Below are 57,926 nucleotides of genomic sequence, written 5' to 3'. Positions count from 1 at the left end.
TGGGACGGTTATGGAGGCATGATATTTTGGGCGAGCTTTCGGCCATTTTTTAAGAAAAGAAAACGTTCGATTAACAAATTAAACAGTGTCTGAGGTTAGCATTTGCTAGCTCTTACCAATGCTGTTTGTTGCTTACTCCCTCCGTCCTACGAAAAATGCAATTCTATGTTTGAAAAAAACACACAAAAATTTGACTAATTAGATGCTCAGATTTGATTTGCATATAAAAACTTACAGCATGTGGCAAACAAGTGAGGGCACGAGAGCCTTTTTAAGCCACAACTAATATGTCCTGAAAAAAATAGAATTACACTCTTCATGGGGTGGATGGGGTGGAGGAAGTATGCTTAAGGTGTCGCTTTTTTGCCTGAGGAGAGACACTTGCAGCATGTTGGGACTTTCTTGCAGAGTGTAATTCATGGGGTGCGGTTGAGCGTGTGAGCATTTGCGCTGTACTCTATTTTTTCTTTATACATAATAAAAAAAGTAGTGAGGGCCCTTCGCTTGGTTGCAGTTCAATCAAATCTCAAATGGTCTTGTGCAAAAGAAAAAGAAGATGAACTGGAATATCATTCTCATGTGGAACCTTCGCATGCACGCGTCAGGTACAAGGAGTGCCAATCAATCGAGTGTGTCGAAACTGCCCTCTTGATAAAAAAGATCCACTTGCCCAAACCCTTCTGTCGATCGAACTGCATGCCTCCCTGTCTCCTTGGCAAGTGGCCGGCCACATGAACATCTCCACAAGACCACAAGGAATCCTGCAGGCTGCAGCAGGTGCCGGCCGACCAATTTCTGGTGCCAATTTCATCAGCCGGCACACACTCAACTAGTATTAAACTAGGATACACTATGATGAGGAATCCAATAAACTAAAGGCGGCCCTAATTAGGTCAGAGGATACGTTAGGTTAGATACCTTGTGCACTAGGCTAGCAGCTGGCTCTAGTCCTTGACTAGTACATGGACTATTGGTATGGCCCTCCTGTCCAACCAATTGCCAGTGCTAACAAAATCTTCTATAACTCGGAAAGCATCACAGAAAGTCAAGGTGGTTTTGCAATTCGTGCGGCGATAGAGAGGATCTTGGCCACCTGTGCGCATCATGGAAGGGAGACAAGCATGCCATAGAAAATAGTTGGTTGCTTTCCTGTGAAGTGAGTAGGCGCCATGTGAGATGTATGCGAGGTTGGAGACCAAATGGAGACGCAATATGCTATAGCTCCCCTCGTGAGGAAGATGGCAGATCTCCATGACTTCCGGGGCTTGGTGTCCAGGTTCGAGGCCAACAGCCAGCCATGGAAACGGAACTATTTTTTTCCAGAGCTTGGAAATGCTCCTTTGTCTGCCATACAGATTAAGCGGGAAAATGATAGTGCAACTTAATTATACCTTGACTAGCATTCCTCTTTCAGAAGCGGAAAATGATCGTGCAATACAGATTAAGCGGGTGAACGATCGTGCAACTTAATTATACCTTGACTAACATTCCTCTTTCAGAAGCATCCAGTACAGAGAAGGAAAAATGACACAAGATGCAATGGTGTACCAATAAGCTCAACCAAAGAAACCACTACAAGCTTACCATACACCTTCAACCTAGTGACCGACTTTTACATCAGAGCATCCAGATAACATTCTTTGCTACAGAGACGTCAAGAACGATTGAATCTCACATAAACACTGGACATCCTGAATACAGGCGCAACCAATCTTTCTTTTCAGAGACCAGAACACTGGACACCTAATTCCACACAAAAAAAAGCGGATGCTATTGGGATGGGTGGTTGCAGGAAGGCCTTGGACTAGTTGCATTCAGCAAGCAGGTGTCTAAGCCTTAGCTTGTACAGCCTGCATCCTCTGTTGCAACTTGAATATCTGCATAGCAATGGAGAAGATAAATCAAATAAATCTAATACTACTACTAAATGTAACCTAATCAGATCAACAATCAACTGTTGTATGCAGATGCACAGACTCCATGCCAAGTATTATAAGTGTGAATTGAGCCTGCTACCAAACATGCAACCAAGAATATTTAACTGAAGCGAATAGTTTTTCACAGCTTGACATAAAAGAAACCACCTTAAAGTTTTGCAGGTCCCTAGAGATGCTAACATTCTAGATGCCTATTGGGAATACACTTCACTCCTATTGTTCTGCCACATGCTCCAAAAAAGCAGCAGAAACATCAGCAGAGGAGGGACCTAGTTGCCCGGGGAATAGAACCAAGCTCAGAAATCTAAATCCGAGTGATGCACCAGGCTGTCTAGGTTCTACAAAGCAAGGATAAACCTAAATTGAGCTGCAGATGCTTTTATAATCCTAAATAAAGTTAAGTGATAATCCAAGCTTGAAGCATCTCAACTCCAATTATCTAATCCATGCACAGAGTAATCTGTTAAGAACGCTACAGAATAGCGTATAGCCTTGTTTATGTATTTAGCTCATATCATCTATTAGAGCAATGCATATGCACATATCATATTCTACTGGAATAATTCAATTGTTTGCATTGGTCATGAATATGAATAGCAGAAAATTGCCTCAGGGCTGCAGCTTGACACTAGTTCATTGTCTAGCTGGATCCAACCCCCTCAATTGCCAACAGCATGCTGCTATAGCAACTGGCCAACTGCTAACCTACAATTGCTTTTGATAGTGGCTTCTCACTGCTGGTAGTGTTCTCCAGAGCCAGAGTATCTGCTCACAAAGTCAGGGAAATAGATCTGGGCATAGTGCTTAGTGGTGCGCTGCAATCTGAGTTGAAGGCATCACATGTTTTGTCTAGTCAAGGTGCTGCTGATTCCTCTTCTTGCCAAGAACACTTAGATCAGGAGACAGGGAAGTTCAGATTCTATTTTCTGTCTAGTTTGTTTTATACTCTATTTTATCTCACTCCAATGTTGTCAATCGACAGATTCCAAGTTACAAAATATGAGTGTCTACCATTTGAGTTAAGTAAGATTTAGAACTATACATCCTCCCTCCCTCCTTCCACACTACTAGACAGTACCCCACTTTCAGTGTCTGCCTCCTCTTCATTTCCACCTTCTTGTCCAGATACAGTTACAAGCCTCTCTTGAGTAAAAGACTGGTCACAACAAAATATACTAGATACAAACGAACCTAAACCATGTTAGAGATAAGGTAGACTTCACCAAATGAATAAGTTAGCTATCAGGCAACTATAAGGCTGCTCCACTTGGGCCACCCCACAGGCCCTTTATGGCTTATCAGTGGGACTTGCCATGTTCTTCTCATAGGAACTTGTGCATTCCATTAACCGGATGGTGAAGCTAAATAGCCAGCCAAAAAGCCTCAGACAAATTCCAGAGCAAATCAATCCATTGATGGGTTTCTTGCCCTAACCCAGCGATATGTCTAACCAGAGGATGCGCAACGTTATCCAATTCTCTAGAATAAAATGATACTCGGATATTATCCAACAGAAGAATGATTTTCCACCTCCCTTACTTGGCACTAAGCAGCCAAATGGGTTTACCAGTTTGTTGCAAAGGGAGATTCAATAAAACCTAGTGCACTTTATGATACTACTGCAATAGCACTACTTTCAGGCTATAGATTCTACCACATTAACTTTGCTTGAATATTTTTGTGTGCATAAACAAATATTTGTCACAGTTATGCACACCTAATTAAATATGCTTTACTTTTTCCAAATAGGGAGATAACAGGAATGGTATTGACCATTATGATTCTAAAACTGTACATGCCTGGAATGCTCTGAATAAACAGATTTTTTTCCAAACAAAATTTCTTGGCTACAAGAGAGAAGATGGAAAGTTTCGATGATAATTAATGCATTTTTCCACAAGGCATCAAAAGATTTGGCATACAAATAGTTCTAGTCTTCTAGATTAGTTCTGCATACGACCTACTAGTTCAATTGATTTTACTGCAAATCACAGAGGTTTAGCTAATTCCAGTGATGACCAGGGCAACAATGGGTTGCAAAATACAGCTACTGTTCACAGAATTCGTGGCATAGCTACATGGTCCCTGAATAGTTAGCTATCCTGATCACAATACAACAAAGACGGCATATTATATCATGATCAATGATTCTCTACTTCTCGACTCCATCTGAACTCAAAAGAAATGCATACACAAAAACTTACTGTAGGCAAGTTTGATAAATCGTCTACTAATCATAATTAGATAAGAAGCAATACAACGTACCGATTCCTTCTTGCTGTTCTGCTTGTCTTCCAAATCCTTCAGCGCCCGATCCATCCGCTTCCTGCAAAACAGCCAATCCCACACAATCAGCACAATAACACGAAGACACCACGAGCCGATCAAATCCCGAACAAGATCAGATCAAAACCACTCACAGCTCTGCCGAGATGTACTCGATGCGCTTCTTGACGTTGGCCTTGGCCTCCGCAAGGTCCTGCTTGACGAGCACCGGTCCAATGAGCTTGTACACGTTCGCCCCATCATTCAGCAGCTCCAACTCCTGCCAAACCAGATGAAATCAGACACTCCGCGTCAGAATCAACAACCGTTTCGGCGCCGAAGCGGACTAGAGAGTCGGGACGCGCAGGCCGGGTGCATGCCTTGAGGACGAGCTCGTTCTCGCCGACCTGGATGGTGTACTGCTTGCGGACCTGGTGGTTCTTCGCGATGTCTGCGAGGGGAGGAAGAGCAGCGGGGGGTCAGAAGCGAGGTAGGGTTTGGGGAGGCGGAGGCGAGCGAAGGGGGGGTTCGCGGGAGTTAGGGAGAGCGCGTGCCTTTTTGGATCTTGCTGAGGGCGTTAGCCTGGACCTCGAGATCCTTGTGCATCTCGCGGACGGCCGCCGGGGTCGACGACGACGCCATGGCCTGCCGCTGCTTCGTCCGCCGCCGCCGCCGCCGCCGCCGCCGGCTTCGGGGAGGACTGGACGAGTGGGGCGTGGGTTGGGCTTTCGTTCGTCGCCCGCGTAGGACTAACTGACTTTGTTTAACTGGGTTGGGCTGCAAACGGGCTGAAAACCCGTAGTATTTGCAGTTCTTGGCCCATGATCTTTCTCATTTTGCTATAGCGGGAAAATGGGCCTACTTAAAAGGATGGGGTTGTGGATTGGATCATGGGCCCTTGTATCATGGGTTTTCTTTTTTTTTAACTTAAGCATCATGGGTTCATCATTCATGAGTGGATTTCCCTCAAAATGGAAGACACACACAGGAGAGAAGAGAGAGAGAGGAACGGATTATGCCAGGTCAATCAAACTGGGAAAGATCCAATCCGCAACTTGCCGGGGGCTAATCCTCCGCCCATGATATGCAAAGATCAGATCAGGACGAGTGGAGAAGCTGCCTGCCAATCTTTGGTGCGAATGATTGGGCCGGCTTGGCCATGAAGATGCAAGCCAAGACAAAAGGGCACCTTCTTTCCCTCCCTCCCCTCACATCCTCCTGGTGCCTTTCACGAATCCCTACCCTTCGCCCCCGCACTCTTCAATCTTCGTCACCATCTCTCCCTTTCGCGAAATCCCTAGCATCTATTCATCTCCTTCTTGCAAAAACAAAAGGGGAATAAGTGAATAAAAATCCCCAAATGCAAGCGAGATGTGCCACTGCCACTGCCACCCATGGAATCGAAACCTCCGGGGTACCCATGCCCCCCAGTTGCGTGAGCCGAGCGCGCCCGCCCGGGATTCCACGGCGGCCTCCTCCCCACCGATCCTCGCCGCCGGGCATGGCGACGGTCCCCTGTTCTGTTCGCACGGCGACCGCTAGTTTCCGGGAATCGAGATCGGAAAGGCAGCGCGCGGCGGCACCATCTGCGCATTCTTTTTTTCCCCGGAATGCGGATGGGCATGGCGGTGGCTTCTCAGCCGGACGTACCAACGGCTCGTCAGACGCGGGGGTGTGCACTCAACTCAACTAAACCTGCTTTTCGAGATGTTTCTTAGAAAGCTTACCGTGTGTTTGGTTGGTTGGAGGTGCGGAGCGAATCTGGTTGGAGCCGACCCACTTTTGGTCTGTTTGGATGAGGGGCGAAGGGAGCAGAGCCGCTCCGGGAGAGGATATTCGCCCAAGAGGTGGGTTCCTTCCGCCCGTCAAATTTCGAGGGACGGAGCGAACCCGTCCGGGTTCCGTCCGCGCGTCCCGCGCCATCAGTCTCGTCGCTACCGCGCCGCCCGTCCTCGTCATCCTCCTCACGCCCGCGCCGCCCGTCCCGACACGTGCCGCCCGTCCTCGTCGTCCTCCTCGCGCCCGCGCCGCCCGTCCCGACCCACGCCGCCCGTCCTCGTCGTCCTCCTCGCGCCCGCGCCGCCCGTCCACGTCGCCCGCGGCGGCTCGCGACCGCGCCGCCCGTCCTCGTCCTCCTGCTCGCGGCGGAGCGCGTCTGTGGCGGCGGAGCTCGCCCCTCGGCGGCTCGCGCCCACGGTGAGCGAGCTCGCCCGCGGCGGTGGAGGAGCTCGCCCGCACGCATGGATCCGGCGGCCCCGAGCTCGGCCGTGCGCGGATCCAGCGGCGGCGGCGAGCTCGGGCGCGGATCCGGAGGCGGCGGCGAGGTCCGACGACGGGGATGAGGCGCCGCCAGGGGGAGCTGGCCGGCTGCGGCGGGACGAGGCGCGGCGGCGGCGGCGGGACGAGGCGAGTGGAGAGAGGGAGGAGATGGTGAGAGAGAGGAGGCTGATATGTGGGGCCCACTAACGGAGTTAGTTGCCATCCAACCCGGATTCCCAATTTCCTCAACCAAACATGTGATGAGTTGACTCCGTCCCCAAAATCAAACATGCAACCAAACAATAGATGGGTTGGCTCCATTTTCAAAATAAGAGTTGGAGCCAACCCAACCCACTAATCCCGCAACCAAACACACGGTTAATTGCGCCTGCACCCACCACCATCAGGGTCAACCAGGCAGGGAAAAGGACTCGAACTGACCCTTGGCGTCGATGCAGGCTCCATTTGGCCGAGCCATACTGGGGAGCCAAAGCTTTGTCAGGCACGCCATGTGTGGTCGATGTGTATCCTGTACTTTCAGGAACAGCACGCACGCCTGGAAAAAGAAAAATAAGAGCAATGCTGTCCATGACACCACTGTCTCCAATCATCAACAGCTAATTCTCAAATACCAGTACAAAGGTGGAGCCGTGGATTAATCAGAATTATAAAAAAGGGGGCAGTAGTACACTGAATACTGTTTGGCATTGGAGCAAGTTTCCAATGCCAATTCCCACGTTAACCAAACCGCTGACATTGAGTGTACCAAATACCAATTCCGAATTCCGAGCTTGAGTATCAACATCCAAACAACACGTTATAGATAATAAATGAAGAGAAGGTACTCTTGCTCTAAAAAAACCTAAAAGGTCAAAGCTTTTTTCCTTTCTTTTTTTGCCCCTTTTGTACTAGATAGAAGTCATAAATGCAGCTAACACCACAAAGGCAGAGAGGCTATTGTGAGTTGCGACGACATATTCATTTTTTTAAAGATTCTTAACCTTGCGGTTTAGCATACATTAATTAGAAGAAGGGAATTGACCCTATTCATTTTTTTAAAGATGGATAACCTTCACGGAGTTGTGGTGGCATGAATCGAATTTTCCCTATTTATAAGTAACCGGATCCAAAAACCATACAAACTACAACTACCACTATAAACCTACAGCTAGCAACACCGGCAGATTAGATTGGAACATCAACCCGCGCCGTACCACGCCAACTCAGCTCAAGAACATTTGGTTGGATTGGGATATCAACCAGAACCCTCTCGAACTCTGCATATGGAATTGGACACAAGATAAAAACCAGCAAATGGGTTGACCCGCAAATTTCATGCAGCACAAGTGCTGGTGTTACTTCGCTATTTGTATTCTAAAATCATTTGCTTGTGCTAAAGAGCCCAACCACCGAGATGCATTACACGTGCAGCCATTCCCGAATGCTAAAAACAAAGAAGAGGTTATCCATCTGAACTCTAAAACTCTCCCCCTCTTTCTCTGGACAGAGCAAGAAGGCCTAGAGTAATAATCTTTGCAACAACAAACAGCGCACGCGCACACATTTCTCTATAACATTACCGAGCGTGTCTTCCAGAGCTCTCCAAATGCGACATAAACACTAAACAAATCCGTTAACAGGACTCCAGACTTTAATCATTGTGGGGTTCATGGACCGCCAAGGCCGCCGGCGCCATTGTTTCGTGCCGAACCCGCACTTGTGATGCCCGTGCTCGGGTCGGGAGGGAGGGATCGGACATCGGAGTTCAGCCGCGGAGGCGCCGCCACCAAAAGGCGCCGTGTGGACGACGGGCCAGCGCGATCTCCATTTGTTTATCGCTGCCCCCTCCCTTCCACTTTCAGCGAATCCAGATCAGGTCGTCAGGAAGAGCCCAGCCCAGCCGCACCTGCACCAGCACCAGCCACGCGATATGGCCGGTAGCCAGGCAGGCCCCACCGGGGGTCGGTTTCAGGCGGGGCTCCCCGCTCCCCCACCACCAGGAGATATGGCATGATCCGTCGCTGGGCGAGTCTAACCGTGCTGCTGACCCACCCACGTATCATCTTCGAGTGAACCGCCTGCAAGATCAACCAGCAAATGTCCTAGTCGCATCCTGTATCTGCTCCAAGCTCCACATCGTGAGGAAAGCTCGAATTGAATTCTCAGTGATCAAATGGACGGGGAGAGCTCGAATTGAATTCTTGGTGACCAAATGGGCAGGTCTTGTGCGGTTTGTTAAATTAAAACTGAAAAGCCTGTGCCGACCTATAGATGCAAGAACTCTCGATGCAGTGTGCAGTCTAGTGAACTGAGGTACACGTACAGTGCATCGGCTAGCCGTGACCTCGAGGTAGCAAAGTCCACGCTGCAGGCTCCAAAACTTCCAAGTCCCAAAGCGGGGCCCCTGCAGTACTGCATGTGACACATAAGCGATGAGAGGGCCGAGACAGTAACATGTTTGAAACGCCTTGCGCACAATGTGGTCATCTCTAAACCACAAAAATAAGCAGTAACGACGTAGTGTTCCTGGCCGCAGAAAAAGGAAGGAGTGAAGGAATCAACGTACTAATCAAGAGGAAGGTACCGCCGAAATTAAGCCCTCAATTTCACCTTATCATTGCGCTCCCGCAAATGTTCATGGGTATCATTTCGCTTTCTGCGGCACCATCACCTTTGCCAATTCCACCTCCACTGCGTTCGGCTGGTCATCTCCCCTCCAGCGCTACAGTATTTTCCTCTCACACCACTCCAGCCACCAGCTCCAGCTCCAGCCAGCCCAACAGTATTTTTCTCTCACACCATTCCAGCTCCAGCCTGCCGAACGCAGTGCTCGTCTACTGGAGAGAACTTGTACTCCGAATAGGACCTGTCGTGCATGGAGCAGCAGTAACGAGTGAACCGACCGCCATGGGCACACGCATCGGGCTATATTCATGAATTGACATGCGAAAATCCGAGTGTTTGGTAAAGATAAATGATTTATGTAAGTCACAACTCGAACCCAGAAATCTCACCTTGCGAAACCTGCAAATATATGCCTGCCCAGAATTTGAGATGCCTGCTGAACCATGAAAATGAACAAATTAGAGACCCAATTATTGTCAGAAAAAAATAGCAGAAGCTAGAATTACTAGAAGCCACTGCGAATATTCAAATTTAAAATATATATCAACTATACTGGTTATCAAATAGAATCGTGACATCGAAAAAGGAACATAAAAGGTATGCTCTTATGGGCAAACAATGATTCCAAAATGCTGATAATGGAGCAACAGTGCTCAGAGAGCAGATCATATAAGCTACTAATAAACAAGCAACAGGATTAGATAAGACCAATCAAAAGTGCAGAATCTAGAGAGGAAGAAGAGCTCACTGAAAATGACTAGTCAGAATGGAACTGATGCACTGGTGATTTGAAAATCTAAACCAACTAGTCCACAGGAATTTAACACTCAACATCTAACAATTCAGAGGTAATTATCACTTTATCTGGATTTAGCAACGGTTAAACGCCAGCAAGGTAATTCACCAACTAACAAGTTGAATCTAAACTACAATCAGATTCCATTGAGATCTAATCAGAATGTTCTCTGTCGGAATGGTACTACCCATGTGAGACCGCTCCCACTGATGTTTGAGCATAATTGCAATAACCTTGCCACTAGCTCATTATGAGTGTGAGCTCCCTCTCAAAGGTCTCCAACAAGAAGAAAGAATCAAGATACATCATACCTATTTGAAAGATGCAATGAGAAAAGAAGAAATCGACACATGCATGCACATGTGTGCAAGGACCGCCACTTCATAGCTCCCCACCGTCACATGGTCACCACTGATAATGCAGGGCACATTCCAACAGAAGATGTTAGAAACACAAGAGAACACAAGGATATGGCGAAATTTTGGTCCTGGGATGGCTTCAATTATCCAGAAAAGTGGCCAGTTCCGGATACCACAAGTACTGAAAAAGTGTAGTACCTCTGTGCAAAATTTATTAACACCACGGTGTGTACAAAACAGCCTTTGCAAAAGCCTGTCCATGGCCTGACTGCAGTTTACTTGTTATAGAACGGTTTGCAAAAAGAAATTGTTGAGCAAGTCCATGCAAAATGCCGTTGAGCTTTCTTGATATGAAATAATTAAAAAATTATCACAATGAATTCGACAATTCATAGAGCAGACTCAGACAAGTTTGTAAACATAGAGATTACAAACGGTGCGCTGCAAAAGAATCAACTAAAAAATAGTTCACAAACTAGAAAGAAAGAGGAGCAAGGGGAATGTTGGCATCCCAGGTAGAGGACGGACCAATAACGACCTAGATGGAATGCAACCCATTTCAATATATGGAGAACAAACCAGACAGAGACTTGTATGGTTAGCCTATCACCATACCCATGAAAAGTAATAGGCAAATAGCTAACGAATGTCTAATGTCTATCTCTTTCAAAGAAGCACATGCAGTTTCCTTATGATGGACAAGTGGCAATGTCTGATAAAATGAGATTATATTTATAATTTTAGCTGCTCATGTTTCCTAATTCTTGATAAGTTTAGAATAACTTTTATTTTCTGGAAAAGGAATTAAGGATATTTTTGCATATATACTCTAGCTCAAGACTTCAGGCAAAAGATTTGAATAGAATATGATCTCTGTTCCAGACAACATACACCTTATCTTTTGTCAAAACTAAAATGTTTATGATAAAAGTATAGCAAAATAACATTTAAGTTTTTGAACAAGAACTGACAAGGCAGTAAATAAAATCTGAGTAATCAAAGTTCAAGAAGAATGATCAATCTTGCATAAGACATACAAAATAAGATGCATTATTATAATTTAGCAGCATATCCTATCACCAATATAGGCAGCACTTACTCATGTCACACACTTAAATGCTCTGTTTGCACAATTATAATAACCTGCATGATATGTGAGCATCTTTCTCAAAAGTAAGCTACCCAAACAGGAAAATCATCACAAAGTTAATCATGCATTAATTATTTAGTTAGCACATGGAAATGAACATCAATTAGTGAACCAATAAGAAGGTTTGTTTCCTCTGTCTGGAACCTTGATCTGGCCCACCTTCATGAGATTCAAGTGGGTACTGTCTGAACAGCGACTGGCTGATTCAGCAAGAAAGGAAAAAAAGACAGAACTTCAAATAAGATTGTATACAGCTAAAACTTCTGACAGAAATCACAATAATGCAGCCCCAGTCTGTCCAGTCCTCTATGGTCCCAGGAAGACAGGCAGTGCCAGTCCAATCAGTGCACCAGCTAAAGTCTGGTGGCAGTAAATGGTAGGCATCAGAACACGGAAGCAAGGATTAGTCTTGACAAGATATATTGGAGGGGTCCATAAACCATTTATCCACATTAATTGGCTTAGATGGCCAAGGGATTGGATCCTCCATATCCCACTACAACAAAGCTTACTTGAACTCAACAACCGAAAGAATACCCAAAAATGATAAGCATACCCCAAATTACCTCCAGAAATGACATCGATGGTTTCAGCTATGGTGTTAACATTTGCACAAAAATTTGAGAATTAGACTAGCTTACAGGATGTTGCTTCCTGATGAGAATAATACCTCTTCTTTTCCTCCAGTTTTGACTAGGGAACCTATGATCATTACTTCTTTGGGAAATGGGAGCAAAATTTTTTCCACAATCTAGTACGAATCATCCAGCCATTTAAAAATAAGGGCAGAGTACACAACACACCAGCAAAATAACACACACCACAGATTATTCTAGGATGAAGTAGATAATACCACCCATAGAAAGGGTTTGTACTGCATCAGAGTAAATGGTTGAGAAGAGCCTGGGGATGCTTGCCCCATTCTTAAAGTCTCAACATTAAAGATTATCTTGAAAATTTCTTCACTGCTTCAGCTGTAGCTGATCACCAACTAGCCAAAAGCACTTCCAGAATTTTGTGTTATATACTTTGCCCACTGGGCTCAGCTAACAGTTGTCCCACAACACCAAGGAAACAAGCACACCCTGTTGTTTTCCTCGTAAGGCACAAATACAATCAGCTTCTTGTTTGCTTCCAAGATCCTTGCTTTGACCCACAGCCTTGCATGTTCATCACCTGCAGCATATATATATATATATATATATATTGAGAAAGAGAGAGAAAGAGCCAGCATCCACACACCCTCACGCATACAGAGTTGAGTGGCAAAGAAAGAACAGAAAAGCAAGCATGACTCAAGCTCATTCCAAGTCATGCTTCCAACAATTTTGGGATGGAGTTCAAGATAAGAGGAGCAGCGACAGCTTCACGATTGAGCTCCTGCCATCTCTTGGTGCAACAATAAATCACTCTAACAAGTTGCAGAAGTTCATCATATCTCCATATGATCCCCGCTATAGGTGAGGTTCTCCCTGCACTCTGTATGTACCTAATCATGTTGAGAGAAAAAAACAGCAGCTGCTGACATGCTTTCCTCTGCTCTGTCTGTGTGTCTCAGATACTGGGAGTTGTTCCTTACAGTCCTAGTTATTTACTCCGCCTGGATTTGCCCATTTGAACTAGCATTCTTGAGGGACTTACCCTCTAAGCTTCTGCTAGTTGAGAACATTGTCAATGGCTTCTTTGCGATTGATATTGTTTTGACATTCTTTGTAGCTTATGTGGACAGCAAAACACATCTTCTTGTGGACGACCGAAAGAAAATTGCAATAAGGTGCTTACCTAGTTCATAACTGCTTTCTTCTCCAAAACTCCACATTGAATATAGAAAAGACCAAGTAATTCAGTTATGGAACTAACAAGTTATGATCCTCCACAGGTACCTATCAACCTGGTTCATCTTTGATGTATGTTCCACAGCTCCATTCCAACCAATCAGCCTTCTGTTTTCACACAAGGGAAATGACCTGGCTTTTAAGATACTCAACATGTTGAGGTTGTGGCGTCTTCACCGAGTCAGCTCGCTGTTTGCCAGGTTCAAAACTTCAAATCCAGTTCAGCTTCTCCACATTTTGATGATGAATAACAAATGGCACAAATTTAATCACCTTCCTTTACCAGGCTGGAGAAGGATATAAGAGTCAACTATTTCTGGACTAGGTGTTCAAAACTTATTGCTGTAAGTCTTTCAGAAACTTAGGAACAGAAAATTTAGGATCTTACTTCCATGTTCTCCATAAAAATTGTCAAACTTGCAAAATGCTTTTACCTTTCCTCATTGGAAGAAACCCTGCTGATAATAATGTGAAAAATCTGTGATAACAAAACACAGGTTACTCTGTTTGCGGTGCATTGCGCGGGATGCTTCAACTATATGATTGCTGACAGATATCCTGATCCAGAAGAAACATGGATAGGTGCTGTTATGCCTACTTTCAGATCGGAGAGCTTATGGACTAGATATGTCACTGCCCTTTACTGGTCGATCACAACACTGACAACAACAGGTTATGGGGACCTACATGCTGAGAACCCAAGGGAGATGCTGTTTGATATCTGTTATATGCTGTTTAATCTGGGGCTGACAGCTTATCTTATTGGTAATATGACCAACCTGGTTGTTCATGGGACCAGCCGCACACAGAATTTTGTACGTTTCTTAACTTATTTGCAAAACCCATTAATGCCAAATTCAATTTGTTTCCATCAAAGGACAACAACTTAAGTGAGCCAAGAAAAAAAATAGATAGGAACAACCTAGCTTTTTTAGCTATAGGTGACTCGGTGGTGAAACTTTATACAAATAATGCAGTTATTCGTACGCATTTTCTGCCTTCTACCATGCCATTGATTAAAATGAAGAATTCAAGAGGTCAAAACCCTACACGCTATAACACCTACTAAACTGAGAGGAAATCAGAGACATTGTTTAGCTTTAGTGGTCCTACACTGCAAAGGTCAAATAGTTCCAACTGGGCCATCCTAATAAGTTCTTAAACAAACACCCAGCAGTACAATTCCAATCAAATAATCAGGTAGGGGAATCAATGAATGGAACCTGATTCTTGATAGTCATTGCGTGTATGTTGTAAGCCCAAGTTGTTGTATCCTTTAGTCGTTCAAACATTCTTAGTAATAACAACACCAACAAATAAGAATAAAATTCAAGGGAAAAATATTCAACAAAGGTCAAAGCAAGTGCAAATAGAATAACTAAACCCTTCACAAAAACAGTTAGCTTACTTGATCCATATTAGTAATTTTGCGAATGATGCAGAGGGACTCAATCCAAGCAGTTTCAGAATTTGCGGCACGAAATCAGTTGCCTGAGAAGATAAAGCAGCAAATGCTATCTCATTTCTGCCTACAGTTCAAGACAGAGGGGCTCAACCAGCAAGCCATGCTAAATGAACTCCCAAAAGGAATTCGTTCAAGCATAGCATACAACTTATTCTTTCCAGTCATAAAACGAGCCTACCTCTTTCATGGAGTATCCAACAATTTCATTGCAGAACTGGTAATAATATGATCAGTATTTTGGTTAATATTTTCTAATTTACTATACTCTCCACTGCCATAGCTGATAAACTTCCTTGCCATCAGGTAATGGAAGTGCAAGCTGAGTATTTCCCACCAAAGGAAGACATAATATTGCAAAATGAAGGGGCAGCAGATATTTATGTAATAGTTTCAGGAGCAGTGGTTAGCTTTTATCTCTGATTTGGTTCTGACATATTTTCATAAGTTTTTTCAGACAGCTAATTAACCTTTCATGTGGCTTTATCTGCAGAATTTGATAACAACTGTAAATGGAAATGAACAGGTAAAGGTTTTTTCATCTTAAATCGCAGGCATCTCAGATGACAGTAAGGTTTCCACAGATTACTAACAGTGGCTTGGTAATCTGAAAGCAGGTGTATGGAAAAATCAAAGAGGGAGACATGTTTGGTGAGGTCGCTGCTCTGTGCGACTTACCCCAGCCGTTTACTTGCCGCACCACAACCCTTTCACAGCTCTTAAGAATAAGCAAGATTAGACTAACAGAGATCATTCAAGAACACAGGGAAGATATCAATATTCTAATGAACAATCTATTCCAGGTACAGCTTCATTTTTTAAAAGGAAGTTAAAAATATAGCAACTATTTCAGCTAAACTGAAGCTCATAACTCTTTATGTCAATGCACAGATGCTGAAGCTGCAGGAAAATTTACCTGAACTGAATCAACTAGACCGAAGATTCATGCACAAGTATGAGCTATTCCATGTTCCTCGAGAAGCATGTTTGTTACATCAGCCATTCCTACAATACACAGAACACAAATGTGAAGACATTAGTAACAAGGTCCCAACTTTTGGTGTTGACAATGGTTCAACAAAATTAGTGGCAGAAACAATCCAATTGAGGAAGCCACAGCAAGAAAACATTCATGACCAATCAAACTGCAATTATGGGGAAGCAGATGTGATGGCAAGCAAAGAAGAGGATCATTGTGAGGTTCACAAAAGCTGTGAGACCAAAAAAGTAACTGAAGAGTTCTGCATTCAGATAAAATCTGAAGATAGCAATGCAGCAAGCAGTTGGCAAACAAGCAATGAAACGGTGAAGAAAAGAGTTACAATTCACGCATATCCTCATAATGCAACAGGTTATTTAGTACAGAATGGGAAGCTTATCAATCTGCCTGGTTCACTGGAGGAGCTTTTGGAAATTGGAAGTAAGTAAAAGTTTCAAGATTTTACTTATGATTCAGTTATGGAGTATAATCGATAGTATGCAGAAGGAAGATATACATAGAAATTTACAAGAGGTTTTTTTTTTAACATTGCAGGTAAGAAGTTTCCAGGTTTCCACCCTACAAAACTTGTCAGTAGAGACTATGCTGAAATAGATGACATCAGTGTTATTCGAGATGGTGATCACCTATTCCTTTTTCAGATGTATAACCAAAATAGCATTAACCTAACCTAGACTAACCTAACAACAAAGAAGACTTCATGTTCTCCAATCTGGCAAAAGCAGCAGATGCAAATCAGGATGTGCAAGTGGAGAAATGAAGAGGAAAGACATTTTTACCCTTTTTACTAATTGTTTGATCATTTCTGAAATGATGTAAACATCTACTATTGCACAACAAGCTCCGCAGTTGCATGCAAATGTCAACAGCATTTGGCCAATAGTGGTTACCAAGTTTTTTAAAAGTTTTTCTTTTCTATTTTAGAATGAGCATCCAATAAAATAATAGGAGTTCCTCAAAATGCATGTTATACAGGTTGAACTGTAAAAAACATCGGTAATGAGAATTAATCACGAATGCATTACAATGGAATAAAAAAATGGAAATCTGAAAGCGGATTTGGAACTATGACAAACTCTCTGAGATGAAATATTCATAAACGGTTATCTTTCCACAGCCAGCTAGGGTTTGATTCTCATCATATCTGAAAAGAAACCTTTGGTCCTTTAGGGAGGACATATCTTGCCTAGTCTTATTACTTTTTTGGATCACGGTACTATTCACATTTTAAACTAGGTAGAAGTAGCTCAAAGAGTTCAAGTGATACAGAGCAACGCAGAGCACGTGTATCTAGTCTAAGATTTTCCCAAGCTGTTATTACAATAGAATAGCCATATTTCTACCTTAACCACAATAAGAAAAGTCAACAACATGAAACGACCTAAGCACAAATGGAAAAAAAAAAGAATCACACATTAGTATGTAAACACCAGTACACCAATACAGATCATTTTATCAGGTCAATGTAAATCAGTATGAAGTATCCAACAGTACACCATGAACATTGTCGCGCTTGAAATACAATACGTTAGGAAACAGATAGGATTTTTTTTAAAAAAAAAGACACTTCATTCACCATTTCAATTTCCGATTTCATTTTTAGTGTATTTTCCATATGTTTCAGAAGAAAAATGATTATAACTAGATTTACCTACTTATGCACTGAAATTCGATTACAATTGGATAAAAGCAAGCCCAAGCATTTTGCAAGAAGCCACAACGACAAGGACCTAGGGACGAGGACCAAGCCTTCAGTCACGTGCACGGTGCACATAAGTGGGCTCGGGCAACATTTTGAATTTCATTTCGATGGGAGACGCCCCGTTTAAAATGCGGGAAAAATCCCCTAGATTCCCACATGAATCCTTTGGCAGCCGTAAAATCACTGTGCGAGCGAGACGGGACCAAAACCAGTCCCGAAATGCCCAGGCCTGTCTCCGTCTGTCCGTCAGACCACAAACAGCAATCGGACAAAAATTCCTGACAAAACCAACGCGAAAATGGGCGTTCCCTATCCCCTTGGCGGGCTTCCTTCGCCGCCCGGAATAGAATGCAAAACATGTGCAAGTCGGAGGGCGATTCTTCTTCTAAATTTAACAGGTACAAAACGCGTGTGTTTGACTGAAGTCAGGAAGCAATTCGGCGATTCGAGAGGGCCGGGCCCCAGCGCGTGGCGGTTGGCGGCTCACCGGAACGGATGGAAGGGGCGGCGGGGCCGGTCGGAGTCGGAGCAGCGGCGCGCGGGATTCCGGATTCGAAACCGACGGCGAAGGAATAGGAATCTCGAGCGTGGCGGCGGTAGGCCAGGCCACCGGTGCGGGCCAGCGCGCGGCGGGCTTTGGGGGTCTGGGTGTTGATTCGATCGCCGCCGCGCCGCGACGAGCCGACGACGGATAAGGAGCCCGTGTCCGTGGAGTGGGGCCATCAGATCAGATCATCAGAGAAGGAAAAAGGAAGGAAGAAGACAAAAGTGGCATTGATGCGCAAACAGATCATGTTTAGTTTTTACAAAATTTTCTACAGTCACATCAAATTTTAAATATATACATAAAATATTAAATATAGTTAAAAAAATAATTAACTACACAACATAACTGAAATGATTTTTTAAATTTAATTAGTTTATAATTAAATATTAATTATTAAATAATAATAATGTGATACAGTAATAAAAACTCAATTTTTTTTGCGAACTAAAATAGCCAGACAGCCTATTCATTTGGCTGGATCCCTCGCATGGGGACCCATCGCACATGGCCCCCGCGGGCGGGCCACTCGCTCCCTGTTTTCAGGTGGGTTTCGCCGATCCATTGGTGGATTTAAGGTCCAGTTTTGCGTTTGGGTCGGGCCGCATGCAGGCCGAAAGTATTATTGCAGCCCAGTTAAGATTTTTAGGGCTCGCTGCAGCATAGGCCAAGCCCAAAAGGCCGGAACTCCGTCGTGTCTGGGCTAAACCAGGTGAATGGGCCTAAAGTGACTCTAGTTACAGCACCCATCCCATTCCCAGCTACAATCAGAAAGTCACACGACAGTGTTGAGCACGCATGCAGTTGGGTTGGGCAAACTGCTCCTCCTAGGAGTTCGTGAATATTGCTCACCCCAGTTGGTAGCAAGGAGCAAGCCAAGCCTACAGTAGGTGTGGACCCCTGGCCCCTGCGTGGCTGGGCGCACGCTGCAGCTGCTGCCGGGCTGCTTTGTTGCTGAGACAGGGAGCAGCCGGCATCAGTCCCGACCCGACTTGCTAGCCGGCGCGCGCATAGGTCTTGCTTGCATGCCCAGGCGGCTAGCTCCGCTGGGGACCACCGCCGCACTGGCCGGATCGGTCGTCGATTGGATAATGCATGTACTTGCCGCAAAGATGCCCGTGATGTCCTCCGGGCTTAGGCTGACCACAGCGGAGGGAGTAAGAGCAAATTTGCTCCATTCTCGTTTCCCACGCACTCTCTGTCTACAGTGTTAAATAGTACATCTACAGTGTCAAACAGTGTATTTGCTCCTTCATTTGCTCCCTCCACTGTGGACGGTCTTAAGCTTGGGTTTGGGGGGCTCCATGCCTCCTCCATGCATGCTCGATGTGCGAGGAGCTACGAACCTACGAGGACTTGCTTGCTTTTCTTTTTTTTTTTCCAACCTTCCGAAGCTGCGGAGATGGGGATAAAGAGAACGAGGTGGTCAGGGAGGAAGCCAGAACTTGAACTTAGGGGGCGCTTATTTTTCTTCTTCTTCCTTCTCTCTTCTCTTTTTCCCTTCTTTTTTCTCTCTTCTCTTTCTTCCTCCTCTTCACTATGCCAAAATTTTTTAGGGGGCTGCAATGGACAACATAGGAGTAGGGGCTGCCCCCACGCTGGCTTCACCCCTGGAGGTAGTGTCTTCGTAGAGCGTTGTCGGTGTCCCGACCCAGGGGGCCCGGATCCCAACTAGTAAATGCGGCGTGCTTCCTCGTCCCAGATGATGATGCAAGAGGCAACACAGTAACGCGCGGTTTATCCTGGTTCCGGCCGCGGGGCCGTACGTCCAGCAAAGGAGATGTGCGAGGGCACTGTATTATCTTGCACCCGGAGTGCTTGTAGCAGGGGATACAAGCAAGGCGAGAGAGGGAGGGAAGCCCCCAAGTCTCTGCTAGAAGTGGAGTCGGCTCAGATGAGTGCTCAATAGTCCCTGAACGTCCTCTTGGAAAAGAGAAGCCAGAGAGAGAGACTAACCAGCCAGCAGCAGCCCCGGCTAAAGGAAGCCTGCCCCCTCCTTTTATGGTCACAAGGAGGGGCGGGGTACATGAGTGGGGGCATAGAAGTCGTCGTTTTCCCCTGAATCGCGGGGTACATTGGTTGGATACTGTAGGAAGTACACTGTGGGAAGGCGGCGCGCGTCGCTGTCGTCCTGGATTTCGTCCTTGGTTCTGCGAGGATCGCGCCGGTCGTCCTGCAGTGTCCCTGTAGGCGGCGTGGTCGTCGCTGATGTATGGTCTCCTATATGCGGTGCGGTGGCGTCCGGTGGGCCCTATGGATTAGGGTCCTGCATGCACCAGCGGCAGTGGTAGCGGGGCACGCGGCGGCCCTGGACCCCTGGTCGGAGTGCGGGCGTGCACACTAGGAGGGCCGGGGGACGCGCGGAGGTCCCGGACTCCACAAGGGGGGAGGTCCGGGGCCCCGCCCGTGTGTGCTGAGGGCCCCTCTCGGAAGGACACGTGACATCGCCGGACCCCTTCCCCAGCGGGGAGGTGAGTCCGGATGGTCGATGTCGGCAGAATGGTACGGGAGCAGTGCCGGGCCTGTCTTGTCCCGTATCACTGGTCCCACAGTGTTGCTATAGCAACTGGGGCGGCGGAGCGGCTGACCGAAGTCAGCGGATGGGACCCCGGTCACATCCACTGTGGGAGTGGCAGTCTAACGCCGCCCGTCCTTTGAGCTGTGGCGGAGTGGCTGGCCTTTAATGCCTTCGTACGGCGGTCGGTTGGGCGGCGGGGCCGTTTGTCCCTTGTGCCGAGAGACGGCCTCGAGCGAGGCGGAGGTGTGTTGCGCGGTCGAGGGTCCCGAGGGGAGCCCTCGAGCGAGGCGGAAAATGAGTCACCCGCTCGAGGGTAGGTCCGCTACCCTCGAGCGAGGCGGAGATCGTTTTCGCGGGTTCGAGGGGGATGCGAATGGGCCGCATGCTGGGCTTCTTTGAGTCCTTTCCTTTCTTCCGGATGGGAAGCAGGTCGTGGGCCCAGTTGACTTAACAGGTGTTTGTGTTTTTAAAGCGATCTTAGTACCCCGATTAGGGTGCCCCTAATCGTGGTACCCGACAAGCGTCCGCAATGATTAGTTATTTAGCTACTCTCTCCATCCTCAAATAAGGTATTCGGGGATTCAAAATTTATCCTCATATAATATAAAATATCTTGAGTTGAGAGTGGACCCAATCATGTTAATTGTGCATCGTTTTCATATCTTTCCCAATAAAAAGATGTGCATATAACCATGTAGGACATGTTTAGGGTGCATGGGAAAGAGCATACTAGTTTAATTGCACATTTCCAATGCTTAATAATTACAGGTAGAAGAGTCTTTTCTCCATCTTCATAATTTGTTGGAAAAATCCTAGAATGACCTACATTTTAGGACAAAGGGAGTAGCTATTTATGACGTGGACAGAAAAAATATATAAGAGAGAGTAGTCACCAGTGACAAACAAATAGTCTATCTATTTCACATATTCCAAGAATCTGAGAGAGAAGCATGTGGGTCCACTAGAACAAGATGTATTAAATAGTTACTTTTTTATCTCTCACCTTCGCGTCAGCTAGCTACGTAGCTATGCAGTCCCAACTCATGATGTCTATGAGAGTGTCTAAAAGAGTTTCATGCATGTGACACTGTTTTTTTCATTTTTGTTTTCTTTCCTCCATAACTACTATGTTACATCCGAATTTTGCTTAGTTGACACTTTAATAAATTCTATGAGCACCATCTGATATGGAGGGTTGGGACACTACTACAAAACAGGCCTTTGTTCCTGGCCATTTGTCCCGGCAGCCTTTGGGCCCGGGACAATAGGTGGCTTTTGTCCCGGGTCCAACGGCTAGCCGGGCCAGCGGGGGGGACGGGGGCCTTTTGTCCCGGTTGGAGACACCAACCGGGACAAAATGGGAGCCTTTTGTCCCGGTTGGTGGTTCCAACCGGGACAAAAGGCCCGCGTAGCCTTTTGTCCCGGTTGGAACCACCAACCGGGACAAAAGTCCCCCCTTTTGTCCCGGTTCGTGCCTCCAACCGGGACAAAAGGCCTTGCGCCCCTTATCCCCTTCCCTCTCCCCCCGCCCGAGCCATTCAGCTCACTTGTTTTCTCTGTTCTTGGCTCGGGATAGAGGAGTTTTGCTCATTTCTTCACCACATTTGTGAAGATCTTTGATTCCCCGTCCATCCATCTGCTCTAAAGGTTTGGGGCTTGTTTTTCTCTTCTTCCTTGGCTTGTATAGCTCATTTCATACTTTAGAAATAGAGAAAATGTGTAGCTAGCTCATTTCTTGGACATTATTTAGCTAGCTAGATTGCATATGTAGGCGTAATTTTCTTTTAGATTTAGATGAGTATATGGATAGTAGAAATTTTTAGAATGAGTGTAGATACTTCATGTGATGTACTTGTATATATGACCATATTGTGGATAGTTGATTTTTTTATTCGTGAATGAATTAATGAAATGAGTATATTATAGAATTTTTTGTATTATGAATGGATTATTTTGACACTCTAGTGATGTATTTAATCAGGCTCACATTGAAACCATCTAGAAGCTAAAAAAATCTTTATTTCGAAACAAGTATACGTCGTTAATCTCCATCCAACGGTGATGGCACTACCTTTCAGGGATACACGATGCGCTATAAGGACGTCGCAAATCGGTTGGTCGCATCACCAGCACTTCCGATTGATAAGAAGACAGCATTTGACGCAGTCAGCATGCCGTTGTTGTACTGAGAGCATATGAACGAGCATGCTGCCTGTGCCAAGTGCTGTGCCTATTAATCGTAAATGTTGGTGCTGCGACTAGCCGATTGGTGACATCCTTGTACCGCACCGTGTCCCCCCGAAAGGCAGTGTCATCACCGCAGGGTTGAGGTTACTGACATATACATTTTCAGAAATAAAGGTTTATTTTTCTTCTAGAGGGTTTCTGGATATTGAAAAGAGTGTACTCCTGGAACTGAAGGGTGTCAAAGTAATTAGAAGTTATAGAGATTTCTTTCAATTAATTAGAGATTTCTTGAGGATTAATGATACATTTCGTCTTTTTTTATATAATTTCATTGTTATTTGCAAGAGTTATTAATCTGATCATTGTAATTGTAATAGTAAATAATTTTTGCTTTGTAATGGTAAGAATTTATAATTTTGTGGAAAATAAAGGTATTTTTCAGTAAAATATGGCTTCAACAGCTGGAGGGAGTGGCGCCGGTGGGGGTGATCGTTGTCCTTCTGGAGAGAAGGGCACAACTCGAGTAGGTCGTCGGTCCAAAAAACCTAGTGCTTTTCATAGGGCAGTGCTCCGTTATTTGGAAAAAGAATATAGAGAATGCATGGCAAGGGGCGAGGAACCTCCGTTTGATCTTGAGGATTTATTGCGGCGTTACGGTTCGTCACCACCAAACTCGGAGGTTTCAGCTCCGCCATCTTATTCTGCGCCAGCAAGAAATCCGTTAGAACATTCTGCGTTCCAACGCAAGGACGGTTGAAAACCTATGTGTTGTTGACCGAATTTTTAAATTTCATGTATAGTACTCCTTTGTTAAGTTCTGTAATGGATTAAGTACCCCTTTTAATTAATCAAGATGTATGATAGATATTGCATATCTTTTAATTATTCATGTTATGTTACATTTAGTTTAATTTAGGTTTGATATATTTTATTTATTCGATACGTGTAAAGAATTCAAATCGATTTATTTAAAATGCAGATGGACCGGCAATGGATGTACAATGCTGACCGACGTTCGAAAGAATTCATTGATGTCCTGCATTATTTTTTGTCTGTGGCTGAGGCAAACAAGCAGAATGGTTTTATGTGCTGCCCGTGTGTTCATTGCAACAATAACAAGGATTACTCATCTTCAAGAATCCTACACAGCCACATTTTCGCAAATGGTTTCATGAAAAAGTATGTTTGTTGGACGAAGCACGGAGAACAGGGGGTTACCATGGAAGACAATGAAGAAGAAGATTTTGACGACCACTTTCCCGGGAATGCTGGAATCGGTGCATTCGATGACGATATTCCCATGGAAGAGCCCGAAGTAGATGTAGCAGAAAATGATCCCAGCGACGATCTGGGGCAAGCATTGCACAATGTGCAGGCAGACTGTGAGAGTGAAACGGAGAGGTTGAAGTTCCAGAAGTTGTTAGAGGACCACCATAAGTTGTTGTACCCAGATTGTCAAAATGGATTTAAGAAACTTGGCACCACCTTGGAGTTGCTGCAATGGAAGGCGACAAATGGTGTATCCGACAAGGGATTTGGTGAATTACTCAAACTTGTTAAAAAAAATGCTTCCTAAGGACAATGAATTGCCTGCCACAACGTATGAAGCCAAACAACTTGTTTGCCCTTTGGGACTGGAAGTGCAAAAGATACATGCATGCCCCAACGACTGCATCCTCTACCGAGGCGAGTACAAGAATTTGGATGCATGTCCCGTATGCAGTGCATTGCGTTACAAGATTAGAAAAGATGATCCTGGAGATGTCGAGGGAGAGCCTCCCCGGAAGAGAGTTCCTGCGAAGGTCATGTGGTATTTGCCTATAATACCACGTTTGAAGCGTCTGTTTAGAAATAAAGATAATGCTAAGTTGATGCGATGGCACAAAGAGGAACGCAAGAAAGACTCGATGTTGAGACACCCCGCTGATGGGTCGCAGTGGAGAAAAATAGATAGAACGTACCCTAAATTTGATTTGGATGCGAGAAACATAAGGTTCGGTTTGAGTACGGATGGCATGAATCCTTTTGGTGAGATGAGCAGTGGTCATAGCACTTGGCCTGTGACTCTTTGTCTGTACAATCTTCCACCATGGCTCTGCATGAAACGAAAGTTCATCATGATGCCAGTGCTTATCCCGGGTCCAAAGCAGCCCGGAAATGACATTGATGTGTACCTAAGACCATTGGTCGAAGAACTCTTATTGCTCTGGGGCGATGAAGGTGTACGGATGTGGGATGAATACAAACAGGAAAACTTCAACCTACGAGCATTGCTGTTCGTAACGATCAATGACTGGCCTGCTCTTAGTAACTTGTCAGGACATTCGAACAAGGGATACAAAGCATGCACACACTGTTTAGATGATACCGATAATATATGGTTGACTCACTGTAAGAAGGTTGTATACATGGGTCATCGTCGGTTTCTTCCCATCAGGCATGCGGTACGAAAGAAGGGCAAGCATTTCAAAGGCCAAGCGGACCACCGAACAAAACCGATGCACCGTAGTGGTAAAGACGTCTTCAACATGGTAAAAGATCTAGAAGTTGTTTTTGGAAAGGGATCTGGTAGCCAACCTGTTCCGAACGAAAATGGAATGGCGCCCATGTGGAAGAAGAAATCTATATTTTGGGAGCTACCATATTGGGAAGTCTTAGATGTTCGTCATGCAATTGATGTGATGCACCTCACGAAGAATTTTTGCGTCAACCTGATAGCATTCTTGGGAGTGTACGGAAAGACAAAAGATACAGTAGAAGCACGTCAAGAATTGCAACGTATGGAAGAACGAGATGCCTTACATCCACAACAGCGAGATAATGGACGACAATACTTAAGTCCTGCCAGCTATACTCTTAGCAAGGAAGAGAAAGAAACCATGTTTGACTGCTTGAGCAGTATAAAGGTTCCATCTGGATACTCATCCAATATAAAAGGAATCTTAAATTTGGCAGAGAAGAAATTTACAAATCTCAAGTCCCATGACTGCCATGTGCTTATGACTGAACTTCTTCCGGTTGTGCTGCGGGGGATTCTGCCTGATAACGTCCGGTTAACCATCGTGAAGATATGTGCCTTCCTCAACGCAGTTTCTCAGAAGATAATTGACCCGGAGAATTTGATAAAGCTGCAAAACGATGTGGTGCAATGTCTTGTTGGCTTTGAGCTGATATTTCCACCATCTTTCTTCAACATCATGACACATCTTCTAGTGCACCTTGTCAAAGAGATTGATATTCTCGGACCAGTATTTCTACACAACATGTTCCCATTCGAAAGGTTCATGGGGGTACTCAAGAAATGTGTTCGTAATAGAGCTCGTCCAGAAGGAAGCATCGCCAGTGCCTACGGAACTGAGGAGGTCATTGACTTTTGTGTTGACTTTATTGATGACCTTAAACTGATTGGAGTCCCTGAATCGCGATATGAGGGGAGACTAACTGGAAAGGGTACATTAGGAAAGAAATCTTATGTCTGCACAGATGATTTCTCATTCAAGAAAGCGCATTATACGGTTCTTCAACAATCATCCTTGGTTGACCCATATATCGAGGAACACAAGAAAATTCTTCTCTCCAATTTCCCGGAAAAGTCTGAGGCATGGATTACACGTGAGCACATGAACACTTTCTGTAGCTGGTTGCGGAAGCATCTAATGCATAACATGGATATAAGTGAACAACTGTTCTTATTGGCTAGGGGACCATCTTGGAATATCTTAACATACCAAGGGTACGAGATAAATGGAAACACATTTTATACGATAGCCCAAGATAAAAAGAGTACCAACCAAAACAGCGGTGTTCGTATGGATGCCACGGACAATAATGGAAAAAAAGACACATATTACGGCTACATTGAAGAGATATGGGAGCTGGATTACGGTCCCAATTTCAAGGTGCCTCTATTTCGTTGCCAATGGGTTAAGCTATCTGGAGGAGGGGTAACAAAAGATGAGTATGGGATGACAATAGTTGATCTCAACAATCTTGGGTATAGAGACGAGCCATTTGTCCTAGCCCAGGATGTCGCTCAGGTTTTCTACATTAAGGACATGTCCAGCAAGCCAAAGAAGGGGATCAACAAGCAAAAGGATGAGCCTAAGCGACACATAGTTCTATCAGGAAAGAGAAACATCGTTGGAGTGGAGGACAAGACAGACTTTTCAGAAGAATATAATAATTTTGTTGCCATTCCACCTTTCGAAGTAAATGCTGATCCATGCATCCTGCTAGCCAATGATGATGCTCCATACTTGCGCCGTGATCATAATCAAGGGACATTTGTGAAGAGAAAGTCTGTTACCGCTAATCCTTCATGTACTTGAATCATTTTATATTATTGTATAAAAACATAATCGCAATTCGAATACTTTTATTATATATGTACTGTACAATTATATTTTATGTGTTATTTATATTATTTTATATATTTTTCACTTAATTACTAGACTCAATTATAATTTTCATTCAATAATGGATTACTCAACTAATTTTATTTATTTCATGAAATTACATTCACATTAACACACTATACTCTTTCACTAACACACACAATCTCACTAACACACACTATCTCTCAAACTCACACACTACTCATTAATATCATGAAATTGCTTAATTTTATCTAAAATTCACTTTTTAAACGTTAATATCGTGATAGAATCCACTTTCTATCGAAAAGCAACAGTTTGAAAAAAAATTTCACCTAATATATTTTTGCATGGTCAAAATAACAAATATGATTTCAAAAAAGTTAGATATTTCATTGACCCAATCACTTGAATGAAAATTAATTATTTTTGTTGCGTGTATCAAGTTTATATAGAGATAAGAAATTTTGTTCCATAATTTTTGGAATCATAATTTTATTAACTGAAATAACAAATGAAAGCCAATTTTAAAAGAGAAGTTAAAAGAAACAAAAACAAACATAACATTAGGCGGGAACGAGGGAAAACGGGCCCCTTTTGTCCCGGGTGGTAGATCCACCCGGGACTAAAGGTGGGCCGCGGGCTGGGAATTTTCCCGGCCTGCCCAAAAACCCCTTTTGTCCCGGGTGAAGCCACCACCCGGGACAAAAGGTCATTTTGTCCCGGGTGGTGGCTTCACCCGGGACAAAAGGCCCCCCCCATATATTTCCTAGCTTCCTCCCTCCTTCGCCCTTCCTCCCTCCCGCGCCGTCCGTTCCCCTGCTCCCCCCACCGCTCGAGCTCCCCGAGCACCGCCGCCGTCGACGTTGCCGCCCAGAGCCCCGCCGCGCGAGCCCACGTCACCGAGCGCCGTCGTCCCTGCGAGCGCCGCCCCCGGCCTCCACTCCGCGCGCACGCCCTCGTCGGCGGCCTCCACTGCACGCCGCCGCGCCGCCGCCCTGTTGTGTGGGTATTCTTCGATCTGTTCTTTTACAGATCGGGAGTTCGTGATGTCCTCATCTAGTGGATACTTCTGTCTTACTACACATGCCGATCTGTGATGTCCTCATCTAGAATTTGTCTCATACTCTTATGGTGTCACTTGACAGTGTTACCTACTCTAGCACTTCGCCTGCTCTATCAATGTCGGCTGTATTTTGTTATAGGAGAAAGTCTCGGTAGATTTTGACCCTTAATTCATCATTATATATTCTTAGTTGCTAGTTACAGAATCTTCATCATTAAATTCCTTTGATTTGAGTATGAATATAGTGATGTAACTTTTGTGCACTAAATATATATGTATATAATTTGACTAATTATTGGTCAAAAAATTGGTAAAGTTTGGTAATCGAAATACGTCTTACAACCGAGCCCTAACCTTTAATTGATGATAATTTCCTTTTTGACAACAGATATTATAATTTCTACTCAACAAATGATTCAAATTAAAATTGAGAATCTTTTGGCTTGGACTTAACAAAAAAGTGATAAAAAACCACATGTCAATAAGAACATAAGACCCCGATGACTCTCTTGCGCTGCACGTAGATTGAAAGATCTTAGAATTTTGTGGCAAACTAAATGGACCACCTAAAATATCATGTGGACAGGGCCAAACTTGATGGAAGCACCCCATCCATCACAATTACCTGCAGCCAAGTAGTCATTAGATAGTGACACTTATATCTAGATGTGATCTTCCAGAAAGAAAATCAAACAAAAAAATCATATAGGAAAAAAACTATACTTATTTTGACATGGAGAGAGTATAATTAGTATTGCTTTAATTAGATGAATCTCAGCATGCCTCTCCAAGACCGGCATCTCCGCAAAACTCCCCAAGGGCAGCACTGTCTCGGCAAGGTTCACCGGCACATTCTCCATCACCATCATCTCATGCGCCGATGAACACTCAAGCGTCACCGTCGCCTCCATGGTCACCCCCTCCGCCGCCGGCAAAGAAGCAGAAACGGCCGCCGGCAAAGAAGGTAGCTGCACCGGCTAGGGAGCCTCCAAAGAAGAAGGAAAAGAAGAAGAAAACCAAGGAGGCTCCTATTAAACCCTGGGACATGAGCCTTGAAGAATGCGATCGGATAACTCAAGAAAGAGTTAAAGAGCACTTCAAGCCGAAGCCGAAGCCGGAGCCCGAGAAAGTGATAAATCCGATAGATTTGAAATTTTTTAAGGGAATGTGCGAAGCAAATAAGAGAAAATTCATTCCGAGAGACCCCCCTTCAGACTACGAACGCACAATTATCAAAACTACTGAGAAAAAGAAGAGACAATCAAAGTCGTCGTCGTCCGACGTTCCACAGCTCGGAGCCCAAAAGAAACAATCAATAGAGCCTCTCGTAGTGGGACAGACGACGCAAGAACAAGACTTTGTTACATTTCTGAAAGAATCAAACCTGACGGCCGCTCAGATTGCAGGGGGAGAAGATATTCCAAAGGCCGATGTGGTCGTCAAATGGACGTTTGAGATCGGCAAAACTCTTGTACCCCCCGAAGTAGTGTCTGTGCTTCCAACGCAAATGTATAAGCTGCACCAGCACTACATGCGTGCGATGGCCGATTGCATCTTCATGCAGGGCGCAAAGATTAAAGATGACGATTTCTTACGGGGGGAGGCCATTATATGGATAAACTGGGAAGAAATTTACCAACTATTCCATCAGGAGGCCCTCGACATCTCTATGGTCGGCTTGTGGGTTCTGTAAGTATTTTACTGTCCTTACGTATTGTTTTGCATGATCTCAACATACTGATCTCTTGATTTATTCGGTATCATGTAGAATGGAGATACATACTTGCAGAAGAAAGAGATACTCTCACCTCGGCTTCATCGACCCAATTACTTGTAATTGGAGGCTTCTACGGGACAATCCCGATGACATATTCCAAAACTTGTTCAAGTACATAAGCGTTCATCACAACAAGCAAATGATATTGTTTCCTTACAACTTTGCGTGAGTGATTCCTTCCGTCTAACTCTTTCTATTCTATAATCGAATTGTTTAAACCTTAACTACCAAGAACTGCCTCCGTATAATCTTGCAGTGAACACTTTGTCCTAATTGTCATAATTCCCGAGAAGAGCCTACTCGTGGTTATGGACTCATTGAGGAGACCTCCAGAACAATACGAAAATCTTCTTAACATGATGAAAAAGTAATTCTACCACTACTCCGTCCATGACCGATAATTTGAATCACTTTGTTACTTGACTATAATTGTTCTAATCATGCACAGGGTTTGGAAAGAATTCGCTAAAAATCATCCAGGCAAATTTGACAAGGAATTGAAGATCAAGACAGATTTTCCGGTACGCGCTTGGATGATTCGTTGCACGATTCATTAGTTTTATTATATATTCATGTAAATACCTGATAATTTCTTCTCTCTTAAAGTGTATGAGGCAGAAACCAGGCACTGTATTGTGCGCATACTATGTATGCGAGAACATCCATGGTCTGGTAGGTCCTCCAAAGGGCTGGACAGATTGGGAGGAGGAAGTAAGTAAAAAAACTTGTTAATATTTGAACTCGTATTTTAATTAGTCGAAATTAATTATCCCCTTTTTCCATAGGTCGGGGAGATGCGCGATAAACTCATACCGGAGGAAAAGGTTATGGCGATTCAAGAACAATTCTCCGGATTTATTGTTGAGCAAGTCCTCGATCCAAAAGGCGAATTCTACTATGATGGAATATCTAATATTGACAATCACAGTAAATATGACAATATACGCGTATATATGTAATTAAGAACGAATATAACTATGTAAATATATATGTGTGTCTATGTATTAAATTTCTATTTATGAGTATGTATGTATGTATTAAATTTCCAAAAGGCAAATTCTACTATGTAATTAAGAACGAATATACCTATGCAAATATGATGGAGTATGTATGTATTATATATATAAGCACTCCAATAATATATATGTGTATATATATATATATTTATATAATATTGGTCCTAGACATTTTGTATGTATGTATTATATATATAAGCACTCCAATAATATATATGTGTATATATATATATTTATATAATATTGGTCCTAGACATTTTCATATGTAAAGGAATTCACATGTATAGATATGTGTATACATATATATATAAGTGAATTAATTTATATATGAAAACTATCTAGGACAAATATTATATAAGTAACTATATATATATGTATATATTAGTGGAGATCATACACACTGAATTCCAATACATAAGTTTAATTGAAATGCAAAAGTATAATTGAAATAGAAAAAGAATTGAGAAAAGAAAAACATGAAAAAAAAAGAGACCTTTTGTCCCGGTTGGTAACACCAACCGGGACAAAAGGGTGCGCCAGCCACGTGGGCGCTGGCTGCACCTTTTGTCCCGGTTGGTGTTACCAACCGGGACAAAAGGTCCTCTTTTGTCCCGGTTGCCACAACCGGGACAAAAGGGCACCCCCTTTTGTCCCGGACAGGCGTTCCCGGTTGGGAAACCGGGACAACAGCGGTTTCCCAACCGGGACAAATCAACGTTTTTGTAGTAGTGGGACTGCCCATCTCCTAGCTGGGTTCGTCCAGCGTACTCCTTCCGTCCACGAATATAAGATATTTTGGATTCAAAATTTGTCCTCAAATATAAAATATTCTGGGTTGAGAATGGATCCAACCATCTTAATTGTGTATCGTTTTTAGGTCTTTCCCAATAGAAAGATGTGCATGCAACCATGGAAGAGGTGGTACATGTGGAGGTGGTGCATGAAACAAGGCATGCTAGTTTAATTAACACATTCCTAATGTTTAATAATCAGAAGTACGAGAGTCTTTTCTATATAGTCATAATCTGTTCTAAAAATTTCAGATTGCCTTACATTACATGAGTTTGTACATAGCCGATCGATCCTTCTTGGCTGTGCTTTTGCAGTTTACCGTGCGCTTTTTCATTGTACTCCGTACGTTGTCTAGCGCAAGGACATTGCTTGGATTCAACATTGTTGACGGATAGCTAGCCCACATCCTGCGGAAGGCACTCGCCACGTTCGCCAGAGCGCTCGCGGCTGACTTGCACGTCGCCTGGCTCCCCGCTCGCGCACTGCGTAGCTCTAGGAAAGTCCGTTGGAGCACTGCTCTTGTACTTGTATAAATATACTCAAGATCAATGCAATTGGTGTGTGTTGGATCAATTACTCTTTCAAACACTGCTTGGATTATGGGGAATTGAGTAGTACTTCCTCCATTCCAAATTATAATTTATTTGACTTTTTAACTTTAAATTTGACCACTTGTCTTATTCAAATTTTTTTTACAAAATACCACCATTTTTTATTGTAACTTGTTTTATTAATAAATTTTTCAAAAATGACTTAAATTTGACTATATTTGTATAATTTTTTTTGAATAAAACGAGTGGTTAAATTTAGAATACAAAATAAATAAATTGTAATTTGGAACGGAGGGAGTACTTTTTAAGTTGCAACGTGAGAAACAAACTCAATGAACAGCCTCAGGGGCTCAAGCTGCTAACGGTTTGGATCCTAAGAGGATCGAGTAGTTTGGTTTTGCCTTTAGGTTTTGATTGGATGGGGGGCAAGCGGGTTCTACACACGTATGGTTTGGTCTGGATTGGTATGGTTTGCTCTCTTACACGGTCCTCACGCAAAAAGTCGGACCCTAGAAATAAAATCTCCCGTTCACACTATAATTTTTTTATCGAAATTGACTGAAACTTGTTGGAGATGACTCAGTATAACTGGCATGTACTCTGTGTAAAGCAGTGTGGCTAGAATTACACGTGGGTCCTACGTTAAGAGCCGGACCCTAGAAATAAAATCCCGCATTCACACTATAAAATTTTATCGAAATTGACCGAAACCTGTTGGAGATGACTCAGTATGACTGACCGCTATTCTATGCAAAGCAGTGTGGCTAGCACTGGCGGAGCTTGAACTCGAATTTCAAACAAATGAGGGGGGGCACTCTTTTGCTACAATAATGAACAATATCCATTTTACTATTCACGTAGTGGAAATTTTCATTGGCCAGGGGGGCCAAAGCCCCCCTTGGCCCCAATGAAGCTCCGCCCTTGGTGGCTAGTACTACACGTGGGTCCCACGTCAAGAGTCGGACCCTAGAAATAAAACCTCGCGTGCACACTGTAAAATTTTATCGAAACTGACTGAAATTTTTTGGAGATGACTCAGTATGACTGGCAGCTACTCTGTGCAAAGCAGTGTAGCTTGAACTATATGTGGACCCCATATCAAGAGTGGAGCCATTAAACTAGTTGGAGAGAATTTGACGTAGTAGTTTGAAACCGGTTTGTTTGGGTAGAAAGTATTGGTTTGGTTTTCTTTGGATGAAGAGAGCAAGTATTTTGAGTTGGTTTGGGTGGAATAAGTAAATGGAGTTAGTTTGGTTTCTAAAATATAGTGATAATAAAATAGTTTGGTGTGGTTTTGGTTTGGTTTATTTTCAAACCATTAACAGGGAGACTCAGGGCCAGAGGCCAAGCTAACCGAAAACATCAAACATCGTTAGGGTCAGCTTGTTAATACACATGGATGGAGGGATTAGTACGGACCATTCGATTGTGTAGGGTTTCAAGCTACCGTAGTAGGAATCTACTGCAACGTAACTCCTGTGGGCTTGAATATGGTTCGCGGAAAGGTAAAGATTTACTGCGCCCCCTCAAGAAACATGAGGTTTAAGCTCATATTTGTTTCCTCGTGGGATTTATTAAGGCATAATAATCCCATTCATGGGAATTTTGACTACTACATTTATTTCTTTTAATGTTTTGAATAACGCTAACATATATGAAAATGTTTTTAAGCATTTAAATCCTCAAAATTCGTTTGAAACTCTAGCAATCTAAATGAAACCTCATCAAAATCAACTAGTAAGTCTCACTAAGCTTAGGCTTCGGTGTACCTTTAAGTTGGCATTTGGTTATACAGAGGCATGCGTGTCGTCAATAATCATTTCCACGACATATCTTTTGTTGGCTGTGTTTGTTGTAGACTGAAGGCATGTTTGGTTAGGGGCCACAATATAGATGGCAATTCGGCCGCCCGGCCCGGCCCTGGCACAGGCCCGTCCTAGCCCGTTTTTTACTGGGCTGGGCCTCACTCGGCACAATACCCCACTGGGCCGGGCCGTTGTAACATCCCAAAATTTACTAAAATAAATCGTGCGCTAAAGTTGTTTTTCGTCGTTGAGCTCGACTCCCCTTAAACCCTGAACCCGAGTCCCCAGAATTTCTGAACAACCTGACACATGATTTCAATTTAAGTCCCATCTTTTTCCCATCCAGCGCATCGCGTCACGTCCGGCCGCCGCGAATCTCGGCCCCCTCTTTTTCCCTCTTTCCTTTTTCCTCCCTCCCCCTCCGGCCGCGTGCCCCATCTCCCATGGCCGCGGTCGCCGCTGGCGCGCACCGCCCCCCTCTCCTTTTCCTTTCCCTCTTTTCCCTTTTCCCCATTTTCTTTTTCTTCATTTCTTTTTACTATTTTTTCCTTTTTCCTTCACCCTTTTTCTTTTTCTTTCTTTCTTTTCATCCCTTCCTTCTCTCTTTCCTCTCTTCCTTCCCCGTCGCGCCTGCCCCGAGCCGCCTCCCGCTCCCGGCCGCCCGTGCGCACGTCTCCCCTCCTCCCCAAGCACGCTCCTATGGTTGTTCTGTGTAGCTTTGTGTTGTCACTTTACTCCTCATGTACGTGTTAAATAAAGCTCTGTATGACTCTGGACTCCACTTGATGTAACATGTATTATGCCGGAGACCTTATTCGGTAATTAATACATGGTTTAGCCTTGATCTTCGGGTCGGGGCGCTTGTTTGTAACATCCCAGTTTTCATCATGATTAAGGGGGAGTGTTGAAATTTATAATGCAAACTTCTAGAAGGTTGTATAAAAATAAGGATAAACCATGGCGTAATTTTGTTCACCATGACAAGGTTCTAGAATGTTCCACAAGAGTCATAAGAAGACAAGAAGTTTGGATATTTTCTTGTCATGGTAAAATTTAGAATTTTCTAGAATTAGATATTTGTAGGGAACTTAGATATTTGTAGGGAACCTCCTAGAGTGTGACATGTGTCACTCATCCAAGAGGGTATGAGTGCCTATATAAGGAGGGTGTCACCCCTTGCCATGCCATACTACTCCACTCCATCCCACACACATCCAAGGGCATGGTAGAAGTGAGCATAGGTAGAGTGTGCTAGGTGTGTGTTCCTTTGTTGCTTCATTAAGGTAAGCGTCTTTATAAGTGTTAGTCTCCCGGTTAAATTTAAGTACTTAGTGTATAAGTTGTGATCCATCGAAGGTTGGCTCTGCCACCCGGGATCACAAAAGGGTCTGGGCTTCATCGAAGGTTGGCTCTGCCACCCGGAAGCCAACTTCATCTGTTGGTAGGCTCTGCCTCCCGGAAGCAAAAGACGGCTCTGCCGTCAAAAGGACCCGGTACACTAAGTAACTAGAAGCTGACCGACTCTGAATTGAGTTGGTGTAGGTCCTCAACTTAGTAGGGCTGCCTCAATCACTAAAATAAAACTTATGTTGCAATTAAACTAGTAACGTAAAATAATACTAATGTTATACGAGGTATTACATAACTATTAGGTAAACTATTTTATACTCTTGCCTTGCATTAGTACATTCGTTCCCTCCAGTAACCAGCATACGCATGCTTACACCTACGACAAAAATCATCTCGTTTCCATAAAAGTCTCTCAAGTCACCGTACCATGCCATAATTCCCAGACAATCATGACAGCGCCTACCTCCTTTGCCATAACTTCATCATTCCCTGGAAGCCACAGAGTACCCACACCATTGACCTTGAAAAGACCCGTCATGGCAGCACTCACCTCCCTAAAAATCGGGGTCGCCACGCACAGTGCCGGCCGAGATTTTTTCCGCCGAACCGCCTCACCCACTCGCTCTCACTCGCGCACGCGCGACACGCCGGCCCCACGACGGGACCGCGCACTGCCGCCGGCATCACGCCGTGCCGCCCACTCCCGCGTCCCCACCTCGCCCACGCCGCTGCAGCGCCCTCGCCGGCTTTGCCGCCTCGGCGCTCACGCCTTCAGTGCTGCCACTGTTCGCGTTGACGGCGAGCTACCGCAGCCCACGCCGTCGCCGTCCTTGCGCGACGCCGCTGCTGCTCTCCTCGCCTATAAAAGGAGCAAGGCCGTGACGAGCCCCGTCACCAGCCCAAGCGCACCGAGCCGCTTCGCTCCACCAGCTGAACCACTCCTCCCGAGCCCAGCTCACTCACGAAACGAAGCTCCAATAATTGATCCTCTTCCTCGAGCTGTTCCATGCCAAGGTGAGATGGCAGGCAGCTCCCCCGACCATTAACTCCACTAATAAAGGCCCAAAACACCCCCAGGCCGTGAGCACTTAATCCAAATCATTCTACCAATCAATACTGTAAACTCAAAATCTCCTTCATATCAACTCCTTTTCACGTAACTCTTTTTCCTCCTATTTTCATCTCCATTTGAGCTTATTGCTTGCTTGTGTTTGTTTGCCGGTTGTGTCGTTTTCGCTCATAGATCACGGAGTGACCGAGGAGGAGCCTGCCAAGGAGCCAGAAGACCCGTACCACGAGCAGGAAGCCGCCGACGACGACGCGTACGCAAGCGAAGGCAAGTTTCATCGACCCCTACGTGAGCGGTTGCATCCATGTGAGGACGTTTAGCTGTAGCCTGGGTCTAGGATCGATTACATATACCAGTACTTGAGTGATTGAGTGTGCTCATGCATGCATCTGAGTAGTCATGCATATCCTAGAGCTGAGACTAGGATACGAAAGGATCTGGCTGAGACCAGGGCAGCTGGGTATGTTGGAGCCGGCGCTACCGTGGTGGTAGACTGGCAGGTGAGTGCTACTGTGGTGGTAGGCTCGAGTTGATATGTTGAGGGATGATTGCTGCCCTGGTGAACCATAATGACCGAGTTGTTTTGACATCTCACCTAGCTTACTTTCAGTACGACCACATGAGTTTGTATGGGCAAACCCTAGCCTAATCCCACTGGCTAACCTGGTAGTCGTCCGAGGTGGATATGTTTTGGGGTGAGACCTGGATTGGTCCAGACCCGAGGGTTTGGGGGCGACTAGTCGGGGTTGAGCCACGGCTGGGTGTCGGCTATGTCGGTTGTCCGTTTGGGCAGCCGAGCGTGTGGGTACAGTGTACGACCTCTGCAGAGTGTATAATCCATTCGAATGGTCCGTGTCCACGGTATGGACAGGCTACGGTGTGGTCCTGACAACTAGTGAGCTACCTATTGTGAGTTGTGTCGGGAAGAGTTGCATACCATTAGTTGCATTGTTAGTAGAATATGCTTATTATGTGTCGTGCATGTCATTTCCCCTCCCGTAGGGTGAGGTGGAGCTTGCTGAGTACTTTTGTACTCACCCCTGTTGATTTTTCTCCAGAGGATCCTGACTTTGTGCCAGAAGACTACGAGTAGATCGTGTCCGCACCCAAGCTGATCGAGTGGAGCCGTGATGGATGAATAGCTAGTCCTGCATGTCGTTATGCTAGTTGTTATCCTATGGTTGTTCTGTGTAGCTTTGTGTTGTCACTTTACTCCTCATGTACGTGTTAAATAAAGCTCTGTATGACTCTGGACTCCACTTGATGTAACATGTATTATGCCGGAGACCTTATTCGGTAATTAATACATGGTTTAGCCTTGATCTTCGGGTCGGGGCGCTTGTTTGTAACATCCCAGTTTTCATCATGATTAAGGGGGAGTGTTGAAATTTATAATGCAAACTTCTAGAAGGTTGTATAAAAATAAGGATAAACCATGGCGTAATTTTGTTCACCATGACAAGGTTCTAGAATGTTCCACAAGAGTCATAAGAAGACAAGAAGTTTGGATATTTTCTTGTCATGGTAAAATTTAGAATTTTCTAGAATTAGATATTTGTAGGGAACTTAGATATTTGTAGGGAACCTCCTAGAGTGTGACATGTGTCACTCATCCAAGAGGGTATGAGTGCCTATATAAGGAGGGTGTCACCCCTTGCCATGCCATACTACTCCACTCCATCCCACACACATCCAAGGGCATGGTAGAAGTGAGCATAGGTAGAGTGTGCTAGGTGTGTGTTCCTTTGTTGCTTCATTAAGGTAAGCGTCTTTATAAGTGTTAGTCTCCCGGTTAAATTTAAGTACTTAGTGTATAAGTTGTGATCCATCGAAGGTTGGCTCTGCCACCCGGGATCACAAAAGGGTCTGGGCTTCATCGAAGGTTGGCTCTGCCACCCGGAAGCCAGCTTCATCTGTTGGTAGGCTCTGCCTCCCGGAAGCAAAAGACGGCTCTGCCGTCAAAAGGACCCGGTACACTAAGTAACTAGAAGCTGACCGACTCTGAATTGAGTTGGTGTAGGTCCTCAACTTAGTAGGGCTGCCTCAATCACTAAAATAAAACTTATGTTGCAATTAAACTAGTAACGTAAAATAATACTAATGTTATACGAGGTATTATATAACTATTAGGTAAACTATTTTATACTCTTACCTTGCATTAGTACATTCGTTCCCTCCAGTAACCAGCATACGCATGCTTACACCTACGACAAAAATCATCTCGTTTCCATAAAAGTCTCTCAAGTCACCGTACCATGCCATAATTCCCAGACAATCATGACAGCGCCTACCTCCTTTGCCATAACTTCATCATTCCCTGGAAGCCACAGAGTACCCACACCATTGACCTTGAAAAGACCCGTCATGGCAGCACTCACCTCCCTAAAAATCGGGGTCGCCACGCACAGTGCCGGCCGAGATTTTTTCCGCCGAACCGCCTCACCCACTCGCTCTCACTCGCGCACGCGCGACACGCCGGCCCCACGACGGGACCGCGCACTGCCGCCGGCATCACGCCGTGCCGCCCACTCCCGTGTCCCCACCTCGCCCACGCCGCTGCAGCGCCCTCGCCGGCTTTGCCGCCTCGGCGCTCACGCCTTCAGTGCTGCCACTGTTCGCGTTGACGGCGAGCTACCGCAGCCCACGCCGTCGCCGTCCTTGCGCGACGCCGCTGCTGCTCTCCTCGCCTATAAAAGGAGCAAGGCCGTGACGAGCCCCGTCACCAGCCCAAGCGCACCGAGCCGCTTCGCTCCACCAGCTGAACCACTCCTCCCGAGCCCAGCTCACTCACGAAACGAAGCTCCAATAATTGATCCTCTTCCTCGAGCTGTTCCATGCCAAGGTGAGATGGCAGGCAGCTCCCCCGACCATTAACTCCACTAATAAAGGCCCAAAACACCCCCAGGCCGTGAGCACTTAATCCAAATCATTCTACCAATCAATACTGTAAACTCAAAATCTCCTTCATATCAACTCCTTTTCACGTAACTCTTTTTCCTCCTATTTTCATCTCCATTTGAGCTTATTGCTTGCTTGTGTTTGTTTGCCGGTTGTGTCGTTTTCGCTCATAGATCACGGAGTGACCGAGGAGGAGCCTGCCAAGGAGCCAGAAGACCCGTACCACGAGCAGGAAGCCGCCGACGACGACGCGTACGCAAGCGAAGGCAAGTTTCATCGACCCCTACGTGAGCGGTTGCATCCATGTGAGGACGTTTAGCTGTAGCCTGGGTCTAGGATCGATTACATATACCAGTACTTGAGTGATTGAGTGTGCTCATGCATGCATCTGAGTAGTCATGCATATCCAGAGCTGAGACTAGGATACGAAAGGATCTGGCTGAGACCAGGGCAGCTGGGTATGTTGGAGCCGGCGCTACCGTGGTGGTAGACTGGCAGGTGAGTGCTACTGTGGTGGTAGGCTCGAGTTGATATGTTGAGGGATGATTGCTGCCCTGGTGAACCATAATGACCGAGTTGTTTTGACATCTCACCTAGCTTACTTTCAGTACGACCACATGAGTTTGTATGGGCAAACCCTAGCCTAATCCCACTGGCTAACCTGGTAGTCGTCCGAGGTGGATATGTTTTGGGGTGAGACCTGGATTGGTCCAGACCCGAGGGTTTGGGGGCGACTAGTCGGGGTTGAGCCACGGCTGGGTGTCGGCTATGTCGGTTGTCCGTTTGGGCAGCCGAGCGTGTGGGTACAGTGTACGACCTCTGCAGAGTGTATAATCCATTCGAATGGTCCGTGTCCACGGTATGGACAGGCTACGGTGTGGTCCTGACAACTAGTGAGCTACCTATTGTGAGTTGTGTCGGGAAGAGTTGCATACCATTAGTTGCATTGTTAGTAGAATATGCTTATTATGTGTCGTGCATGTCATTTCCCCTCCCGTAGGGTGAGGTGGAGCTTGCTGAGTACTTTTGTACTCACCCCTGTTGATTTTTCTCCAGAGGATCCTGACTTTGTGCCAGAAGACTACGAGTAGATCGTGTCCGCACCCAAGCTGATCGAGTGGAGCCGTGATGGATGAAGAGCTAGTCCTGCATGTCGTTATGCTAGTTGTTATCCTATGGTTGTTCTGTGTAGCTTTGTGTTGTCACTTTACTCCTCATGTACGTGTTAAATAAAGCTCTGTATGACTCTGGACTCCACTTGATGTAACATGTATTATGCCGGAGACCTTATTCGGTAATTAATACATGGTTTAGCCTTGATCTTCGGGTCGGGGCGCTTCAGGTGGTATCAAAGCCATGCTTGGCTGTAGGACGCGAACCGGTAGTAAACGATGACCGTAGGAACCCTAGGATGGTCAATCCTCGAAAATATATTACTCCTTAAACTTTATCCTTGTTATGCTAACCCTACCCTTGAAAATCAGATGGCGGATGACTGGACCACCACCTACTGCATCAACGAAGATGGATTCCCCAGGGTGCTTTATGCTGCCACGGTGCGACTTGGTATTCCGGAACGACCGGAGTACGTGGGTCGCGAGTTCGTGGAGCATGGCACCGAAAGTTGTGAGGTCACTATCCATATTGGTGCCAGTGATAAGTACTTGGAGATGCAACCCTGGAGCGTCACCGCCACTGGAGCCCGTATGCCTGACACCATCCAACTTGCAGCTCGCAAGGCGCTGCGGTACCTGTGCCAGATGTTTGAATGGCACTTGGGTTCCACTCCCATGAAGTACTTTCCACCGCTGGACCGTAGCCGTCCGGCTTGGGCGGCGAGGATCCGCAACCTGGAGAGCCCCGCAGGGACAGAGAAGAACCCAACAATTGTCGCTATGTCTGGCTATTTGCTTAGCCTCGACGATTTGTGCGACCAACTGCATCAGCGTGTGAGAGATTTAATCCAGCGTGCTGAGGAAGCGGAGTCCCGTTGGCGTAGGGCTAAACTGGCCGTAGCCCAGGCAGAAGCCCGAGCAGCCGAAGCTGAAAGCCGCCTTGCCATGGCGGAAGAGAACCTTAGGGAGCAGGCAGATCGCCACAGTCAGTTCCTTAGGGGTGTCTACCTAGTGGACCGTGCCAAGCGCAAGGAACGCCATCCCAGGACTGCCGCGGAGCTGCCAATCCTAGAGGGAATCCCGCTATGTTCCTCGTCCCAACCACGCAGGAGGATTTGTGAATCAGTGCCGCCCACGCCTCCCGCATCTCCCCGAGATCCCGGAAACAGTGACCCCGAAGACCGTGTTGTAGGGTTTAGTAGTCGAGTCGTCCCGACCGACCCTTAAAAGTCGAGCCGCGTTATTGTAATCCGTTGTGTCATGTATCCCTGTTTGTTTGAATGAATGCTTGTGTGGTGCTTGAATGATTTGTTTGTGTGCATTGCGCGGTACAAAATATTTTTTTATATACAAATATACCCCAGCATTATACTAGGGGAGTCACCTAATCTTGCCCTCCTTGACCGTAGATGTCTCGTCGCTCGAGCCGAGTCCAGGGACTCCATGCTCAGGAAGACGGTGACGAGGTCAACCCGAGAAACCAAGCCCCTCTGAATGTAGCCCCAGAAGCACCAGAAAATGGACAACTACCGCCGCTACCTCCCCGTGCCCCAGCACCCATTGACTTGGCAGCCATACTGCAGCAGCAGAACCAACTCCTTCAAGTTCTTGTGACCACTCTCACAGCTCAAGCTCAAGGCAATCTTGGCAACAATAGACCTGCAATGCAACATAATGGCAATGGCAGTAGAATTGCAGATTTCAACCGCCTGCAGCCACCTAAGTTTGGAGGATCTGATAACCCTATTGAGGCAGATGATTGGCTGCGAGAAATTGAAATGAAGCTTGAAGTGGTACATGCAGATGATAGAGACAAGGTTTTGCTCGCAGTACAGCAGTTAAAGGGACCAGCCCTTGCTTGGTGGCAGAGTTACCGGGAAATAAATGAAAACGCTAATGAGATGGTATGGGCTGACTTTGTCAAGATCTTCAGAGAACATCACATTCCCAGCAGTGTTATGAAGCTCAAGAGGGATGAGTTCAGAAAGCTTCGTCAAGGTGGTATGACTGTGACAGAGTATCTTCATAAGTTCACAGAATTGTCTCGTTATGCACCAGAGGATATCAATGATGACGAGAAGAAGCAAGAAGCTTTTCTTAGTGGGCTTAACCCTGAAATCAGGACCTTGGTTGAAGTCACCACCCACAGTGACTTTAATGCTATGGTCAACAGGGCCATCACCACTGAGAGAAACAGGAAGCCAGAACTCAGTGAGCGCAAACGTCGGTTTGAAAGCAAGAAGCCCCAGCAGTTGGAGAAGTTCCAAAGGACCCAGTATCCGGCTCACTCAGGCCCAAGGAGCCAGGGTGCCTTTTCATTCAAAGTGCAGCCCGGTTCTTTCCAGAAGCCCACTCAGTCAGCTCCTGTTATGAAGACCCAGAGTACCTTCCGCACCCAACAGACTGGCGGAAGTCAAGTAACCAATGTGAAGACCTGTTTCCACTGCCGCGAAGCCGGACACTACAAGGCCAATTGTCCGTATCTCAATCAGCCCGCCCCTTCTATTTTCTCCAACTCTGTTCAAGGACCAAAGCAGCCGACTGGAGCCAACCATGCAACACCAGCTAAGAGCCAGCAACAGTCCTTCGGCAAGGCAAAAGTGAATCATGTGAATGCTGAAGAAGCAGAGTATGCACCAGGAGTGATTCTCGGTGAGTTTCTGGTCCAATCAGCTCTAGCCTCAGTGCTTTTTGATTCTGGAGCATCGCATTCCTTTATCTCCTCCCACTTTGTGGAAAAGCATGATATACCTACTATAGCCCTTAAGAGGCCACTAATAACCCGTTCCCCTGGAGGTCATATACCTTGCCACTTAGGTGTCTTAGATATCACTATAAACCTAAGTGGGGATAGTATTCCTTGCCGACCTAGTAGTCCTTACTTCCAAAGGGATAGATGTCATACTCGGTATGGACTGGCTCACCAAGCACCACGGAAACATAGCCTGTGCTGAGAGAGCAGTGACAGTCACCAACCGCCAAGGGTTAACAGTCACATGCCAAATCCAGCCTAGCCTGTCAGACTCCATGGTGAACCACATCCAAGCAGAATCCCCAGAAGAGGTGCCAGTAGTTCGGGAGTTCGCAGATGTGTTCCCAGATGAATTACCCGGTATGCCTCCAGAAAGAGATGTAGAGTTCACTATTGACTTAGTCCCTGGAACCAAGCCTATAGCAAAGAATGCCTATCGGTTAGCAGCCCCAGAGCTTGCCGAGCTGAAGAAGCAGCTTGAAGAGCTTCAACAAAAGGGATTTATTAGACCCGCTGCTTCTCCTTGGGAAGCCCTAGTGCTCTTTGTGAAGAAGAAAGATGGAAGCATGAGACTTTGTGTGGACTACCGTGATCTGAATGCAGTCACCATCAAGAACAAGTACCCTCTGCCTCGGATTGATGACCTGTTTGATCAGCTGAAGGGAGCTAAGTTCTTCTCCAAGATAGATCTAAGGTCAGGTTATCATCAGCTCAGAGTGCGACAAGAGGACATCTCCAAGACAGCCTTCAGGACCCGTTATGGCCAGTATGAGTTCACAGTGATGCCTTTTGGTCTAACTAATGCCCCTGCCTTTTTCATGACCCTCATGAATAAGGTGTTTATGGAAGAGTTAGATCGGTTTGTCGTGGTATTCATAGATGACATACTGGTCTACTCTAAGAGTGCTGAGGAGCATGGACAACATCTTAGAATTGTGCTGGGAAAGCTCAGAAAACACCAGTTGTATGCCAAGTTTAGCAAGTGTGAATTCTGACTGCAGAGAGTCAGTTTTCTGGGTCATGTCTTAACAGCTGAAGGTGTTGAAGTGGACCCAGAAAAGGTCAAGGCAGTATCAGAATGGAAGCAGCCAACCTCAGCCTCGGAGATCAGAAGTTTCTTGGGATTAGCCGGCTATTACCGAAGATTCATCGAAGGTTTCTCTAAGATAGCCCGGCCTATGACTGAGTTACTTCGGAAGGACACGAAGTTTGTTTGGTCTGAAGCTTGCGAGAGAAGCTTTTAAGAGTTGAAGAGGCGACTAACTTCTGCCCCAGTGCTAGTCTTGCCAGATAATCAGAAGAGCTTTGTCGTTTATTGCGACGCATCCTGACAAGGATTGGGTTGTGTGCTTATGCAAGAAGGAAGAGTTGTAGCTTATGCCTCAAGACAGTTGAGAGCACATGAGCAGAACTACCCCACCCATGACTTGGAGCTAGCTGCAGTGGTGCATGCCCTCAAGATTTGGAGACATTATCTGATTGGGAATAAGTGTGAAATCTACACGGATCACAAGAGCCTGAAGTACATTTTCACCCAGTCAGACCTCAACCTTAGACAGAGAAGATGGTTGGAGTTGATCAAAGACTATGATTTGGAAATTCATTACCACCCTGGAAAGGCTAATGTGGTGGCTGATGCGCTCAGTCGTAAAGCATATTGCCATCACTTAGTCACACAAGCCCCAGAGCTGAGTGAAGAAATGAGGAAGTTGAACCTAAGGGTTGTACGCCGCTCTTGCAACTATAACCTTAGTGTCCATCCCGTCCTGGATGACCAGATAAAGGAAGCTCAGATGGAGGATAAAAGATTGGTATGGATTAAAGGTCGCAACAGTGAAGGCAAAGCCCCAGATTTCAGAGTAGATAAAGATGGAGTCTTGTGGTTCAAGAAGAGATTATGTGTGCCTAAGCAAGGTCATTTCCGCAGGACCATCTTGGATGAAGCCCATAACTCAGCCTATTCCATTCACCCCGGCACTACGAAAATGTACCTGGACTTTAAGGAGAAGTATTGGTGGAATGGTATGAAGGGGGATATCGCTCGATTCGTCGCTCATTGTGATGTGTGCAAAAGAGCCAAGGCAGAGCATCAGAAGCCTAGTGGATTACTCCAGCCGTTGCCGATCCCAGTATGGAAGTGGGATGAAGTTAGTATGGATTTTATCACCGGTCTACCAAGAACCCAGAGCGGTCATGACTCAGTTTGGGTGATTGTTGACCGACTCACTAAAATGGCACACTTCATCCCAGTGCGTACCACTTATGGAGGTGATAGATTAGCCAAATTATATATTGAGCGTATTGTGAAGCTGCATGGAGTACCTAAGAGGATTGTGTCAGATAGAGGCACCCAGTTCACTTCGAGATTCTGGAGCAGGTTACATGAAGCACTTGGTACAAAGTTGGACTTCAGTTCAGCCTATCATCCTCAGACTGATGGCCAGACTGAAAGAGTTAATCAGATCCTTGAAGACATGCTAAGAGCCTGTGTTCTTACTTATGGCAAAAATTGGGAAGACAGTTTGCCATATGCAGAGTTCTCTTACAACAACAGCTACCAGTCAAGCTTAAAGATGTCGCCGTTTGAAGCCCTCTACGGGAGGAAGTGTCGCACACCTCTCATGTGGACCGAAGTCGGTGACCGCATTATTGAGGGCCCAGATTTTATTAAAGAAGCAGAAGACAAGATAGCAGAAATCAGAGAGAATCTAAAGGCAGCTCAATCCCGCCAGAAAAGTTATGCCGATAAAAGAAGACGTACTCTCACCTTCGAAGTTGGAGACTATGTGTACCTTAAAGTTTCCCCAATTCGCGGCACACGCAGATTCCAGGTACGAGGAAAGTTGGCTCCACGTTACATTGGACCTTTCCCAATTATCAAGAAAGTGGGAGCGGTAGCCTATAAACTTCAGTTGCCAGCAGAGATGTCAGATGTACACGATGTATTCCATGTGTCCCAACTCAGAAAGTGCCTGCGAGTACCAGAAGAACAAGTGGCCCCAGAGACAATCGACCTACAGGATGATCTCAGATATCAAGAGGTACCAGTAAAAATTCTGGACACTGTGACGCGAAGAACCCGCAACTCAGAAGTCAGGATTTGCCGAGTTCAGTGGAGCAGGCATTCGGAAGCAGAAGCAACTTGGGAGAGAGAAGACGCGCTCCGAGCCGAGTTTCCCAGTCTCTTTAGTGGTGAAGCTGAATCTCGGGGACGAGATTCAACCTAAGTGGGGTAGGTTTGTAACATCCCAGTTTTCATCATGATTAAGGGGGAGTGTTGAAATTTATAATGCAAACTTCTAGAAGGTTGTATAAAAATAAGGATAAACCATGGCGTAATTTTGTTCACCATGACAAAGTTCTAGAATGTTCCACAAGAGTCATAAGAAGACAAGAAGTTTGGATGTTTTTTTGTCATGGTAAAATTTAGAATTTTCTAGAATTAGATATTTGTAGGGAACTTAGATATTTGTAGAGAACCTCCTAGAGTGTGACATGTGTCACTCATCCAAGAGGGTATGAGTGCCTATATAAGGAGGGTGTCACCCCTTGCCATGCCATACTACTCCACTCCATCCCACACACATCCAAGGGCATGGTAGAAGTGAGCATAGGTAGAGTGTGCTAGGTGTGTGTTCCTTTGTTGCTTCATTAAGGTAAGCGTCTTTATAAGTGTTAGTCTCCCGGTTAAATTTAAGTACTTAGTGTATAAGTTGTGATCCATCGAAGGTTGGCTCTGCCACCCGGGATCACAAAAGGGTCTGGGCTTCATCGAAGGTTGGCTCTGCCACCCGGAAGCCAGCTTCATCTGTTGGTAGGCTCTGCCTCCCGGAAGCAAAAGACGGCTCTGCCGTCAAAAGGACCCGGTACACTAAGTAACTAGAAGCTGACCGACTCTGAATTGAGTTGGTGTAGGTCCTCAACTTAGTAGGGCTGCCTCAATCACTAAAATAAAACTTATGTTGCAATTAAACTAGTAACGTAAAATAATACTAATGTTATACGAGGTATTACATAACTATTAGGTAAACTATTTTATACTCTTGCCTTGCATTAGTACATTCATTCCCTCCAGTAACCAGCATACGCATGCTTACACCTACGACAAAAATCATCTCGTTTCCATAAAAGTCTCTCAAGTCACCGTACCATGCCATAATTCCCAGACAATCATGACAGCGCCTACCTCCTTTGCCATAACTTCATCATTCCCTGGAAGCCACAGAGTACCCACACCATTGACCTTGAAAAGACCCGTCATGGCAGCACTCACCTCCCTAAAAATCGGGGTCGCCACGCACAGTGCCGGCCGAGATTTTTTCCGCCGAACCGCCTCACCCACTCGCTCTCACTCGCGCACGCGCGCCACGCCGGCCCCACGACGGGACCGCGCACTGCCGCCGGCATCACGCCGTGCTGCCCACTCCCGCATCCCCACCTCGCCCACGCCGCTGCAGCGCCCTCGCCGGCTTTGCCGCCTCGGCGCTCACGCCTTCAGTGCTGCCACTGTTCGCGTTGACGGCGAGCTACCGCAGCCCACGCCGTCGCCGTCCTTGCGCGACGCCGCTGCTGCTCTCCTCGCCTATAAAAGGAGCAAGGCCGTGACGAGCCCCGTCACCAGCCCAAGCGCACCGAGCCGCTTCGCTCCACCAGCTGAACCACTCCTCCCGAGCCCAGCTCACTCACGAAACGAAGCTCCAATAATTGATCCTCTTCCTCGAGCTGTTCCACGCCAAGGTGAGATGGCAGGCAGCTCCCCCGACCATTAACTCCACTAATAAAGGCCCAAAACACCCCCAGGCCGTGAGCACTTAATCCAAATCATTCTACCAATCAATACTGTAAACTCAAAATCTCCTTCATATCAACTCTTTTTCACGTAACTCTTTTTCCTCCTATTTTCATCTCCATTTGAGCTTATTGCTTGCTTGTGTTTGTTTGCCGGTTGTGTCATTTTCGCTCATAGATCACGGAGTGACCGAGGAGGAGCCTGCCAAGGAGCCAGAAGACCCGTACCACGAGCAGGAAGCCGCCGCCGCCGCCGACGCGTACGCAAGCGTAGGCAAGTTTCATCGACCCCTACGTGAGCGGTTGCATCCATGTGAGGACGTTTAGCTGTAGCCTGGGTCTAGGATCGATTACATATACCAGTACTTGAGTGATTGAGTGTGCTCATGCATGCATCTGAGTAGTCATGCATATCCAGAGCTGAGACTAGGATACGAAAGGATCTGGCTGAGACCAGGGCAGCTGGGTATGTTGGAGCCGGCGCTACCGTGGTGGTAGACTGGCAGGTGAGTGCTACCGTGGTGGTAGGCTCGAGTTGATATGTTGAGGGATGATTGCTGCCCTGGTGAACCATAATGACCGAGTTGTTTTGACATCTCACCTAGCTTACTTTCAGTACGACCACATGAGTTTGTATGGGCAAACCCTAGCCTAATCCCACTGGCTAACCTGGTAGTCGTCCGAGGTGGATATGTTTTGGGGTGAGACCTGGATTGGTCCAGACCCGAGGGTTTGGGGGCGACTAGTCGGGGTTGAGCCACGGCTGGGTGTCGGCTATGTCGGTTGTCCGTTCGGGCAGCCGAGCGTGTGGGTACAGTGTACGACCTCTGCAGAGTGTATAATCCATTCGAATGGTCCGTGTCCACGGTATGGACAGGCTACGGTGTGGTCCTGACAACTAGTGAGCTACCTATTGTGAGTTGTGTCGGGAAGAGTTGCATACCATTAGTTGCATTGTTAGTAGAATATGCTTATTATGTGTCGTGCATGTCATTTCCCCTCCCGTAGGGTGAGGTGGAGCTTGCTGAGTACTTTTGTACTCACCCCTGTTGATTTTTCTCCAGAGGATCCTGACTTTGTGCCAGAAGACTACGAGTAGATCGTGTCCGCACCCAAGCTGATCGAGTGGAGCCGTGATGGATGAAGAGCTAGTCCTGCATGTCGTTATGCTAGTTGTTATCCTATGGTTGTTTTGTGTAGCTTTGTGTTGTCACTTTACTCCTCATGTACGTGTTAAATAAAGCTCTGTATGACTCTGGACTCCACTTGATGTAACATGTATTATGCCGGAGACCTTATTCGGTAATTAATACATTGTTTAGCCTTGATCTTCGGATCGGGGCGCTTCACCTACCACTCACCCGGCACCCACGTGCCTCCCCGCGCACCGAGCACCGCCCCTGCCCGCGCGCCGCGTCGCGCACCGAGCACCGCCGCTGCCCGCGCCACGGCACACGCGCCCGACGCCAAGACGCGACGTCGCCACGCCCGCACGCGCGTGCGCGCCCACGAGCCTGCCACGGCACGCAGCTGAGCGCCCTGCCGTGCCATGTACGCGTGCCCGCGCCGCCCGCCGTTGACGCGCTGCCTCGCCGCCGGCCGCCCTATGCTCACCCAGCACCGCGGACCCGCCCCGCGCACTGCTCCCACATGCGTTCACGCGTCGCCCGCCGCTGCTGCCCTGTGCGTTCACGCATCGCCTCGGCCCGCCCTCGCCGGCCGCGCCACCGCATCCCGACACGAGCAAGCGGTCGGAGCGCCATTAAAGGCACCCCGCACCGCCCGCCGGCCGCCACCGCCGCGTCTCACCTACCCGCGCCGCTCCACCGCCTTAGCTCGGCTATAAAAGGGCCCCCGAGCTCCACAGACGTCCCCACGACCTCACCCGCCGGCCCTAGCCTCCCCTCCTAACCCGCAGCGCCGCCGCCGCCGCCGGCCCGCGTCGCCTCGCTTCCCCGCCGCGTCCCAAGCCGAGGTGAGCCGGGGAATCGATCCCCCACACCCCGCTGCCCTTTTTCCCCCTACCCCGAGCCGCCGCCGGACCCCTAGGCCGCCGAATCGCCGGCGCCGAGCGCCGCCCTCCCCTCTCCTCTGTTCTGCGTGGGGAGAGGAAGGGGATGGCAGTTTTGCCAATAGCCCCCACCTTCCCTCTAATCACTAAAGAGTCCCTCCCTTTATAACATTTTTCCCAAAAACACCCTCCCTGTTTTCCTATTTTGCAAACAAATCCTCCACTATTTAAACTTAATAATAATTAGGCCCCTACACCTTCCTAATAAGCCCAAATATTTCTAGAAATCGTAAACAGGCCCCTGGTTCTCTTGAAATATTTACAACAAGGTCCCTGACCCTTATTTAAACCCTAGACCCCTACATAACCCATTAATTCATGCACCAAACAAACTCTGATCGACCCGAAACTCTACCACGCCTCACGTGCCATAGTTTTGGTCATGCCAGTAGGAAATCGCTCAACAATTTTATCCCGAACTCCATATCTTAACCTTTTCCGATTTGAGCTCAACGATAAAATATTTATTTCTTTGTATTTATTGTGTGTTTATTTGTGTGCGTCGTAGATCACGGTGTGAACGAGGGAGAGCCCGTTGTCGAGCAATACTGTGAGCCCGTGAACGAGGACCAGATCCACGACCCCGAGCCCGAAGGACAGGACCTCCCCGAAGGCTACGAAGACGGCAAGTTCAATCCCATCCTTTGATGCATGTTTCTGTCCTAGTTTTTATAAATACAACCCAATGGCATGCTTTATAAAATTGCATATGTTTTGCTTGCATGAAAACACGGTTGGATAGCCACCCCTTGATTTGTGATGACCATTCCTTGACCACCCAGATTAATGTCTGACTTTGCTTGGACGTTAATCGATATTAGAACGCTTAGGACCTTGCTCATAATACGATTTATTTTATAAAGAAAATGTGTGCGTGTGAGATGGGATAAATGTGGTGTGTTTGTAAAGAAAGTTTAGACGGGATGGAGGGCATTTCTACGGATTTGCCATTTGGTGTGCTCGTGCCAATGTGGCAGGGCAAAGAAGGGAGATATCCATCTTGTCGTGTCTAAGGACCGAGTTGATGTGTCATCTCACCTAACTCCTCTATCGTGCAAACCACTCGACCGTTGAATGGGCAACGGCGTAGCATGAATCCCACTAGTTGGTGTGATAGCCATCAGGAGGGCTGAGAGCAACGAGTGACCAAGGAGAAGGGATATGCTCAGTGTGACTTATACCCCGGTTAAACCTCGGAGTTAGGTCGATGACCCCTTGGTGAATCCCGTGATGGCTAGTCAGGCTTAGCTAAGGTGGGTAATGGCTATGTTGGGATCTACACCGACACGACGGTGTTCGAGTTGTGGTAACCTACTTGTGGGTAAAGTTGCACACCTCTGCAGAGTTAAAGCTATTCGAATAGCCGTGCCCACGGTATTGGGCGAGTTACGGTGTGGTCACATAACTAGTGTTTCATCGGGATGGGCTGGCGTGAGTGTTTTGGTTCAATGTCCGGCAGTTGTGCTGTGTGCTACGACGGACGGGGAGTCCGGTAGCAGTTTAAAACTTGAACTCTGTGTTACTTTTTACAAAAAACTAGTTTCTGAAATGTTTTCTGCTAAATAAACCCCTGCATACAATTTAGCTTTCTGCAAATTAAGCCAGAACCTTACCCTTGATTTACCTATGCATATTATTCTGATATAACCCCCTCCGTGGGTGATCATAGTCATCGCCAGAAGTCACCGCTACCCCGACATCCAGCCGTGGCGAGTAACCGCTACGGGATTCAGGCACCAAGACACCTATTCCTTGGCCATCAGAAAGACACTCCGTTACCTGTGCCGGATTATCGAGGAACACCTAGCACCCACACCGATGAGGTTCTTTCCGCCGGCCATCAGAACCCCAGTTTGGGAGGCACGCATGAGAAGTCTGGAACGGCGCCGCCATGAAGTGGACCCTTTGTACCAAGTGGCTACCTACCTAACCGCTTTGGATCAGCTCTTCGATGAACAAGCCCACTTGTTGAGGGAGCAGACCCATCGCGCCAGCAAGCAGAGCTCGCGGTGAGGCTCCAACAGGTCCGAGCAGCCCAAGCCGAGGCAAGAGCCGCAGCCGCGATCAGCAGTGAAGCAGTTGCACAGGAGAGCCTCAGACAAGCCCGAGACCGGCGCATGCAAGAATGGACCAGGAGTGGAACCCCAGTTCCGGCCATCGGAGAAGACCAAGTTCTACTCGGGACACCAGTCATAGGATGGGGACCACTCGTGATAACCCCGCAAGCCCCACCCGAGAACCCCGAAGGGTCTACTGCCATCGGTGAAGGAGAAGTTGCTACGCAGCCCCAGGAGAACGGGAACTTAGAGGACGGCGAGTAAGGATTGCTCACAAACTCCGCCCCAGAAGAAGGCTCGCCCCGCGAGTAGAATGTCCGACCCTACCCTATGGTTGTACTTTTCTAGCCCTTTCGGTTTAAGTTGTATCCCTAAGTATGAATATGTACCCGGACGTGTAGTATGCGTGCTGGTGGGTGGTGGGGTGGGCGGGCCAAGTGGAGGCCGGCGGCGGGGGCGCGGTGAGCCGGCGAGCAACGACGTCGGGGACAGGCGGGGCGAGCAAGGGCCGGCGACAAGGGGCGGGGCGAGTGCCGGCACCGGTAGGGGCGGGGCAAGCGCCGTTGCGCCGGCCGGTGGCGGGGTGGGGAGTGCCGCATGTCGTGGCCACGGGAGATGTGTTGGAAGACGGAAGGAGGCGGCGGCGGCGCTTGACCGAGCGAGAGGGAGGCGGATGTGCTTTGGATGGAGGCTAGGGTTTTCTTTCTATTATACTCCAGGGAGCTCGGGAGGGGAGGGGAGACCGAGCCCTTAACGGGCCTATTCTTTTTTTACCGGGCCATGCCGTGCCGCCCGGCGGGCGGGAGTGGCAGTCCAAGCCCAGCACACTCCACCGGGCCGGGCCAGCACGGGCACAGAGGTCACCGGGCCGTGCCGGGCTTGGACCGGGCCAAAAAACGTGCTTTCGGGCGGGCTGTCGGGCTACGGGCTGCATGGCCATCTATAGACCACAGCTCGCCACAGCAAAAGTTAGACAGTCACAAGAAAAATATCAGTGTTTGGTTTCTCACTTCGTGACGTGGCCACCGTAGTTTTTGCTTGTGCTATTCCGTGGCGATTGTGGCGCCGAAAAAGCTCAAAGTGTGGCGGTGGCAAACTATGGCCGCAACCCAAACATGACCTGAGCTTTGCAGGTCTCTTTGACTCATTTTTTGTTGTTATGCTTTCTTTTTATGTTTTCTACCTTTTTTCTCTCTTCCTAATAAATTTACGGCAAGTATCTTGCAGCCACTTCAAAAAAAAAAGAGAAAAGGTTTCCCGAAGCTAGCTTCATTCTGAACAGTAAATTTAAATAGTTGCATCTGCCTGCCCTGTTCCGAGAAATAGCCAAGGGTTATTTTGAGAGCTAAAGTTTAGCTCAAGAAAATAACCCTTCAATAAAATAGGCCTTGAGATGTTTGGATCTAAAGGTTATTTGGCTCCTAAAATACTTATCCAATCATTGGACTGTCACTTTTTCAAGACAAAGAGTGTGAGAGAATCAGTGTGCTCCAAATAATATAGACCCTGTTTGGTTTTCAGAAGTCTCTAGCCTCTCCAAAAGTCCCTGGGGCTAAACAAAAGTCCCACCCTGTTTGGTTTCAACAATTGAATGGTCTAAACATCATTTAATGGAGTGTTCAAAAGACTTCTTTACCCCTTCTCCTACATGCATACGCCGAGGCGCCCTACCCTTCACCTGCGCCGAACCTCCGGCATGTCTGACGCGCCCGACGACAGCTCCCTCCCGGCGGCGGCAAGCTCCTCAAGCTCGATCTTGCCGGCCTCAAGCTCGGCGGCGGTGTGGCGGAGTCGCGGGCGCCCGGCGAGGCGGAGAGGCGGAGGCGCGCGGAGTCATCGGGACTCCTGGCCCACGCGCGGCTCCTGGCGGTGCGGCCTCGCAGCTGCGAGGCAGCGGGACGGCGCGATGTGCGGGTGCGGGGTGGTGCGGACGGCGCGGGTGCGCGGCGACGGGAGGGCGCGGCCTCGTGGGCTCAGATCCGGCGCACGGCCGGTGGCGGCGAGACGCCCCTCCTCCTCCTCCCTCGCGGTCGACTGGCTCGGCTCCGGCGCGCGGCCTCCATCCCCTGCGGCAGCATGCGGGTGCGCGCAGCCGTCGAGTTCGAGAGGATCTGCGGCGACGGCGAGCTCCGCGGCGGTCGTCGAGCTCCGGCCATGGCGGCGGGCGTCGAGCTCGGACCTCTCCAGGCCGGCATGCGGGAGCAACGTCGGGAGGTGGAGCGGGCGGGTGAGCCCACGGCGGGCTTCGGCGGGCGGGCTGGGCGGCGGTTGCGAGGTGGAGCGAGCACTGGCGGTGGCGCGGCTCGAATCGGCGGGCGGGCGGAGTAGAGGCGCGCGTGGCGGGGGGGATGTGGGGTGGTGGCGGCGGCAGAGAGGGGAACGGGTAGGGGAGAGGACGAGAGAGCCAGAGGATGTGGATGGGGGAGGGCGCGTCGGGGTGGGGGAGGGGCGGACCGGGGGTAAGGTAGGGGCAGTAGGTGGGAATATAGCCCAAAAGCCTCAAAAAAGCTCCTCATGAGGGTCTTCTCTAAAAAAAGTCTCTACCCCAAAAAAGTCCCTAAAAATCCCACCCTGTTTGGGTTAAAAGTACGTAAAGTCCTAGGGACTTCTACAAAAGTCCCTCAAACCAAACAGGCCCATAGCCCCAAATAGCACCTTTTGGAGGGGATAGTTTTTTAGATGGACTATTTACAAATAGCTCAGAAATAGCCCACATGTTTGGCTCCTTACTATTTTGGCTATTTAGGGTGGGCTAAAAATAACCCATAAATTCAAACAGAATCAGGGTGAGGAAAGTTGTTTAGCCCAAATCCCAAAGAAGCTGCTGGTGGGCCCAACTGCTCATGATCCAGTACACGACTACCCTCTGATCCTGAGCGTTCGTTCCTGTCCGGACGGCCACGCCGGGAACCTTTCCCGCCCAAGCAAACCCAAACCACCGCCCGCCCCCGCCGCCGCCGCCGCCGCGATGGAGCTCTCCGCCGCCTTCGAGGAGCGCGTCCGGCAGATGGAGGACGCGCGCAACCACCGCCTCGCCCTCCTGCACGTCTCTCCCGCCGCTCCCCTCCTCATCCACCCCTCCAAACCCTAACTCACCGGCCTCACCGGCGGCGCCTCCTTCCTCCCCGTTGCCTTGTTGACGCAGGCCGAGAAGGAGATCCAGGCCGCCAAGTCCCGCATCCTCGCCGCCAAGCTCGCCGCCGCGCGCCGGCTCGAGCGACGCCGCCTCCTCCTCGAGCGCCGCGCCGCCGACGTCGCCTCCCGGGCCCTCGCCGCCCGCGCCGACATCGACGCCGCGCGCCTGCGCCGCCTCGCCGCCGCCCGCGAACTCCGGTAGGGAAGCCACCAGTGATCTCCCCCCCCCCCCCCTCCCCCCTCTTCTCTCTATACCTTCCTCCACCAGAAACTCGGGGGCATTTCGTTTTTATTTAAAATTCCGCATCTGCATTGCTCACAGCTCGGTGAGGGATGAGATCGAGGAGGCGAAGCGGAGGGAGGAGGACTGGGACCGCTTCTACGAGGCCAAGCGGAAGGAGATGGAGGAGTTCCAGGCGGTGTCGCAGCGGTTCGAGGCGGAGACTCGCGAGGAAGTGCAGAGACTCAGGGATTTGGTATCTCAAGTATGGTCCTAACCCAATCCTATGCATCCATATAACTATGAGCTCATTACAGTTCCTAGCTTGTTTAGTCTAAACGCAAGTGGTGACATTGGCGTGAAGCTGGTAGATTGTTAATTCTATTGTTCACTTCGGCATGTTCAAATCAAATGGCAACAGGGCAGGGGTGTTTAATAGGTTTTGGTCTCTAGCCTAGCCAGTAGCTTCTCTTCTGAGTTGAAAACTAGCCAGTAGCTTGTAGTTTATTGATTGATCTTTGTTGGCCGGTCCAATGGAATGGACCACAGGGCAAGCTGGAAGCTACCTCTTGCCATCTAGTCAAAATGTTGCCTAGCTATTTCATTGCAATTCAGATGGACCGGATCATTGAGGAGTGATAAATTCTTGGGCCATGGTTGTTGCCTCCTGAGACAGGTTTGAATTTTCAATCCTGTGTTGGTACGCACCAACATTTGTGGTTTCATTATTCAAACAGCAAAACAGAAGTGCATGGGTATGAGCTATGGGTTCTATGAAGACCAAGAAAGGCTAGCGGTTTTTTTATTTTTATATTTTATATTTTCGTTTTTTACAAAAATATATTTTCGATTTGGAAATTTACAGGAATATACCCCGGCCGCCTCGCTGCCGGGCGGCCGGGACCTGGCCGCCCGGCAGCCGGGCGGCAGGGGCATTTTTGAAAAAAATTTCGCGGAGAAAATTGCGCGCAGGTCCCTGGGGGCCGGTCGCCCGACAGCGGGGCGACCGGCCCCCCAGGCCGCCCGGCAGCGGGGCGGCCGGCCCTGCCCCGCAGGCCGGCCGTAATTTTTGCAATTTAGCCTTTTTCGCGAAAGAATTTCACATATGTGCCCTTTTTGTAACTTTTTGCTGAAATAGACCTTGGGGGGTCGGCGCCGTAATATGTGGCGCCGAGATAACACGTCTTGGTGCTACAGATCACGGCGCCGAGGTGCCACGCACGCACAAGCGATCTAGTGAATCTTCGAACTTGCTTTTAATATTTTCGGACCTTTTCAGGAGACTAGAATACTGTGAACCACACATCAAATATAACGGTAAGAATTAAGAATTAAAAACTGTATTATACAATGTAAACAATAGGAATTACATCATAATACAACGTTAATGAAACACACATCAGACATGCAGTGGCATGTCAGAACCCGTTGCGACTACGGTAAACAGATTCTGAACTAAGCTAACATGTCTTAGTTAATTTAAAAAAACACAACAAACACAACGATGCAGCATGTCACTAGCACTAGGTAATCCTAGTAGCCGTACCTCATTTCAAACACAACAAACACATCGACTGTGGGTGCTCATTGAAATCTTCAGGATCAATCGTGGTGGCAACACCTGCAAAACGTTCCTCAAGATCCTCCAGCCACGTAGAAGGTACCACGCGGGCCCGACAGCGTCTCCGGTGATAGAAAGACCAAGCAGCATCGCAACGTCCTGCATGGTCGGTGCCATCTCCCCACAAGGGAGGTGGAACGTGTGTGTCTCAGGTCTCCATCTGTCAACGAGAGCTGAAAGTAGAGACATGTCTAGCTTCACCAAAGCACTCTCAGCAAGACGAGCCACAGTGAGAAGATCTGCCTCGCTCAGCCTGCATCATACAGTGCGCAAATGTTAATACATTATATAACGAAATGTATAACAGATAAAAATAGGAAATAGACGACATATCACCTGGGCACCCATCATGGATCTACAGGAACCAACTCTGCAGGTGGACGTGGACGCAGCACGTTTAGTTCTTGGTGCTAAACCTTCGCAAGGAAGGACCGGTGACCCGAGTCTATTGTTGGGTCCAGCAACGCAGGAGTAACCCCGGCCATACCTACCACGTAAGATCAAAAAAATACAATACAATCACACACATCTAAATATTTCTAATAGTTCCTTATATTTCCTAAATAATTTCTAAGATTTTCTAACGATTTATAATAATTTCTAACATTTTATAAATTTTCTAATATTATCTTGCAATTTTTAAGATTACTTAATTAGATTGCTAATGTACTATATCAACGCTAATAACTACAAGTAACATCTAAATGTACCACTAATCAGTCCTAATAATAATTAAACTGATTGTTAATCTACTGTTTCAACAAAATAGTTTCTATAATTTTCTACAATTTTCTAACATTTTCTACAATTTTCTAACATTCTCTATAATTT

General features: G+C 47.0%; 3 protein-coding genes and 1 long non-coding RNA gene across 9 annotated transcripts in view; 2 read left to right on the top strand and 2 right to left on the bottom strand.

Annotated features, from left to right (window-relative positions):
- Positions 1-1,441: 1,441 nt before the first annotated feature.
- Positions 1,442-4,942, bottom strand: LOC120695840 (prefoldin subunit 6-like). The gene is made up of 5 exons (XM_039979066.1): positions 4,757-4,942; positions 4,583-4,653; positions 4,358-4,482; positions 4,203-4,263; positions 1,442-1,877 (listed from the first exon to the last, which is right to left on the bottom strand). Exons 1-5 carry the CDS (start codon positions 4,842-4,844, stop codon positions 1,830-1,832), a joined length of 393 nt encoding a protein of 130 aa, XP_039835000.1. The 5' UTR covers positions 4,845-4,942; the 3' UTR covers positions 1,442-1,829.
- Positions 4,943-7,993: 3,051 nt separating this feature from the next.
- LOC120695820 lies at positions 7,994-18,103 on the bottom strand. 4 transcript variants are annotated; one of them, XR_005683917.1, is made up of 5 exons: positions 17,878-18,103; positions 9,476-15,693; positions 9,072-9,327; positions 8,785-8,873; positions 7,994-8,580 (listed from the first exon to the last, which is right to left on the bottom strand). It is a non-coding gene; the product is annotated as an uncharacterized LOC120695820 (long non-coding RNA). The 4 variants fall into 4 exon arrangements; XR_005683914.1 differs by having other exon boundaries at positions 8,785-9,327; XR_005683911.1 differs by having other exon boundaries at positions 7,994-8,873.
- LOC120695798 (potassium channel KAT1-like) lies at positions 12,450-16,568 on the top strand. 3 transcript variants are annotated; one of them, XM_039979037.1, is made up of 11 exons: positions 12,450-12,851; positions 12,950-13,165; positions 13,271-13,426; positions 13,513-13,570; positions 13,724-14,041; positions 14,669-14,908; positions 14,995-15,093; positions 15,182-15,214; positions 15,306-15,491; positions 15,580-16,108; positions 16,223-16,568. In XM_039979037.1, exons 1-11 carry the CDS (start codon positions 12,682-12,684, stop codon positions 16,360-16,362), a joined length of 2,145 nt encoding a protein of 714 aa, XP_039834971.1. In that variant the 5' UTR covers positions 12,450-12,681; the 3' UTR covers positions 16,363-16,568. The 3 variants fall into 3 exon arrangements, with proteins under 3 accessions (XP_039834971.1, XP_039834975.1, XP_039834982.1); XM_039979041.1 differs by having other exon boundaries at positions 12,656-12,851; positions 13,108-13,165; positions 13,350-13,426; XM_039979048.1 differs by having other exon boundaries at positions 12,708-12,851; positions 13,108-13,165.
- Positions 18,104-55,004: 36,901 nt separating the features above from the next.
- LOC120695789 (intermediate filament protein ifd-1) overlaps positions 55,005-57,926 on the top strand; it is a 4,808-nt gene continuing 1,886 nt past the window's right edge. Inside the window, exons 1-3 of the mRNA XM_039979026.1 lie at positions 55,005-55,165; positions 55,265-55,452; positions 55,577-55,739. Coding sequence (XP_039834960.1) covers positions 55,088-55,165; positions 55,265-55,452; positions 55,577-55,739 — 429 coding nt within the window. The 5' untranslated portion in view covers positions 55,005-55,087. The remainder of the gene's footprint in view (positions 55,166-55,264; positions 55,453-55,576; positions 55,740-57,926) is intronic.

This window comes from Panicum virgatum, chromosome 1K, assembly GCF_016808335.1.
Source record: "Panicum virgatum strain AP13 chromosome 1K, P.virgatum_v5, whole genome shotgun sequence".
Taxonomy (NCBI): domain Eukaryota; kingdom Viridiplantae; phylum Streptophyta; class Magnoliopsida; order Poales; family Poaceae; genus Panicum; species Panicum virgatum.
The sequence above is the reverse complement of the archived record's forward strand: the minus strand, read 5'-3'. Positions and strand labels throughout refer to the sequence as shown.

What these genes read in the sequence shown, in the direction of transcription:
- LOC120695840 (XM_039979066.1), bottom strand. Translation starts at nt 4,844, where the DNA reads ATGGCGTCGTCGTCGACCCCGGCGGCCGTCCGCGAGATGCACAAGGAT. An exon ending in GAGTACATCTCGGCAGAGCT is followed by an intron (nt 4,264 to 4,357) that starts GTGAGTGGTTTT and finishes GCTGTTTTGCAG; the next exon opens with GAAGCGGATGGATCGGGCGC. An exon ending in AGAACAGCAAGAAGGAATCG is followed by an intron (nt 1,878 to 4,202) that starts GTACGTTGTATT and finishes ATTGCTATGCAG; the next exon opens with ATATTCAAGTTGCAACAGAG.
- LOC120695798 (XM_039979037.1), top strand. Translation starts at nt 12,682, where the DNA reads ATGACTCAAGCTCATTCCAAGTCATGCTTCCAACAATTTTGGGATGGA. An exon ending in CCATATGATCCCCGCTATAG is followed by an intron (nt 12,852 to 12,949) that starts GTGAGGTTCTCC and finishes TGTGTGTCTCAG; the next exon opens with ATACTGGGAGTTGTTCCTTA. An exon ending in GTCAGCTCGCTGTTTGCCAG is followed by an intron (nt 13,427 to 13,512) that starts GTTCAAAACTTC and finishes TTCCTTTACCAG; the next exon opens with GCTGGAGAAGGATATAAGAG.